General features: G+C 44.6%; 1 protein-coding gene across 2 annotated transcripts; it reads left to right on the top strand.

The window, feature by feature from the left end:
- The first annotated feature begins 25,966 nt into the window (after nt 1-25,966).
- ppp2r5ca (protein phosphatase 2, regulatory subunit B', gamma a) lies at nt 25,967-55,121 on the top strand. 2 transcript variants are annotated; one of them, XM_080480519.1, is made up of 13 exons: nt 25,967-26,171; nt 36,013-36,212; nt 44,666-44,776; nt 46,343-46,435; nt 46,509-46,639; nt 46,711-46,770; nt 46,945-47,053; nt 47,888-47,941; nt 51,712-51,882; nt 51,999-52,126; nt 52,660-52,761; nt 52,926-52,998; nt 54,744-55,121. In XM_080480519.1, exons 1-13 carry the CDS (start codon nt 26,078-26,080, stop codon nt 54,873-54,875), a joined length of 1,458 nt encoding a protein of 485 aa, XP_080336645.1. In that variant the 5' UTR covers nt 25,967-26,077; the 3' UTR covers nt 54,876-55,121. The 2 variants fall into 2 exon arrangements, with proteins under 2 accessions (XP_080336645.1, XP_080336646.1); XM_080480520.1 differs by having other exon boundaries at nt 51,712-51,825; nt 54,744-55,004.
- Nucleotides 55,122-72,089: the final 16,968 nt, after the last annotated feature.

Here is a 72,089-nt window from a genome sequence, read left to right as displayed (position 1 = left end):
TAATGTTATTTTAGCCAACATATTATGTTCCAAATTGTGATGACCCTCAGTTTTTTTCCTGTGTTATTAATCAGCTCCCTTGCTTAAATTCACACTTGCTGATTTAATTTTTGTCTGGACCCTGGGGTGGATAGGCCATCTTTTAGGCCGGGATATGTGACATCTTAATCAGTTTTTTATATACAGTAATTTCTTTCCACTTATGACATTTCAGACATCTGGCGCTTTTTACACCCGAATGACAGGCAATACTTTTTCTTTTCTTGTGCTCAACAAACCTATAGCAAAATTTATTACTTTTTTATTGATGATAAATTAACAGCGGAGGTTCAGCCATGTGAATACCACCCTATAGTAGTGTCAGACCATGCTCCTCTTGTACTTAATCTGAACATCCCTGACGCTATAACGCCCAGACGGATGTGGAGATTTAACCCTCGTTTGCTTTCTGATGAACATTTTCTGAACTTCATGTCCGACCAAATCTCTCTGTCTTTGCTAATATGACACCGGATTTTTCCATGGCGACTGTCTGGGATGCGCTTAAGGCGTAACTAAGAGGCCAGGTAATATCGTATATGGCCAAATAAAAAAAAAGAACTCAAACTCATTGGAGTTGGAAAAACAAATAGCTGATTTAGAAAAGAAAAATGCACAAACTCCCTGTTCAGATCTGTACAAAGAACGTTTAAAGCTAAATACGAAATATGACATACTTACCTCACACACTATTGAAAATTTACTGTTAAAAAGTCGGAGTAATATTCATGAGCACGGAGATAGAGCAGGGGAAGTTCTGGCAAGACAGCTGAAAGGTGTCAGGGCCAAGCAAATAATTAAAGGGGTGAAATCACAGGACGGCGAGATTGTCACTGACCAGTTAGGATTAAATGATGCATTTCAATGCTACTACCACGATCTTTATAGCTCTGATAATTCTTGTGGCCCTTCCTCCTCATTTAACGTCTTTGGAGATTTGCCTATTCCAACTTTGTCTCTAGATCAGGTCACTTGCCTTGGATGCACCAATACAGTTGCAGGAGATTGAGGAGGCAACCAAATCTTTACAACCCCGGAAATCACCTGGTCCTGATGGTTGTCAGAGGGAGTTTTATGCAGCATTTTCTAAACAATTAACACCTGTTTTTGCAGCAGTATGCGTAGACTCTCTAAATAAGGGGACCCTCCCTGACACTTTGAATCAGGCTTGTATAACACTTCTGAAAAGAAATTTTATCAGGTGTGGGGGGCCTTTTCTGACTTTTTTTAACCATCCATCGACAAAAGTACAAGAGTGAATCTTCATTCAGTATTCTGACTGTTTTACTCACTGAAGGGCCATATATATTTGTGTTTTACAGTTTGTTTCTTTTATAAGTGACAGTGGGGGCAAGGAGTTTCTTTTCTTGAAAAATTGTTGTTAATGCTGTTCTTTGCACACTTCTGTTCAAACGTTAATAACCCCTCCCATGATTCAGAGTAGCAAGCTTCGTGCAAGTTGTAAGAACTTGGATCAAGCGACGCATAACATTGACGCTGATTTAGAGTTGGAGATTGTGGCGGTTGAGGTGATGAAGCCCTGATGTGAATCAGGTGTGCTCCCTCACACACAGAGGGACAGGATGAGAGCCTGGAAGAGGCTGTGTGTCTGTGAGGTTGGTTTTTTTTTTATTATATAAAAAGTAATGGTTCTGGGAGTTCTGACTCCATGCCTCTGTGGGGGAACCTGGCGGTGGTCAGCACTACTGCCACAGAGATCAATTCTGCTGTCTACACTTTCCCTGAAAACGCCTCCACCTGCCCAAATGACATTTTAAACTCCATTTACAGTGAGGACCTTGTGGATCTATACAGCAATCGAAGCATTGCATTGCGTCTCCTCATGACTCTTCTGGTCTCTGTTGCCTCTGGTGAGAGGAGCTTTTCTGTTTTGAAGCTCATCAAAATGTATTTGAGATCAACCATGTACCAGGAGAGGCTCACAGGACCAGCACTGATTTCCACAGAGATGTTCGGAGGTCCTCAGATATGGAAGATATTGTGGCTGCATTTGCAGAAGCCAAGGCCCACAAGCAGCACCCATCCATTTTCTCCCACTTATCCGTTTCCGGGTCACGGGGGTGTCAGTCTGAGCACCGTCACCAAGATCACATTGTACCGATTAAGAACCTTTCCTGCAGGTCCACAGGAAGGTGGCGCCCGGCGTGGGACATGAACCCTCTACCTTGAGATTGCGAGTCTCATGCTCTACCTACTGAGCTAGCCAGGGGTGTCCACAAGCAGCAGTTTTAAGAAAAAAAATTGTTCTTGGTTGCATTTCTATCATACTTAAAATGTTGCACGTTTCAGTTGTGTTTGTTTTTCTGGCATTTATATATTGTGTGTAAAGTTTGCATTCAGTTTAGATAGTAATGCTATTTATTATTTATTTTATATGTTAATTATTAAAGTATTTCTTTACTGATCCGTCGTCCTGGACTTCCTTCATCTTAATTCTGGGGCCGGGATGCGCCATAGTTCTTCTTGCCTTGGGCCCCCAGGGGGTCTAGAAACGTCCCTGACACCTACTTGACTTTTATCAGCACATATAAGCATATATCTCATCCAACCTCCACACATGCATCAAATCTGAATCAAATAGATTTAAAACGAAACAAGGTCAGTCAAGTCTGCATCAACATGCTTCAAAATAACCTCTAGAATACTTTAACAGGCATCATCAAACCAATCATCACACACATCCATCAGAATTGGAAGAAAGAAATGGCCCAAGCTGCCTTGAAGAGATCCAGTTCACCATCCAGCACCATGACATACAACACAGAGCTAAACAATCAATTTTAAAAAATGAATACACATTACTCCTGACCTCAACACAGAAGTGACCACACACGCCCGGAATCAGCTTCCTTTGCTGTGGGTCCAGAAGCCCATGATGTGGATGGGCGATGACCTGATTTAATCCAGGATGTCATGAAGGGTGCCGGGTCGAATCTCTCCAAAGGGGGTCCATTAAGATCCACAAGAAGGAGCGATGAGAGGCTGTTCTCACGCAGTCTATTGTGGGTCCTGTTGTTGCTGTTATTGACGGCAGAAAACCCCCGCTCACACTCTGATGAGGTGGGGAGATATGTTCTGCTGGCTGTATAAAGCTTTTCCAATGTTTTATCTGGTGCTTCATCTTGTAATTTCCAGTTGCGGAACTCCTCCACTGCCTCTCCAGCTGACTTGCCGAGTTGCTTAGCGAGTGCCCGTACTTCATTTCCCCCATGCGGGATCAATGCGTTGCCTCTCTCAATGAGAGGCCCTGCAGCTCACGGAGTATGTCCTTCATGCAAGTCCGATCCATGTGGGCCAGGCAATGTGTGGACTGAATGTTTGGGAAGTCACGTTTAAGCTTCACAATCAAGCCACCGGTTCTGCCGGTGAGAACTGCAGCTCCATCTGTGGCAATGCTGATGAGGTCGTTCTTCAGAAACTCATCATCTAATCCCGCTTGGTGCAAACTCTGTCGCAAACCCTTGTAAATGGACTCTCCGTATGTGCCTCGTGTCAATCCTGTAATGTCTAAAAATACATTATTCACGTCTCCTTTCCCACTCACATCGCATCGCACGTATATAATGAGGTATGCACCTCTGTGCACCATCAATGGTTATGCCGATTTTTCAATTGACTTCTTTTATGTTTGAGAACAACGTCATCCGCACATGCTGTGGCCGAGAATTTCCGCACACGACTTGTCTGATTTATGCACAGTGCCTACTTTTGTGCCATTGAGCTCCTGTAGTTTCATTAAAGCAGGGAGCTTTATAAAAGCCAGCCTTTCCTTGGCCACCATGTAGGCTGATCTGAACAAAGATGCTGTTTCTTCCGTTAATTTGGAATTTATCTCAATTATTTTGTTTGGCATCATCTCATTTTCCTTGGTTTCCGTGACCTCAACAGCCCTTCTGCGTACGACGCCATCACGATGTTTATAGATTTTGTTACGCAAGCCTTTTTTATGTCTGGCTGCTGATGTCTCCATTGAGCCACTCTTCTGAAAAGTGCGTGCTCATTATTTTCTCAGAGAGCAGAAGAGTTTTTGTCTCTCTGCAAATTCTGCATCCCAACTTTCCATCTTTAATGATGAGCCAGGTGTTGCGAGACTTCCAGTCTCTCCACTGCTGGCTGGTCCGGGTAGCCCGGCCCTGGATAGAGAGATGGGTGGAGTCGCCGTCATCAGCGACCTCTGAGCTGCCATCAACCGAGTCTGCATTCTTGGTAGGTTCGTCCTGTACGGTCCCCCCTGGCCCGGCTGTTGGCGGCCGTTTACCGGCTGTGTGCAGCAGTGGTCTTCTTTTTTCTTTTCTTTTTTTTTTCTTTAAATTTACATTTTTTTGCCCTTGTCCTGTTCGGCAGCTTATCACTAATATGATGTGATTGAGAGCCGTCGGAGTCAGAACAGTTTTTGCTCTTGCAACAGGGAGAGACCTGGAGTCTCCTCCTATTGCTTCCTTTATTGGCATGGCTGCCGTACACGACCGGGGGGGGGGGAACGCACAAAGAGAGAGAGAAGAGAGGTTGGGGGGTAGGGGGAGGGGGAGGGGGAGGGGGGATAACATACAATACCTTTGTTGTGCTACATATATTATTTGCAGTTATCACACTGATCCAAATACTTTACAACTGTTATTGGATTAAACCAGCCTGAGCACCTCTATCTAGACAGTAAGATGATTTCCCAGATTAAACCAGCCTGAGCAGCTCTGTCTAGACAGTAACGCAGTGGTCTTCAAGCTGGCATCTGCCGAAGAACTGGCTTGTTGTTGCTCCTCAGAGTCACCCGTCTTTTTTTTTCTATGTGAAACCGAAATTTTGAAAGTAGGTTTCCTTGTTGTCTCTTCGACATAATGACTGGCTGCTAAATATTGCAAAAAACACAAATCAAGATTTGAAATTAAGCACGAGTCTGATTCGGGGGACGTTTTTCAGACACCGCCGCCACGCTTCGATGGTGGTGAGGACAGGAATTGCCTTCATGCCGGCTCTTTTTTTATTAAAGTGAAATATAATGAGACATCCTCATGCTAAAATCACACATTAAAAAGAACTTAATATTAAACATGATCATAACAATACAAAAAATTTAAAACAACAGGACAAGCATTGTAAAAAACAGCATTTTGCCAATATTTGAGAGAGCCCCCCCAAATTTTCACAAATCATATCTTCAGGGGGCCTCATGTCTCATGTAGGGGGCCTGAGCCCCCCCTGGCCCCCCCATAGTTCGCACCCTGGTAACGCGCTATATTACTCATTACTGAAAAAAGTATGTCATATGAGTAACAGGTTACTAATTAACGCGCTACTGGCACCACTGTTCATGGCTATGTTTGGTCTTATCTATGCTCTTAATTTGCATTATCCAAAGAAACTCATCAACATGTTCACCCTTATCCAGAAAATGGCGCCGTGCCTGGATGATAGCATGCTGAACATAGTCGCAATTTGTGCACAAGGGCTGCGCACATTTTTGTGCTTCAAACGGCACACGTAACGGAAACCTGATTGGAACCGTTCACAAGTGTTACATGTTTCTATACTATAACAGTTAAGTTTATGCTTTCTTGTTGTTTGGAATGAGAAATGATGTTGTGTGAACAAGGTGTTCTCCCTGATTGCCTTGATTACTAATTCACTGTTAAAAAAAAGTGGAGAATGTTTGACTTATACCTTATAATACTGTACTTGCTTCTTTTTCAAAATGATTGCATTGTTCTGTGTTCCAAATGATTGCACTGTCGATTATTGTTTGCCAGCCAGTATGTAAATCCTCATGTTGGAAAGTGCTTTTAATCTGATGGCAAATTGTGTCATGCTTTGTTGATGTTTTTACTTTAAGTGCCTTTCAAATCGCATTTTCCATTATGTTATGTTTATCGCTTGTGATGAAAGTTCTCGTGAATGTTGATACTTTTGTTGTGCAATCTATAAACAACGTTTATGAATATATTTGAAAATGTTTATTGTGTTATTTTTAATCCATTAATTATATTTATCGAGTGGGTTTCCATGAGTATTTGAGTTATTTTAGTTAAACTTAACTCAAAAAAATTGAAACGGGTACTTCAATTTTCTTAGGTAATCGGTTAAAACAAACGTTTTGAGTTCTTTGAACTTTTTCGGTCTTCCAGTGTAGGATTAAAATTAATCTAGCATGTTGTAATTAAAACTTTTATCAGGTTCAAATATAACATTTAATTTAAGAGAAATCCAAATTTATTTTGAAATAACCTTTATTTTAAAAGAACAATGAGCTTAATAAACATTTAATATTTAAGTTAAGTTTAACACAGATACTTAAATTCTCTTAGGTAATCGGCTACGACAAAGTTTTGAGTTCACTGAACATGTATGATCTGTCTCCTTCTGAAAAAATGGACAGTGCAGGGGTTTGTCTGATGGTGACTCCTTCCATCATTTCAGGGCACCAACTGAAACAGCTCTGTCCCCTCTGAGCTTCTGTTTGGACCAGCTGACCTGAGGCGCCGAGCAGCGATTAGCTGACCTGAGGCACCGAGCAGCGATTAGCTGACCTGAGGAATCGAGCAGTGATCAGCTGACCTGAGGCACCGAGCAGCGATCAGCTGACCTGAGGAATCAAGCAGCGATCAGCTGACCCGAGGCACCGAGCAGCGATCAGCTGACCCGAGGCACCGAGCAGCGATCAGTTGACCTGAGGAATCGAGCAGTGATCAGCTGACCTGAGGAATCGAGCAGCGATCAGCTGACCCGAGGCACCGAGCAGCGATCAGCTGACCCGAGGCACCGAGGAGCGATCAGTTGACCTGAGGAATCGAGCAGTGATCAGCTGACCTGAGGAATCAAGCAGCGATCAGCTGACCCGAGGAATCAAGCAGCGATCAGCTGACCTGAGGAATCAAGCAGCGATCGGCTGACCTGAGGCACCGAGGCACCGAGCAGCGATCAGCTGACCCGAGGCACCGAGCAGTGATCAGCTGACCTGAGGAATCGAGCAGCGATCAGCTGACCCGAGGCACCGAGCAGTGATCAGCTGACCTGAGGAATTGAGCAGCGATCAGCTGACCTGAGGCACCGAGCAGTGATCAGCTGACCTGAGGCAGCGATCAGCTGACCTGAGGAATCAAGCAGCGATCAACTGACCCGAGGCACCGAGCAGGAGTGTTGGGGTGAAGTCGCTCAGAGAGGTCAGGCAGAACAAGACCATCTAAAGATTTTCAAAAATAATAAATGAGATCTGAAATGCACGGGCAGCCAGTGGAGGGACCCGGCACAGGAGTTATGTGTTCCAGTTCGTGGTCATGCTGGAGCGTTCTGAACCGACTGGAGACGTTCGAGGGAAGATTAGCTGACTCCTACATAAGGTGCATTACAGTAATGAAGCCGATATGTAATAAAAGCATGAAATACTGTTTCAACACGCCAACCTGCAAGAATGGGTTTCACCTTCACCAACATTTTGAGATGGAAGAAGCTGAACTTAAGCAGAGACCAGAGAAGAACACGTTTCAGTTCATGGAAACGAGGAGATGGTTCTAGGTCTGTTCACTCACGTGTGAAGGCATTGTTAAACATTGAATATGGTTTGAAAGCTATAGCAGGGTTATTGCATTTCTTTGTGAAGCGAGGACACGTTGTGTTGTCTCACTTTGCATCCATTCGTTTGTTCATCCGACTCCGAGCACACGAGCACACATATCTGTTCCCTCCTCGATCTGGCTGCGTTCGCAGGAAATGAAGAGAGCTGTATCATTCAGTAATAACACACACGCACGCACGCATGCACGCACGCACGCACACGCACGCACACACACACACGCACACACACACAATATTTCAGAGAACACAACCTAATCAATACACCGGAGCTCTGCTTCAGCACAGAATACAAAGCAGTCCTTCTGTTTGCAGCCCACACATGTTTTCATTCTTAGTGTCAATCTGTTTTTGTTTTTCTGATCAGTCCAGATAACACATCTATGCTCAGAGTGAAGGAACCAGTCTGTGTCGGGCTTTGTGACGCGCCGCCATTCTGATTTCAGAGTCTCTCAGTTTGTTCCTTTGCTTTAAGAGAAACAATCTCACTGTGGTTCCTTCAATTTTTATGCCGCCTTCATTTCCAACGTTTCCATCAGACGGACTGATTGAGGATAAGATGCTTCACGGGAGCAAAGAAAAGTGGCAGCATCACCCATTACTTAGTGCAATCCTATATAATATGGTCATCGTGAATGTACAATGTTTAGTGTGAAAGAAACAGGGAGGAATGCAGAAGTCACCAAATATGATGAAACTGTTAAATAGAACTCACTGGGATTACACTACATGTTTCCACCTAGTTTTATGTGGTTTCGTCTAAAAGACGTGAGAGAGAACTCAAAGTTAGACAAAGGAATGCAACACTCCCACCTCATGGACAAAAAGAAATTGCACAGACGCGAGGCCAAAGATCCAGCTGCAGAAAGTCAATTGCTCACTCTAAAGAGATTCACTGAGGTAACATTAAAAAGTGATCATGTAGTTTGTGACATCAGATCACACGTTAGTGCCTCATTGAATTTATCAGTTACATGAAATGAGTGTTCAAATCTCAGCAATTGCACAGAAATCCCCTTTTATTACCTGTATGTATGAGGTGGAAGAGTAAAGTTGCCATTGTGCATTGTGTTGGACGGGGTGGGGGAGTTTGTTTCCACACTGACCTTGGGTCAGCTCATAAAACCACTGCACCCTGCAGCTGTGTAACTCTCCGGCTCGTCTAGTGACTCTCCATCTCATCTAGTGACTCTCCGGCTCGTCTTAAGTCTCTCTTATGCTCGACACGTCCACGAGGTCCGCATGGTTCTCTGCGCCCGAATTACATCATTTCAGCAGCCAGACAGCCCCCCCCCCCCCCCCCCCCCAGACCGTGTGGCCCTTCTGAATTGGAGAATCTCTGCTTTGTGCCTCCAAATTTTCTATCTACACAGAAGGTGATGTGTGGGGGAAAGAAAAAAAAGGTGGAGCTGAAGAGGAGGTGTACTGAAGGCTTGGTTTTAAAGACACTAAGAAAACACAAGCTCGGACTCGAAGGCACCGATTTGCTCCAATGTCAGACTTCCACGGAGGGAAAATTTTATTTGATCCAAAAGTTTCACGGAACACATTAAACCGAGCGATTCGACGTCAGAAACCTCTTACAACTGCTGAAGTCTTAAAAAGAAGTAGGGGAATGTATTTACTTTTAAATTAAAGTTATGCTGTAAACACAGTTAACATTGTATGAGCCTATAAACATCTACATATCAGTTGTTAAAAGTCTTTAATCTGTATGACGAAAACCTTAACATATAACAGCAGATACTTTACAAAAGTTCACAAAAAATAAATAAAATATGAATTGCTTTGTAGTAAGTTCAAGCTTATTGGGCTTTTTTGGAACCTTATCCGACAAGACATTAATATGTGAGCAATTAAAGACACTTTGCCTCTTTGGCTCAGGCCAGTGTTTTTCAACCCGTTGTGTTTCTCAGTTCATGTTTGACATTGAAAAAATCCTCTGACCTGCAGGTTGTTGAAAGCAGCACAAGGTAAGTGAGGCACTAAGCTTGTCTGAGGTATCAATGTAATTTTTTTTTTGACGGCATGACTTTTGCACTGAACTGTATGAGTTGTTGGAAATGAACAAATCTTGTTTATTAGACTTTCTCTGGCCAAATTTGCTGTATTGAGCTTCAAACTGAGTTCGTCTAATATACTAGCTATTTTTTTTCACTTAAGGTTTTAGTAAGAGGCACAACTTTAGGAAGTATAATTATTTAATTTAAAAACATAACAGAAAGCACAAACCCAGAGGGAAAAATAAAAAGCGAAAACAGTACTGCCGGTTCAGCCACGCCAAACAGACCAAACCTCGGCCAGCCAGCCGGCTACCGGGAAGCGAGAGCCCCGGGAAGCGCAAAGCCCAGCCTATTTATAGGCGGAGCAGAAGTCATTAATTACGCAAACACATAGTTCCAAACTATTAATAGATAATTGACTAACATAAATAACGGGGGGAAATAACGGGGCCAAATGCCCGAAAGAGGAGCAGAAAAGAAAGGGGGAGGGACCCCCGTGATGTAACACCAACACATTTTCATTGTGATGCACCTGCGTTTCAAAATGGTGAGCACAGGTGGCAAAAAGGCAAACACAAGTAAAGCACAGGTGTCACTGGCTGAACACAACAACTCAAAATTGATCACACATGTGTCTAATGATGTGAGGGACCATATATAAGGCAGTTTAGAGAGCACTGCTTTGTGAGGCACTACAATGGATAGAAGTCTGGAGAGGAGGAGTTCGTGTAGGAGGAGGAGGAGGAGGAGGAGGAGGAGGAGGAGGAGGAGGAGGAGGAGGAGGAGGAGGAGGTCAGCAAAGACCAAGAACAGTAATATCTGATGAAATCAGAGCTACTGTGATTGAACATGTTCTTGTCCATGGCATGAGTATGAAGGACGAAGCGTACAACCAAACATCGGTAGAGTCACTGTGTCCACCATAATCCGAAGATTTAGAGAAGAGAACATTACACTTTTTACATTATAGTATGTAAATGTTGACATCAATGACTGTATGACTATACTATATACTGCACCACGGTATACTGTGAGAAAATATATGTTTCAGTACATCACGGTGCCAATGTACGGTAGTATTGTAATGGGGGCTGAGGCTAACTGTTTGTAGGCCTAGTATTCCATGTATAGTTTTGTAACTGCACGTTTTCTTTGTAGAATTGGAAGACTGCCACATAGGCGTGGTAGGACAGGTATGTTCTCCCCACACTAAGAGACCCTAATTGTCCATATGGTCCATGCAAACAACAGCATTAAACTGCGTGAAATTCAGCAGATCATCATTGAGGACCATGTAAACTTTGAGGGTCTCAACAGTATACCAGCCACCTAATACTGGGCTGGTGAGCTGTTGCCTCGGTAGGTGGGTCTGACGCGCTAGGCGGCTATTGTTTACTTTTTTGCTTTGTGTCCATCAATTGAGTCCAATGATCCGGTAAGATACAAAAAGTCTCTTTATTTCAGTGGAAGTTATATTACCTCAAAGTTCAATTCACCAGTGCACAAAACACAAGCATATTCCGATAAACTCCGCCAGAGCGGTCAAAAACCTGTGTGCCCTTCCGCGGTCAACACCTGTCTCCTCCTTCATTGCCCCAGTCTATATGCGCATGACGTCAGTGACACACCCACACAGGTCAAACATTTGTACACAATCCAATATATCACATTTGGCTCCTACAAACAGTGTCAGCCTGTCTACTGTTGATTGTGTCCTCAAGCACATCAGACTGCAGATGGAACGACTGTACAGAGTCTCCTTTTGATCGCAACTCAGACAGTCAATGAGCAAAGGTTCCAGTAGGTACAGGTTGGTATATATCCTGACACATCCAATGTTGACTGCTGCAAGTGGTGATTTACTGTAGTGGCTTTTTGCATCACTTATAAAACTATATCTATTTCTACAGAGTTTTTCAGCTGGATGCAATGGAAAGACCCCATGGATACATCTACATGGGTGAAGCTGGGTTTAATCTCACCAAAAAGAGAAGGAGAGGCTGTAGCGTGATTGGGCCAACGGGCCATTGTTGGTGTCCCTGGACAGTGAGGTGGCAATGTCACAATGTGTGCTGTCATCAGCAATCATAGGTTTGTCCACCATCATGACAACCTGGGGCCTTACAACACTCACCAGCTCCATATGTTCCTCAATCACATAAAAGATGCTCTGTCAGGGCAGCAGGATCAGCGTCCCATCTATGTTGTTGTTTGGGACAAAGTGAGTTTTCAGAGAGCCCTCTAGGTGAGGGAGTGGTTCATTGTAAACTAAGGTTTTATCAATCGTTTCCTTCCACCATACTCCCCTTTCCTGAACCCCATGAAGAATTCTTCTCCTCATGGCGGTAGAAGGTATATGAACACCAACCTTACACCAGAGTAAATCTCCTGCAAGCCATGGAACTCGCCTGTGGTGACATACTGTAGGATTGGAGGCATGCCAAGCATGGATACGGCATGCCGGGAGCTTTTTCCACCGTCGCCCGGCAAGACAAAATGTGGCCTGTGATGTGGAAGAAGTTCTGTGGCCTGACCGAGTACGAAGATATGATTCTGTGACTGAGTAATGTACTTGTCATTTGTATATTTTTGTACTTTATTTTTACATAGGCTTACTGTATACAAGTGCTAAATGCACAAGATTTCAGTTTTTTGTACTTTTTGTTTTTACTATGAACAAGTGCTAAATGAACAATAAACATTTATTTCTAAAGCTTCATGTCCTGAGCACTGTGTTTTCTATTTGTCTATGTAGTGTTTAGTGACTGCTCGGTAGTGTTTTTAATCTTGACTGACTCGGGGCACGATTTGACAACATAGTTGAGTTCTGAGCACAGATTGAACTGTTTGGAGGTTTTGAGGTTTGGTTTTGCAAGAGGAGTCTGAGGTTTTCTGAATGAAGCTTGAGAACCTCAGACTCACAGACACACACACACATTCCCACTCCTCATGAGATGTGTTGCTGATGTTTCTTGTTTTCTACCATCATTTGTTCAACTTTCAAAATCATGTTTTTCTTTTGTTGTTGTTTCTTTGTTAATTCATGTTCCTGCTTCATGTTACTGTCTAGATAGAGCTGCTCAGGCTGGTTGATCTAGAAACAGTTGGAAAGTATTTGGATCAGTGTGATAACTGCAAATAATATATATGTAGCACTAACAAGGATATTGTATGTAACCCCCCCCCCCCCCCCCCCCCCCCCCCCCCAATCTCCTCTCTCTCTTTGAGCGTTCCCCCCCGGTCGTGTACAGCAGCCATGCCAACTTCTGATGGAGAAGGCAACAGGAGGAGACTCCAGGTCTCTTCCTGTTGCAAGACCAAAAACTGTTCTGACTCCGAAGGCTCTCAATCACATCATATTGTTGGCCCAAGCTGCCGAACAGGACAAGGGCGAAAAAGAGAAAGAAAAAAAAAAGAGAAAAGGTGAGCAACTTTTGAGAAATGTGCCTTAGCAATCGGGAAAAACTGTAAATACCTGGGTACGTGGCCTCAGAAGCCGCTTCAACTCAGGGACCTGATATACACACACACACACACACACACAATTAAGCTGAAGTACTGATAAAGAGAAGAAATCAAAAACAATGAAAATACAAACGGATGTTAGAGATGAGTGGTTAGGAACTATCTTTATTATTCTTTGGGATCACTCTGCAGGATTATTGAAACCCTCATTTTGTCAAACTCCAGACTTTACAGCAGGGCTGTCAAACACCGTGTGAGGGTCAACAGACCGTACGGCCGTACAGAGTGGTAATGACATACATTTCTTTTCAAATCTCATTCTTCTCATTTCCTCTGAGGTGTGTTTCAGTAGCAAGAGGAACTTTCTGCTTGTTCATACTGAATTACTTTTTTATACTTCTTTAGCTGAAATGAACTTAATAAAAGGAAGCAGCAACAGGGACCTGACAGACAGACACGCACGCACGCACGCACGCACGCACGCACGCACGCACGCACGCACGCACGCACGCACACACACACACACACACACACACACACACACACACACACACACACACACACACACACACACAGCTCTCCGGTGGTGGTGAGGATGTCTTACCGCAGGTTCACGCCTCTCAGGGTTGCAGTGCATGGCAAAGTGCCTGCACAGCAGCAATATGGGGGCGTTTTCAGGGAGCTAACCGGTGGTCACGACCCCCTGTGGACTGAGCTGTGGCTCATCCTGTGGGACAGGAGGACCGCGTGCTGCAGCTCAGACTCGGTCACATGGTGGTGGGAGGTCTGTGACGCGGAGGTGTGTACCTGCTGTCAGTGTGTGACCGCGTGAGCAGCTGACACTGGGGATACCATCCTCAGCATGCCTCACAAGAGCAGAAAAGAAAAGGTAAGCTTGATTGTAACGCCTCTGTCCTTTATAGTTCATGTTGCTTATTCTGATATGGTTGACTACTTTTCAGGAATCATCCAAATCTGGAAGATCTAAAAGATCAGAGAGTAAAGATGGACCCGCAGGTGATTGGGAGGTAGGTGTTTTTGACCGGCAAACTGCTCAGTGTGAGACAAATGCTGACTTTCTAAAGAAAACAAAATGTAGATTATGTATTTGGATCCATATTAAGTGATGAAGGATATTTTTTTTAACTTAAACAAAGCAGTTATTCAGTGGTTATACCCATAACTTTCTGTGAGCATTTCATTTATTGTTAAGTTCATTCTCACTTCTTTCTCCTGACATGTGTGCTGAGCTGCTCACGTGACACGTGGTGTGATCTTCTGACTTCAGTTTCTTTGAAAACACATGCAGTTAGTCCATAGTTTGTCCTCACAATGACTTGTTAAGTTCCACATGTATCGCTCAATTCTATGTGGCTCTATTGTAGTCGTCCTGGTGTTTGACGTACACCAGGGAAGCCGAGTGTGCTGCATGGAGGTTGATTGATTGTTGAACGTGCTGTTTGTTCCCATTGACAGCTCTATCAGCTCCCTGTATTCAATTATTGTGTCCAGTGAGGCTCATCACGCTGTCAGGCCTGTAGGCTACCAGTGTGATCAGGTTCCTCACCCAGAATCATCTGATCTGATTCGGAAAGGAACTTGACCCCTGAACCACCAGCAGCCTCTCTTTCATCCCTTCTCCTCCATTATCCTCTGTTATTACTTCCTCTCGACTCCCCTCCTCCATCTTTTCCTTTCGGACCTCACAACCTTTGGGTATAATGATCCCAGTGTCAATGCCTGTGATGTAGGAGGCCGCAGCCTCAACCGGAGCCACTCTTATTTCCACAGGGCTCCAATGGGAAAGTGCCTCCTGCGACTCAGCTGATGAGAGTGAAGCAGCCGGGGTCGCACTCGGCCGTGAAGAGGGAGAAGAGGTTCAGCACTTCCTCTTTTGCCCTCAGCACCAACAGAGAGCTGCACAAACTACCTGCGCTGACAGGTACGCCTCCTCCAACACTGCCTGGCTACGACGAGCTTTCACTCTCTTTTAGACTCTGTAATAACTTATAGAGGGACACCGTCTTTTCTTCTTTTGGAAAATATCAAGATGACCTTTCTCTTCGGTTGCATGTTTAGCCTGTGTGCACGAAGGAAACCGTATTAACAATTCATAGGCTTGGAGGATTCTCATAACAGCCTTTTTAACCTTGAGGTCTTGGTCACTACATAATTTATAACGACACAGACTGCCTGTCGGCTTTATCTGGAATGCAAATGATGTGCAATCAATTTCATCTTCCATTGTACCTGAAAGAAGGAGATCATTTTCATCAGGAGAAGCAGCCTATTTAACTCAGGTAACGCTGAACAGAAGGCTGTGGTGTTCTGCTGTATCATCGGTCTTTACGCCAACGGTCAGGTTCACCACAGTATTTTTTCAGATAGTACAGAGGTCTGCAGACCCACCTCTGTACTGGCTTCATGCAGATTTCACAATAATTCATGGGAGGAAACTTTTTTATTGGATTATTTATTCTTATGGCTCACCTTAAAATATCCTATTTCAGTATTTAACAAAAGGCTCTCATCCTAACTAAGAGGTCCTAATGGAACAGCTGAACCTATTAAAACAATTCGAATAGCAGAAAAGTCTCAAACTGTTAAATACGATACTAAAATGCTGTGCAGTGCAACATAAACCTCCGGTTTGGTTAATATAGTCAAACTATGTATGAAGAAGTTTAAAGGTTGTGTAATCTTTGTTTTTGAATGTTAAACATGTTTTATGGGCTGCAGTGAATGCATTTGTTGCAAAGTCATTAGAAATGTCTGTTTGGGTCATGAATGCTGCTGGCGACCGGTGAATATGTGCACAGTGACACCGAGATGAGACGGAGCCGCTGTGGTCAGAACATTTGCATCAATCTTTCATGGCTTCTTTGTTTACACACAGTATTACAGGCAGGATCTGGTCTGAGTGGTTTCCTGTAAGCTAAACCACAAGCTTTGCTTTGCTCTGATACCTGAATGAAACAGCAGAGGTGTAAATTACACTGGACCTGCGAGAGGGAGGAAGCTGAGCAAGAGTGGCCATAGTGCGGCCTCCACAAAATAAAATCTGTGTCACTAATTTGCATCGAGGAGTGTGAACAGATTGTTTTTCTGACAAGGAAGGAAATGCATGGCATGGCCAGGGGCTTCATGTATAAAGGTTGCTTACGCACAAGACGGGTCCTTAAAGATGGGTGCGCCACTTCCCACGCAAAGTTTGTGATCTAAAAAAAAAAAAAACAACTTTGCGTTAGAATGAGCATGCCGGTGCGCAAACTTTGAACCTGGCGCACACACATTTTGGAGACAGGGGAACCTGGCGGCGCTGAGAATTGACGCCAGATTCATCTCATACGTTTATTATCTTCACATACCAGACTTATTGATCCACGTAATCATAAACAGCCAAGCTGCAGTGGTAGAGATGTTTCCTTCGTGAGGCCTTACTACTGTATTAGCAGCACTTTGTCCATATGTCGTACTTTCATCTTCAAATGATCCAGAGCGGTGGATAGAACTGATTGATGATCAATTGTGACAAGGTGTGTAACAATCAGTACCATTTCTGAGTAAGCATTGAGAAATAGCGTGGTGACAGCCGTGCGTGATGCTGCACTGTGGAGGTGGTTGCACCGCCGTGTGCTCTGGACGCACTGGGGCTGCAGACAGACGACCTCCTCGTCCCACCACGTCCCACCACGTCCCACTACGTCCCACCACTTCCAACTGAAGTGACTGAGGACACGAGACACAGTCAAATGAGCCTTTTTACAAGTCTTTATTTAAATACTCAATTTATACTTTTTAATAAACAGATAAAGCTGTACTTTATCGTCCCCTTGTGGTCGCCACCAAATATGTCTCCCTCCCTCTCCAACACTGCCACACGGTGGCCGTCACAACCGTGGGCGCTGTTTTGGTGTCCAGCAGTGCGCTCCTGAGTTACCTGCCCCCTATGATGTCACTCTCCTCCGGCCTCCACCTTCAGATCAGATTCTTCTTCTCCACCCCTGCAGTCACAGATCTCTCTCTGGCTCTCACACTATTGACAGTGGTGACGACTCGCTGCCGATCACCTTTTTCTTTTGTTATTGACGCTACGACTGTGAATCTCTTTTCCTCTTCTTTTCTGTCAGGATTTTGCGTAAAATGCCGGCGATCAACAAGCTGATTGAGCTGCAAAAATATTCTCAAGGTACTTTGCATTGACCATTTATGGTAGAAAGTGGGCGTGTTGAGGAGGGATATGAATTGCATAACCTTCTAGGTAGACTTGTGATCTATAAAAGGAAAGTGCATGCAGATGTCGTACGCTCGGTTTTACCGATCCAATTTTTGGGAGGGGCGCATGTCATTTACTGCTTTTGAGCGCACACACATTTTTAGTACGAATCCTACGCAAGGTTTTATAGACGAGGCCTCAGGTCCTTAAATATTTGAGGATCAAATCAAGTGTTGCACCTTTCAACCATCTCCCACTCTTAGTGATGATGGTCTGCCTTCAGACTGCCTAACACTCTCTGAATTTGGACAAAGACATTCAGGTCCCAGGTAAACCCAGCTTTACATTGCAGAATTTCAGATTTTACTCTCATTTCATGAAATGTTGCACATTAAATATGTAATTTTGTGTTTTGGCATCCAAATGTGTTGATACGGTTATGACTGACTGACAGTGTGTGTGTGTGTGTCAGTGTATGCATCCTTGGATCAATTAAATTTGATAAACTTCTCTTGTGAGTTTGCAGTACTAGATTATGCCAACTTGTTTATTTCGAGTTTGCAGTACTCAGATGAACTGAAAGCTTGTTAGCTTTAGTTTTAGTCATTCATTATATTAAAGTCAACTTAACACATGCTGATTCAATTAAAACACATTAAGCACCCGGTGTATCTGCCTTGGGTAAGGCTGGTCTCGGATCCCACCAGGATGTGTTTTAGAGTTCCTGGAGCCAGACACTGGAGACAAGCCGGATCTTCTCCAAACCAGAGATGTAGATTGGCTGGAGAGGGCAGGACATCATATGTGGCTCTGGTGGTAAAGCTCAGCATATCTGCCTCCGTGTTCCACAGCTTGCTCCAAGTGATCTTCCTCCTCTCCACACCCTCCCACCTCATCCAGCGGCCTTGCTTGGCTTGGGACACGGCTCTGGCCCACCGGTTCGCTTCCTCCTGGTGGGGCACCTCCTCAATCACCCTTCGCCTGCGCTCAGCTGGAGTGGCCTTCTGCCATGTGATTGTTGTTACACCCAAGCCTAGGCTCCCTCTGCCATGTTGGACATGACCCATAATGTCCCGATGCCTCAGGTTGGACTTTGCCTCTGCCACTGCTGCACCTGGCCTCCACTTCCTCCCTGTGGCTAAGGCGGGAACTGCATTGCGGACAAGAGGATCTTGGGATTCTGTGAGGGTCATTTCAAGACTTGCTTTAGAGCATTTGTACTCCCCCACCAGGCTCGAAATCGGCAGGGAGAGGGCTCCGTTTCGCAAAGGGCGCAGGTCGCAAACGGGGCTCGCTTTACGGCAGCTGACGGGAAAAAGTTTGGCGGGGTGATCGGCTGGATTTGCCGATTCCCGATCAGTCACAAATCACCAATATCGGCCCCGATCCGATATCTACCGATCGGATCGGACAATGCTTACTATTTTGATTCCAGTAAGAATAAGATAATATAAGATAAGATAAGATAAGATAAGATATTCCTTTATTTATCTCACATGTGGAGAAATTTGCAGTGGTACAACAGGATAGTAAAGAGAAAGAAGCACACATAGCAGAAACTAAAAAAGCAGATAAAAATACAATATAATAAAACATATGCACACAGTGCCTATAAGTGTGGACATGTACAGAATATGGGGGTGGATGTATTGCACATAGTAAATCCGTTTTTATAGTTTATTATTGTTATTGCACCACTTATTGCACAGTTGGAGTGGAGTGATATTGTCCGGTGGTGGTGTGCAGTGGTCTACTGGGAGCAGGCTTGGATGAAGAGTCTGACTGCAGCAGGGAGGAAGGACCGGCGGTATCTCTCCTTCAGACACCGCGGGTGGAGAAGCCTGTCACTGAAGGAGCTGCCCAGTGATGTGACGGTACCATGTAGGGGGTGGGAGACGGTCTCCATCAGGGATGAAAGCTTCTTCAACAATATCTACAGAGCGGAGTACCCTATTCCACACAAAGTATTACCTCATATCCTACCTGTGATTTTCAGGTTTAATTCAGCCCAATTGTTATTTTTCAACTAAAAAGTTAAGATTTTAAAGAATTATTCTACCCAAAAGAAAACTTCCATTTGAACAAATTCACATACTTGTGTTAATACCAGGTAAGGTATTAATGGAATCATATGTTGTAGTCTGTTGATCTCAAAAGATAGTTCAATTCAAGTCCTTTATTTGTCACAGACAAACAATTATACACAGTATAATGTGTCGTGAAATGTTTTTAGTACTTGTTCCTAACCAAAACAATAATGTTTAGAATGATAAAAAATGTAAGCACACAATAATGATAATAAAGCATTCTGAAACACACCGTCATCACCACCCGAGCTGCATTGCGATATATCTCAGTCAGTTGTTGCTAAATCATCCTGGAGGGCGGCCTCTGGTCAATCCAGTACGGTACCTCCTTCACCACCAGAACTGATTGCTTCAGCCCCTGTTTGTACCTGGACTGGAGGAGGGTGGAGGCTGGTCAGACTGTTTGTACCTGGACTGGAGGAGGGTGGAGGCTGGTCAGACTGTTTGTACCTGGACTGGAAGATGGTGGAGGCTGGTCAGACTGTTTGTACCTGGACTGGAGGAGGGTGGAGGCTGGTCAGACTGTTTGTACCTGGACTGGAGGAGGGTGGAGGCTGGTCAGACTGTTTGTACTTGGACTGGAAGATGGTGGAGGCTGGTCAGACTGTTTGTACTTGGACTGGAGGAGGGTGGAGGCTGGTCAGACTGTTTGTACCTGGGCTGGAGGAGGGTGGAGGGTGGAGGCTGGTCAGACTGTTTGTACCTGGACTGGAGGAGGGTGGAGGGTGGAGGCTGGTCAGACTGTTTGTACCTGGACTGGAGGATGGTGGAGGCTGGTCAGACTGTTTGTACCTGGGCTGGAGGAGGGTGGAGGCTGGTCAGACTGTTTGTACCTGGACTGGAAGACGATGGAGGCTGGTCAGACTGTTTGTACCTGGACTGGAGGATGGTGGAGGCTGGTCAGACTGTTTGTACCTGGACTGGAAGACGATGGAGGCTGGTCAGACTGTTTGTACCTGGACTGGAGGATGGTGGAGGCTGGTCAGACTGTTTGTACCTGGACTGGAGGATGGTGGAGGCTGGTCAGACTGTTTGTACCTGGGCTGGAGGAGGGTGGAGGCTGGTCAGACTGTTTGTACCTGGACTGGAGGAGGGTGGAGGCTGGTCAGACTGTTTGTACCTGGACTGGAGGAGGGTGGAGGCTGGTCAGACTGTTTGTACCTGGACTGGAAGACGATGGAGGCTGGTCAGACTGTTTGTACCTGGACTGGAGGAGGGTGGAGGCTGGTCAGACTGTTTGTACCTGGACTGGAGGAGGGTGGAGGCTGGTCAGACTGTTTGTACCTGGACTGGAAGACGATGGAGGCTGGTCAGACTGTTTGTACCTGGACTGGAGGAGGGTGGAGGCTGGTCAGACTGTTTGTACCTGGACTGGAGGAGGGTGGAGGCTGGTCAGACTGTTTGTACCTGGACTGGAGGAGGGTGGAGGCTGGTCAGACTGTTTGTACCTGGACTGGAAGACGATGGAGGCTGGTCAGACTGTTTGTACCTGGACTGGAGGAGGGTGGAGGCTGGTCAGACTGTTTGTACCTGGACTGGAGGAGGGTGGAGGCTGGTCAGACTGTTTGTACCTGGACTGGAGGAGGGTGGAGGCTGGTCAGACTGTTTGTACCTGGGCTGGAGGAGGGTGGAGGCTGGTCAGACTGGCTGGATCCTTGCTGCATAGCCGTCTCTGAAGGGAGAGTAACAGTGATTAAAAGTTAATTCTCCTCTAGTGGAGAAGATGCTGTGCTAGTGAAGTTTGGGCATCACCTTCCTCAGGTTGACACTGTTAAAATCCCCGGCCATGATGAGGGCTGCTTCCCAGGAGTTAGTTTGGTAGTTTGAGCATCGTGCAGCTTGGCTAATGGCAGCACCCGCCTCCGCCCATGGGTGAATATAGAGCGCGCTGAGGATGACAGTTGAATTTTGGGGTGAAATAGAAAGGTTGACATTTAATAGTTAACAGTTCCAGGTTGAGTGAGCAGGACTTAGAGATAAACAAACCTTCAGAAGTTGTTATTGGTCATGACAAGACACCCCGGCCTCTAGACTTTCCAGACTCAGCTGTTCTGTCCATATGATGAACTGTGAAGATCTCCGCTGGTTGAACAGCTTGTTCCGGGATTGTGATGGTCAGCCATGTCTCCATGAGGCATAGATCGTTACTGTCTCTCATGTCCCATCAGTACCCTATCCTGGCTCTGAGCCGGTCCAACTTGTTGCCCTGGGACTGGAGGATAGTGAGCAGGTTGCTGGGCAGTGGTGATTGTTGTGCTCATAGCCTCAAACTGTTCCTGATGCCGGCTCGTCTCTGTCAGGGAATGCAAGCGGTGTGTGGACGGACCCAAGCGCAGACTCCCAGAGTTTATTGAAGACCAGGGAACACGAGGAGACACAAGGGCAACAAGAGGCGCGACATGACGACACGTAGACAAGACTTCTTCTTTTGTTTTATGTCGGTTGGCATACACAGTTGGGTGCATTACCGCCATCTACTGAATGGGATTGTGAACCAGAATGGTTCATCTAAATCCTGTTTTTCCTAACATTTGGAAGATGTCCTTGTATATACTGTCTTCTGAGTTCCTCCTCAGTATTTCCGTTATGTTCAGATTTATTTTCCGTCTGTGGAGTGCTTCTTTGAGTATTTGTCTGTGGTGATGGTACTGTTGGCATTGTGTGAATACGTGTTGAATTGTTTCCTGTGTTCCGCAGTATACGCACTTCCCTGTTGGGTGTTTTTGGATGAGGTGTAGTGAATCATTTAATCTTGTATGTCCAAATCTCAGTCGAGAAATTTTGTCTTCTTCTTTGCTGTTTCTGCTGCATTCTCTCATCTCTCACACTTTATTTTGAATGTTGAAATAGTGTCTGCCTTTATTGTTGTTATTCCAGTTTGCCTGCCACTTCTTTTTCATTTCTAGCTTTACAATGCTCTTTATTTCTGCTTTACTGTAAAATACACTCATTCCTAGATCCTCTTTCCCTGTTGCCCTCTTTGCATACGTGTCTGCTAGTTTGTTTCCTTCTAGTCCAATGCGTGCTGGAACCCAAATAAACTGAACCTGGACTGCTAACCTCCTAACCCTTTGTATTGTGTGTGCTATCTCTAAAACTATATCCTGTCTTGTTTCTGAATTGAATTTCCTGATACTGGTTATTGCACTGCTGGACTCTGACCCTATTAACACCCTGTGTGGTCTGACGTCCTCCACCCAACTCAGTGCCGTTAGAATTGTCAATAACTCCCCTGTGAATACTGCTAAGTTATCATTTGTTCTTTTGTTTGATACAATGCCTAATTCTGGAACTACGAAAGCTATCCCGACCCTGTCATTGACTGTTTTAGATGCGTCTGTGAATATTTTCCCTAATGTATTTGTTTTCTGCACTCTCTTTCCCACATTTCCATTTTTCCTTGTTTAACAGACTGAGGTCTACGCTTGCTTCTTCTAGTGTCCACGGTGGAACAACGGAACATGCTACAGTTTTACTCACACTTTTGTGCTCTAAACTACTCTCCTTGATCCTGTTTTCAATGGTCCATCCAAAACTGTGATTTTTTTCCCCCCTTCTCTTTTTCTTGACATGATTTGAGTATTGGTTGGGTTGGATGATCGTCCCCGTGTCCTTTTGAGTTTGCCCAGTCAGTGCTATTTGCTCCCTTCTTAACTCCAGAGGCATCTCACCCATCTCTACTTGTATGGCTGCAATTGGGGTAGTTTTTGTTGCTCCACAGCACCGTCAGTCTTAAAGCCTGGCTTTGGATGATGTCTAGTTTTTTTAACAGTGTTTTTGAAGCTGATTGGTAAATCAGACATCCATAGTCTAGAACAGACCTGATCAAACCAATATAGATTATTTTCAATGATTTTCTAAGTGCTCACCATTCTCTTGCTTTTAGACATCTAATAATATATTTTTTTTAAATTACACTTTCCAATAATTTTGTCTATATGTGTTTTCCATAGGGATGTCCCGATCACACTTTTTTGCCCCCAATACTGATCCGATTTTTCAGAATTGAGTATCGGCTGATACCGATACCTTCCCGATCCGATACTCACATTGCTATTGCAAATATACTCAATAGTCTATTTTTGGAGCAACTAAGATGTCTGATGCTAAAAGCACTATTGGCAGAAGCATTGTTTAGGTAGAGATTATTGTAAAACTCACTTATTGAATCAAAATTCTTCTCTTTCTCTTTAGTTGTTGTTGTAAACTGAGGGTACATCCACACCACGAAAAAACTATCTTTTTCCTCCCTGGCCTTCTTCCAAAAAACCGTCCACACCTCACTATGAACACGGCTCAACACAAGGCTTCAGGACATGTAGTACACATGCCAGGCCTTTAGGGGCGCTGTGACTCACTAAACAATAAAAAAGCAGAAGAAAACAGACCATATAGAAATTTAGAAGTAGACTTCTGCACGTAAACAGATAAACACATAACCCACTATATATCACTCTAGTTTAATAGGTCTATGGCCCCGCTCCGCCTGCTTCTAGCTTCTGCAGCTCGACCGGAGCTTCTAGTCCCTGATTGTTGTGGTTATTAGGTGACGTTGCGGACCACGTTTTTTTTTTTGTTTGTTTGTTTTTTTTAGATCGGCGGGGTGATCGGCTGGATTTGCCGATCCCCGATCACTCACAAATCACTAATATCGGCCGCGATCCGATATCTACCGATCGGATCGGGACACCCCTTTGTTTTCCAAGTGATTTTTTTTTATCAAACCAAATCCCTAAATATTTAAAACAGTTTACTATTTCTAAATCTTGCTCATATAATTTAGGACTGGTTTGATTTTGTAATTTCCTATTTGTGAATATCATGACTTTTGTTTTTGTAACTGCAAACCTGAAACACCCATTTCAGTGCCCACGATTCTATTTCTTTAATTTCTTTCTGTATTTCTTTTATCACAAATTTAATGTTTCATCCCCTTTTCCATATGGCTCCATCATCTGCAAATAATGAAACCCAAGTAGATCTGCTTGTTTTACAGAATATTTCATCAATCATGACTATAAATAAAATTGGGCTGATAATACTGTCTTGAGGAGTTCCATTTTCTACTTTATAGCTTTTGCTGTAATTTTTTCCAACTCTCACTGTGATCCTCCTGTCTGTGAGGAAATTCTTTATCCATTGCAACATTATTTCTCTTATTCCCTTGTGATAGAATTTAATTAACACTCCCTTTTCCCAAATCATATCATACGCTTTTCCAATATCAAAAAATACAACGACAAGGTTTTCTTTGTTAACCTGGGCCTTTCTTATTTCATGCTTTAGTATTAGGGGAGGATCTACAGTGTCTTCTTCCTTTCCTGAATCCACTCTGGTAGTTGATCGGTCGTATTTTTCCCCCCGATTTTTGTTTAAGAAACGCATATCGGGAAACTGGAAACCATCCGATTTTCGTTTTATCGATTTTCAATTTTAAAACGAAAAATGAAAATCGGATGGTTTCCGGTTTTTCGTTCTCCGACATCAAAATGAAAATCGAATGGCCGGAAGGTACACGGACCCGTGACTCCCACTGCAAAATCTGTGATCTCATCTGAGGGTCACACCAACATTAATAAGTACTCATAGCTTTGATTGTCAGATTATTTTAACTTGAATTCTTCCATGGACTCTGCCATTTTAGCTTCACTGTTACAGAGACAAAAGCTTTGCATTCGACCGTGTAATGTTCCCTTAATTTCCCTCCATTTCCTACAATGTTAGTTTCATTGATACTCAGACATTGGCCCGTTGATGCGTAAACAAGGAAGTGCCCTGCATGTCTTTCAGTTTGAAGGAGAACAGAGGAAAGGCCAGGTTCTGCTTAATAATAAAGCGGCTGTGCAGACAGGAAACTCTTCCTGTTGGACGTTACAGTTGTAACGCACAGTGACTTGGAGAAGTAACTTTAATCTGATTACTGGTTTGGAAGTAGTAACGCGTTAGATTACTCGTTACTGAAATAAAGTGGTCATATGAGAGGAACACATTATTAATTAACGTGTTTCCGGCATCACTGGTCACCGAAAGTTACCACAGTCCTTACATATGTTGTCCTTTCAGGTCAAAATTAAAGAAGGATAAGGCAACATGATGCCTTGTCTAATCATCCCAGCTCAGTTATCATGTGTTCCCACTTTAATATCCTGGTAGCAGCGTTGCTTGTTATGTTTTATGGTAGTTTTATAGATGAGATAAAAACACTGCACTGCTGTACACCGTGATGTAATTTTCCGTAACCACAAATGCTTAAGAGAAAATGCAGAATAACTGAGAATTGAAAGTGGGCGGGACTGAACTAGGCCAATATTATATCTTCTTTTCTTTTTCTTTTTTTTTTAAATTGAACAAGAACATGTACAAAGTCTAGTGGTGGCTAAGCATGCAGTCGTCCATTGTCAATAATATGTCTATGGTCAGGGCCACTACGTGATTTCAGCCCAGGTCCCGCCCCCTGTTCTCTGATTCGTCCAATCACTGTCCCTCTCTGCCCGATGCTCTCTGCCAGCGACGCGAACCCCTGTTTGTCCAGGGATGATGAGCCCAGCCAATCAGCGGTGAGCTGGTCTGGTGACATCACGAGTAGCCGTTCCCTCTAGCAGGAGCTTCATTTTCTCTCCGCTTTGTGCTAAAATGGAGGCTGGCCCGTCGCCCTGAGTGGAGCCTTCCTGGTTGAGATTTAGATGTTGACATGCAATAACGCCGGAGAAAAGATGGTTGTGGATGCTCCCAATTCCAATGGGCCATTTCAGCCGGTGGCTCTCATGCACTTCAGAGGTACGTTAGGACCGATTGTTCCCCGGTATTGTCCCAGAGAGCGAGCGAGCGAGCGGAGCGGCTGTGCGGAGCTCCGGCTGCTCCACTCTGGAGGAGCTGTTAGTCCGAGTTCAGACTGAGCTGAATGTGGGAAGGAGGGTCTTTAATGTGTGGACTGTGTTGATCTGTGGAGGGGATGTGAGTACTGACTGCTAAACATGAAGCTAAAATCAGGGCTTGCTAGCTAGCCGCTCCCCCCCCCCCCCCTCTCTTCCCCTCCTCCTCTCCCCGCGCGCTGATGTCAAAGGAAGTGAGGTCACTGCACGGGGAAGAAGGCTCTTCTCTCTCATCTCTGCTCCTCCTGCTCTCCTCCTGCTCTTCTCCTCTCTCCTGCTCCTCTCCTCGCTACTCCTCCTGCTCTCTCCTCCCCTCCTGCTCCCCTTTCCTCCTGCTCCTCTCCTCGCTACTCCTCCTGCTCTCTCCTCGCTACTCGTCCTGCTCCTCTCCTCGCTACTCGTCCTGCTCCTCTCCTCGCTACTCCTCCTGCTCTCTCCTCGCTACTCCTCCTGCTCTCTCCTCGCTACTCGTCCTGCTCCTCTCCTCGCTACTCGTCCTGCTCCTCTCCTCGCTACTCCTCCTGCTCTCTCCTCGCTACTCCTCCTGCTCTCTCCTCGCTACTCCTCCTGCTCCTCTCCTCGCTACTCGTCCTGCTCTCTCCTTGCTACTCCTCCTGCTCCTCTCATCCTGCTCCCCTTTCCTCCTGCTCCTTTCCTCTCTCCTGCTCCTGCTCTCTCCTCCCCTCCTGTTCTCCTCTCATCCTGCTCTCCTGTCCTCCTGCTCTCTCCTCGCTACTCCCCTGTCCTCCTGCTCCTCTCCTCCTCCTGTTTTGAGTTGTTTTGTATAGTGACGGTATGGACGGAATGGTTTTTTAAGAGCGACGGGGAGTAAAAAGATTTTGGCCGGTGTGGACAGGCCTCAATATGCACACACTGACATCCAGTCTCAGGCTGCAGAGGAGGAAGACTCAACAAGCTCTACAGGCTTGGACAATGATCCTTCCAGTGAAGAGCTAAATAACCAGGTGTCATATGAGGGTGAAATGGACGAAGACTCATGGTCAGACACGGTATCTGTGAGAGGAATGCAGACGATCTCTAATATATGGAAAACATTAACTTCCTTGATTTGACTTGAGTCTGTCAATGTAGCGATTCCTTCAGTGGCACAGAAAAGTTCATCATGTCTGTCGACATTCTGAAGAGACTTGTTGGATTTGTCCTATGGGATGAAAAAAGTGATTTTGCCTTTAAAAAAAAAAAAAAAAAAAGCACGTCACCACAGAAAAATGTGACAGACCTGTTAGAAAAACAAAGACAGCAACATGATCGTGTTTCACTCGGTGTCTTCCCCTCTCTACTGTTCTTTGCTCACTTCCTGTTTCTTCTTTTTCATCTCCATGCAGAAACTAAAAATAGGATCTCTGAACATCAATGGTGGGAAGGGACCGACAGAAAAGGAATTTAATTTCTGAGGTTGCTACCCAGAAAAGGGTAGATGTACCTTTTTATTATTATAGGAGACGCTTACTATTCCAGCAGACCAGGGAGATTGGGGTCTATGGTGGGGGGCTCATAGTCCCTCGTCCATGGGACCAATTTCAGTAAAGGGATAGCTCTTCTGTTTAAACCAGCGACAACTGCAACACTTTCATCTTCCACCCTTCCACCAAGGGTCACCTACTAATCGTTAGGGTTGAAATGGAGAGCTCTGTGATTTACTTTATTAATATGTCTCCAAACCGCAGACATCGCTCATGCGCTCTTGTGTACCTGCGATAGACCTGTGATGATAACAAAATTTTGGACGATATATTGCTCCAGAAATGATTTTTTGGGAGGCCAAATCAACCACAAATTAAAGGAGATGTCATAATAATGTAGGAATACCGTTTCAAATGCAATAAACTTTTGTTTCTCATTTTTTTTTTCCATTGGAATGTGCAGATAAATGGGGGAAGAAAAACACAGACACACATGAAAAATAAGTACATCAATAAATGAACTAAAATTAATAATAAAAAGCAGTCCCACCAACAGTCAAATCAACGCCTCGTCAGGTTGTTCTTATCAAGTGACCTTAGGGTGAATCCTTGTTCCATACATCAAGCAACCAGCTGTCCGATGCTGGTCAAATGTATAAAATGTAAATTTATGTACTATACAATCATAATATCAAGTAAATACAAATAAATAAATGGAGCCCCCCCCCCCCCCCCCCAAAAAAAAAACAAAGGTTTAGTCCCCCCCCACAAACACCCGGGGAAAGAGAAATAGACCTTAAATTGTGCATAATGCATTGTGGACTACAAAATACTACATTGTGATGATATTGAATGAACCTAACACCAAATAATATATTATGGAAGAAACATACTTATATAAAAGCACATAACTGAGCCAATATCAAGATTTATACAATACATATACATGTATATAATAGATACAAAGAGGTATACAAAATAAATACTAAATTAAATTTGACTTCAGAAGCAACATAGAAGTCCAGTTTCATCTTGAGCGGGCTGGACTGGTAAAATATTGCTATAGTAACCTTTAAATTTATACTTAGAAAGTTTTGCTTGGTTGTGGTCACAGTGTACATGATAAAACTGCCTATAATTTTGCAAGATCACACAATTGGTGCTGGAAATGACTATAATCTCAATATAAAGTCAATTTTAATCAATCATTCTGCTGCAAAATACAGTGAAATGAAAAAAAAAAAAACAAACTCTGCTATAAATCCTGTATAACCTCCTTGCTTGGTGTTTGTGGTGCCAGATTGTAGCCTTTTGCGGCCGGTTTTGGCCCACAGGCCTTATGTTTGACTCCCAGTGTAAAGTGAAAATGACATTATGGTTAAAATGTAGGTGGGGCTGTGAACGACGCTGGTATGTGTCGGGGAAAGAATGCGGAAGCGGCAGCCAGCTGCAGCTCAGACGGTCGTCCAACTAAAGCCTTCAGCCTCCGTTCTCTGTGACACAGCTTAAAGTTTCTCATTGTGAACAGCAGCAGCCGGCTCCTGGTGAATCTCCTCGTGCTACTAAGAGGAGCGTCTGCACCTCGTTGGAGGACCGATGTTTCCATAAACCCAGTTAACAAAACAACCAGTGAGCTCAAAGCGGTGGATGTAAACAATAACGGAAGGTTTATGGCCGATGAAATATTTAAATATTGCGGGCAAGTCGAGAGTGACTACCAATCGGCAGACGGCTGCGTTGTCGCTCCTTATGAGACCCGTTCCGTGGTGTTAGGTACCTCAATGGAGGGGTAGCGGAAAACCGTAACCGGTCCACAACTTCTGTCAGTGTAGCCGCACGAAAACCCGTCTATCAGACGGTGCTTGTTCATTGGGTTCATTATCTAAAGGGATAAACTCTTGATTCCAAGAATTCTTTTTGTGCCTGGGGAGCTAAATCTGAATAGTCGGAGCTGTACAAATGGTCCTAGAAACTTAAAAATGTGTTGTTGATTTCTTTTGGGTCAGTTGTTATCACCCCTTCAGCTGTTTGAATTGAGTTTATTGCTTTCTCTGCTTGCAACAGTTTTATACGCCAGGCTAGTAGTTTACCAGCCTTCTCACCTTGGTCAGAATGGGACTGTTGGTCTCATTAAACTTTTAATTGCTATATTTGTAGAGAATATGTTGTGCTTCGCTCTTAACCTATGAAGTTCTGTGTTTAGTTGAGTCGTAGCCTTATGAAACGGTTGCTTTTCTATGTTTATGATAGGTTTTCCAAGTTGTTCCATTTCCTGTTTATGAAGTTTGTGTTTGAAGCTGGTAAAACGGATCATTTGGCCTCTTAAAGGCCTCCCGTCTCACAGACGCAGATGTTTGGTGAATCATTTTTTCAAAATACATGTCTATTTGTGTTACAATATACTGCATAAACTCTGGGTCCCTGGGTCACCCCGACTGTAAACGCCACTGTGATGAAAAGGAAAGTAGGGTGGCACAGTGGTTAGCGCTCACGCCTCACAGCAAGAAGGTTGTGGGTTCATGTACTGGGAGTTTGCATGCTATTCTAATATTTGTGGGTTTCCTCCGGATACTCCGGTTACCCCCACAGTCCAAAAAAAACATGCACTGGGGTCCCTGAGCAAGACCCTCAGCCCCCCCCCCCCCCCCCCAGCTCTCCAGAACACACTACTAAAAAGAGATTATTAATCTCAACGTGGTTCTCCCGGCGAAATGAAGGAAATTTAAGGTGAAATGATTCTGAGATCAGAGATTACGATATGATCATACAAACTGCTTGTTATGTTAGACTACAGCTGAGACTAAATAGTAATCAAATCTTGAAAAAGTCTGGTTTAAATAGCATGACAAAGTGGATTGATTTAGGATGCACGCTCCTCCATACATCAACCAAATTAGGTCTTTCATATAATGAAGTCGTGCTTTCCTTGTGCAAGAGGCATCTTTGCTTGTAGATCTATCTAAAATTGGAGTAAGCGTGCAGTTAAAATCGCCTCCAATGATATACCCACCAGGGTGCGGTGCTATAGAGAAGAATAGATGTCTGAAGAAAGCTCACATTGTGTGATAAGATATCTGCCATACTGAGCCTCAGTTACACTGATGAGCTGGAATGGTACAGAACTATGAATTTAATGTAATTAGGCTCCTCGAATGTGAACTAAAAGTCCATTCATGCCATCTTCTCCTCACTCTACTTGCATCATCAGGTGTTAAATTGGTCTCCTGGAGGAAAACTATTTTAGCTTTTAGTTGTTGAATCCTTTTCATTGCCTGCCTCAGTTTGATGAGTTTATTTAGTCCCCTTATGTTCCAGGAGGTGGACTGAAGATCAGAGGCCACCAATAAAAGAAAAAGGGTTTTCAGTCATGTCGATATGCGTGTATAGGCAGGTTGCTTAAGGCAAACTTAACTAAACAAATGGTACAAAAAATAAAATAAATGAACACATATAGAATAGCAGAGCATACTTCCCCACAAAAAACACTCCTCAGGGAGCCTTTCATTGGGCGCAGCCATGAAGCCTCAGTGGTCCACCCAGGCACTTGTGATGGAGAGGAACAGCACACAATAACCACCATACAGAGGCCCCCCCATTACTCAACTGTGTAAATAACAACAATACCATCATAACCCTTATTAACCTTAGTTACCCAAACCTTATTGTGCTTTAACAAAGTGCATTAGTCACACAACAGTAATAGCATGGTATAAACACACACACACACACACACACACACACACACACACACACACACACACACACACACACACACACACACACACACACACACACACACACACACACACACACACACACACACACACACACACACACACACACACACACACACACACACACAGAGGTAGCTTGTTATTTTTAAAGTTTCAATTACAATTTATGATTCTAAACATTTCATGACATTTTCAGCTTATTATTATCGATCCTTTCTTAACAACAAGTTGAAGCAGGAATGTTTTACCTTGCTGACATGCCCCTCAGAGCGTCATCATGACATGTCCGTCTTTATCAGGTGAAAAAAAGTATCTATAACATTAGGGATGTGTCCGATCCAGGATCTGTATCGGGATCCGATACCAACATAATTCACGGATCGGAAATTTCGGAGCTTTGCTTCGTTGTGACGCACAGTGTACATGATGAAATTGTCTAGAATTTTGCAAGATCACACAATTCGTACTGAAAATGACTACAATCTCAAATTTAATGAAACGTTATGTTGAAAAATACTGGGAAATATATATATATAAAAAAAAAGTTCTATATCTTATATATCCTGTCCTAATCCTATATAACTACTTTACTTGGTGGTTTGTGGGACCGGATTGGAGCCTTTTGCAGGTTGATTTTGGCCCACGGGCCTTATGTTTGACTTCCGTGGTGTAAAGTCACAGTGCAGCACTGCCTGTCAGGTGTGTCAACAGTTATAACCTCTCTGTGACCAATGATTTCACTCGGCTGAGCTTCTCCTGCACACACATTTTAGACGGCTTTGACCAAACCATCATTTTGTTGGCCGTCTTTTTCGGAAATTGACCGACCAAATGACGGCTTGACGGCTCGCTACCTAAAATGGTGCACTGAAATGGACCTGCCGCGATTTAAACTGTCTTCAGCAGACAAACTACTGCCTGTGTTCTGTCTGTTCCACTGAACCCCCCCCCCCCCCCCCCCCGCCCTCCAATCAGAGAACGTGACTGAGTACCTAACCCAGTGCAGGACTCTGCTGTGAAGGTGGAGGCTTGCAGTGATGTATATGCCTCAATAAAAGAAAATTTTAAAAAAAGGCATTTGAAGGAATTAGGGATACAAACATAATTCACGGATTGGAAATTTCTGATCCAACCTGCTGAGATTTCTGATCCATGAGCCTCGTCTGCTTCACTGTTGCTAAAATGACTCCACAAGTATTTCCCTGCTGCTGCTCTGCTCGCTGGCTGCAAACTGTGGAATGAATTTCCTGAACGGAGGCTGGTCTCAATGAGTCAGGAAATCCATTCCACAGTTTGCAGCCAGCCAGCAATCTAGCGTAGTAGCACTGTGGCTATCCAACTTTTCATGACGACATGCTGCTGTTTGGATGGATTTTACGCTCAGAACACCGCAAAGCAACAGCAACGTGCAATGTCTGCAAAGTAGTTGTACAGCGAAGCGGCTTCTCTGCAGCCAGACGTCACCATTTTAAAACACCAGCTCGCCGAGGTGAACAGCGCTGACAGCGGCTTCAAAACAATGAAAAGCAGCTTCTCCGTGCTGTCAGGAGGTGATTCAGACCCCCGCGATGCTGCGTCCTACTCCACGCAAAACTCAGTGAAAATAGTGCCAATCGTTTGTGCTGCGTTAGAGCTGGAAAAATTGCTGTTGGTGCTGCCTTGCTAAATGATTTCCCCAGGGATTAATAAGGTGATTCTGGTGTTTTAAACATAGAACTAGTTTATTATGAGACGATGACGTCACGCAGACCCCCACATTGTCCACATCGAACAAGAATAGTTTGTACTGCTTCATTTCTGACCTGATACTAACCTCAAGTTGTCTTTTGATTCTTTTGTTTTTTTATTTCTATTTTGGGAGAATACATGCATTCATTTTTACATTCCATACTTATACTGTATAGAGAGGAGTTTATTACAGCCTCAAATAAAATCAACAATATTGATAATAACAATATTAATATTAAAGCAAACTGATCTTTGGTATCGGAGTAATATTGGTATGGGCAGATATCCAAATTCAGGTATCAGGATCGGATCGGAAGTGAAAAAGCTTGGATTGGTGCATCCCTATATAATATACGTTTAAGAATGACGAAATGAACGTAATTCAGCTATTTTCAGCTGTTTTTGTTCGTGATTTTAGTGGTTTCATCCTTCTTTTCTTAAAATTTTCTGACAAATTTGACAGAATAGATTAGAATTGTGTAAATTTAAGCACTCTTGAATGCACATGAGCTGCTGTTGTGAAACTTTGTGTTCTTCCATAGACGTCCTGGTAAGCAAGAAAAACTTTCATATTTGTTTTTGGAAAGAAGTCACATTTGATAGGATATCGTCAGGATATTGTTGTTGGGATGGTAATTGGCCTGTTTACATTAATGACTCGTTACTGTCCATGAAGCAGATTTCCAAAGCAGGTCGTTTCACCTATTTACAGAGACAGTAGAGACAGTTTCCGCTGGCGTCTTTTCAAAATGTGCGTCTGTTCTCACCCGTGCAGGGTTCGCACCAGGACTTTCTGGCAGCTTTCAGGGTGGGACCACTGTAAGTTAGGTCGAGGGTTTGGGACCGCCCAGGCACCCGGACTTGGCGCAGGGGCAGCACCCTGGCGGGAGGCCGGGGGGGGGGACGAAGTCCCGAGGTTTTAGGCTAATAAGAAGCAACCTGGAGGACCGTTATCAGTGGCAGACATTTAATCTTCCAGAAACTTTCTGAAGCCTTTCAAGTGTCAATAAGTCAAGTGACGCGAACGTGGAGGCCATCGTGGTGAGAGGCTGTGCTACCAAACGCTTGAGCGTGACTAGCCAGCAGCGGCGTGGTTGGTGCGGGCTAATATCCAAAGTGTCGGCTTCATGTGGACGGTGCACTGTTTCCGTTAGGGGTGGGCAATATGGCAAAAATATATCACCATTTGTTTTGTAATAAAATCACAATCATGATTTTATCACATTTTTTTTACATTGACTTTTGAGATTAATTTGCAAGTTTCTGAACGGTGCAACCAAATAATTTGCCGATGTAAAACAGCCCCAACAGAAAAAATAAAAGACAATTTAGGCCAAAGAACCTTTCTGAACATACATAACTTAAACATACTAAAAGGTAAACGACGACACTAAAGTGCACTCATGGATCAAAAAAGAAAAACTAAACTGTGCCTGGCTTTTCAGGGAGCTTTCACATGAACAGTGAAACATGAAAAGTAGAATAGAAATTACATAACAAAATATCAAATAATTCAAATAAAACTAGACTTATTTCAAATGGGAAAAATAAAAACACCAGCTGATATAAACTGAGGCAAGTCTGCAAAATATTATTTAACAATCATTTTAACTGGATTTAAGTACAAAAATACTAAAAAGCTTATACAAAATAAAAATGCAATTTTAGTAACTGACATTCTTTCATTTGATAACATTTTTTATTTTGAACATGTGCAAATATTCAAAAAGGATTTGAAACCAAAGATATTCAACCAATCAAACGGTATACTTTTGACTTGGCATATCCAAAAAGAAGTGGGAAGAAATATCACTTATTAAATCCCACCCCATCTCCATAAGTAAATATGTTAGCACTATTACATTAATATAAATTACTTATTGAAAAGTTAAGACTATATTACATATTTTTAAGTTATGTATTATATATCATATATTACAATGTATCATCTTTATGGAATTGCGCTATTCAAAATATATCAAATAAATACAGATACACATATCTAAATATTTTCTAGACATGTATATACACATACAATACCGACATGTAGAAACAGTCACATCTGCTCACAGAACTTGACTGCAAATAATCTCTTCATTTTAGGTTATCTCTTAAAGTGCAGCGATTTAAACAATGGAACTCCAAAGTCTATAACCTGATTGTTAATACTTCAGCAGCTTCAGAGCGTATTACTGCTCAGACATCTGACAGAGTTTTTCTCTCCTTCTGAAAAGGAGGCGTGTTATGACAGATTATGTATGAAATGTGTCAGTGCATGGCAGCCACTGGCAAATCACGGTTGTTTGCACTTTGCCAAACCATTTCCCCACGATGGTTGTGGAGGTTTTTTTTTTTCAGGACCAACTCCCACACCTCCTCGCTACACAACCAAAACATACACGCTCGTCATTCGCTATGATTGGTTGGTCGGGTGCACGCGGAACTTCTGATGTGTCAGCATAGAACTGCAACATATAGAATGTGTTCTACAGACATTTCTACCATCTCTGCTTTGCCTGATTGTCAGCATGTTCTAATCCTCCACGATCTGATGTGGCCGTATGGCGCACCCCTTGTTTCAGTGGAGTGATTATGTGTCAGTTTTTTCTGTCACAGCCTAAATTCTGCCAGCTTTTCATACATAAATGAAAGACGGATCTAATCTATGCGACGCTGGTCAGTGAAGTGCCAGACACGATTCCCTGAGCCAATTGGTCACATGCATTCTTTCTTTGAGCCCTTCTGTTAAAGTTTCCTCCATGTGCAGCCCTGTGAAGTTTCCAACTCTTGCTTCAGTTGTCTCTTCCCTCTGGTTTGGTTTCTTGTCCTTCACTCCTCTTTCCTCTGGTTTTGTCTTCAGATGTGGCCCCTGCTGAGCAGGAGAAGCTCTTCATCCAGAAGCTCCGTCAGTGCTGTGTCCTGTTCGACTTCCTGTCCGACCCGCTGAGCGACCTGAAATGGAAGGAAGTGAAGCGGGCGGCTCTCAGCGAGATGGTGGAGTACATCACCCACAACAGGAACGTCATCACAGAGCCCATCTACCCAGAGGTGGTGCACATGGTCAGTGCATCTTCTGTCTGAGGGTCAAAGGTATGGCGTCATTGTAGTGCCAAAAACCCACGCGCATAAAAACTGTAATCGCACACAGTTAGACCACTTTCTGTGTGCGCGTTGTCTCGGACTGTGCTCTCGCTGTGAATTCTGTGATCTCTCTGCACGCGGTGATGTTGAGTTTTGGCACTTTGGGGGCGGGCGTTGCATAGACGGCCTCGTGATCCTCCTCCTTTCTGATTGGTCACTTTAAACGTCACTTGTTCTTGCCCAGTCAGAGGTGCAGAACGGGTCATCACAGGGCAAAGTAAGTGGCTGTTTCCTGGGAGAAAAAAGAAAAGAAAAAACGTTTCTCTGGGGCCATCATGGCTGAGCAAGTAAGTCTTACACAGTTATCCCTCAGATTTCTTTTGGTTTTATGCTGTGAGACCAAGGTATGGAGCTCGTTTTTTTTTTTTTACTGTGCCAGCTAAACTGACGTCTGGTCAACGCCTAATTTTTCTTAATCTGAGTTGATTGTAGAAAAATAAATCTTTTTTTAAAGTAATATTAAAACCCTATTCATTAATTCTTTTGGTAGTCTGTCATTAATTATTTCTACTGAACTTTCTTCTGACTATACTTGCAATTATAACATCAATACGAATATTTTTATTTATTTATTTAACATTTGCATATGTAAATGTTGAATATATGCAGCAATGTGCAACTATTCATTATCTTTCCTCCATCTGCTGTTGGGCTCTTTTACACAAGAGTAAGTCCACCTGAACCCACTTCTCTGCGTACTTCATATCAGGACCGGAGGATTATCATATGGGCCTAATTATTGATTTTATAATTGCAGGTATAGTCAGTTTAGTAGAAATAGAATTAATGAATAGGGTTTTAATATTACTTTAAAAAAAAAAGAAAAAGATGTCCGCTTCTGCAAATCAACTCAGATTAAGAAAAATTAGGCGTTGACCAGACGTCAGTTTAGCTGGCACAGTAAAAAAAAAACGAGCTCCATACCTTGGTCTCAGCATAAAACCAAAAGAAATCTGAGGGATAACCGTGTAAGACTTACTTGCTCAGCCATGATAGCCCCAGAGAAATGTTTTTAACTTTCTTTTTTCTCCCAGGAAACAGCCACTTACTTTTCACTGTGATGACCCGCCCTGCTGCACCTCTGATTGGCTCTGAGCCGTAACAAGTGACGTTTAAAGTGACCGATCAGAAAGGAGGAGGATTACGAGGCCGTCTATGCAACGCCCGCCCCCAAGGTGCCAAAACTCAGCATCACCGCGTGCGGAGAGATCACAGAATTCACAGCGAGAGCACAGTCCGAGACAACGCGCACACAGAAAGTGGTCTAACTGTGTGCGATTACAGTTTTTTATGCTCTTGGGTTTTTGGCACTACAATGACGTCATACAAAGGTCATGAGTGTGGTTTTCTTCAGTGTCCAGCTCATCTGTGCAGCAAGGCTATGTTCACACAGCAGTTTATTTTATGCTGTTGTTCTGATGTATATTTTTTGTTGCTTGTGGGGTTATTCTCGTTATAATTGAAAAGTTTTCTCCCCCTCGGCCCTGAGCTGAGAAATCGGATTGTAGCTTCATTCATGCATACAGTCAGTCAGAAACACAATTAAATGAACAATCTGTCCTGGGAATATATTTAAGCATGGGAGGGAGAGAGATTTTCAGAGCATTGTAAGGAGCCTATGTATACCTGTCATCGAGCAAGATAATAATGGATAAGCTCAAAGATAAATCAGGTGAGGTTAAAAACAAGACGATATACAAATAGTAATAAAAAAAAATTATAGACATTTCCTCCCCTGGGAAAGGTTTGAAAAAATAGACCTTAATTGGTGCTTTCTAATGCGTTCTGGACTATTAAATGCTACATTGTGACTTGATAAATTGTAGGACCAGTTGATATTGAATGAATCAAACACTAAATATGTTATGGAAGAAACATGCTTATTTAAAAAGACATAACTGAACCAAAATAAAGATGTATACAATATATATATATATATATATATATATATACATACACAAAGAGGTATACATAATAGATATTAAATATAATCTTCAGGGGCTACAAAAGGTTCAGTTTCATCTTGAATGGACTGGACTGGTAAAATATTGCTATAATAACCTTTGAATTTACACTTGAACGTTTTGTATAGCGTCAATTTAGTGCCAAAATCACAAGCGCATAAAAACTGTAATCGCGTACAGTTAGACCACTTTCTGCACGCTTGCAGTCTCTGTCTGTGCGCTCGCTGTGTCTTCTGTGATCTCTCTGCGCGCGGTGATGTTGAGTTTTGGCACTTTGGCGCTCATAAAAACAAGAAGAAAAGTCGGGCTGTGACGTCAGCCAGCTGCCGAACTAAAAAAAATTTCCGGCGGGACAATTCATGCTCTGTGAAGAAGCTGTCGAACCCGTAGGCCACGCCCCCTCACGGCAGGCACACATCTGTGAAGCAGCGTTTTAACTTTTCAACAGCACAGCAGAAAGTTTGTGTCCGAGCGCGATGTTGGTCTGGTTTTAACTGCAGGAGCTGAGTGATGCTTTCAGGTGCATCACGTAAACCCGCCCTTCGACATTTTAACGAGCTGCGGGACTCGCACAGTAGCGATGTTACAAGCTAAACATCATTAAAATATGACTAAGTCATTAGCGAGCTGGAACAAACATGCGCAGCACACAGCAGTGCAGAAGTTTTGGCAGTGTGGCATGTAGATAGTTCGGCCAGGACGGTTGGCACAGCCAAAACAAAGTTTTTGGAAATTACATCATTTTGTTCGGCAGGACCTCGCAGTGCCGAACTTTGTTCTTGTTCTTATGGAGTATGAATCGGATTGTAGTCTTCCATAGTTATCTCTCAGATTTCGTTTGATTTTATACTGGGACCAATTTATGGAGCTAGGTTTTTTTTGTTTTTTTTTTACTGTGCCAGCTAAAGTGACGTCTGGTCAACACCTAATTTTCCTTAATCTGGGCTGTTCACAAAACGTAAATCAGTTTTTTTCTAAGTAATATTAAAACCCTATTCATTAATTGTATTGATAGTCTGTCATTAATTTTATGACCAGGAAACAGTGACGTTTAAAGTGACCAATCAGAAAGGAGGGGGATTACGAGGCCGTCTATGCAATGCCCGCCCCCAAAGTGCCAAAACTCAACATCACAGCGCGCAGAGAGATCACAGGTGTCACAGCGAGCGCACTGACAGAGACAGCGAGCACGCAGAAAGGCACCACTCACGCAGAGAGTGGTCTCACCGTGTGCGATTACAGTTTTTATGCGCTTGTGATTTTGGCACTAAATTGACGGCATAGGTTTGCTTCGTTGTGACGCACAGTGTACATGATGAAATTGTCTAGAATTTTGCAAGATCACACAATTCGTACTGAAAATGACTACAATCTCAAATTTAATGAAACGTTATGTTGAAAAATACTGGGAAATATATATATTAAAAAAAAAGTTCTATATCTTATATATCCTGTCCTAATCCTATATAACTACTTTACTTGGTGGTTTGTGGGACCGGATTGGAGCCTTTTGCAGGTTGATTTTGGCCCACGGGCCTTATGTTTGACTTCCGTGGTGTAAAGTCACAGTGCAGCACTGCCTGTCAGGTGTGTCAACAGTTATAACCTCTCTGTGACCAATGATTTCACTCGGCTGAGCTTCTCCTGCACACACATTTTAGACGGCTTTGACCAAACCATCATTTTGTTGGCCGTCTTTTTCGGAAATTGACCGACCAAATGACGGCTTGACGGCTTGACGGCTCGCTACCTAAAATGGTGCACTGAAATGGACCTGCCGCGATTTAAACTGTCTTCAGCAGACAAACTACTGCCTGTGTTCTGTCTGTTCCACTGAACCCCCCCCCCCCCCCCCCCCCCCGCCCTCCAATCAGAGAACGTGACTGAGTACCTAACCCAGTGCAGGACTCTGCTGTGAAGGTGGAGGCTTGCAGTGATGTATATGCCTCAATAAAAGAAAATTTTAAAAAAAGGCATTTGAAGGAATTAGGGATACAAACATAATTCACGGATTGGAAATTTCTGATCCAACCTGCTGAGATTTCTGATCCATGAGCCTCGTCTGCTTCACTGTTGCTAAAATGACTCCACAAGTATTTCCCTGCTGCTGCTCTGCTCGCTGGCTGCAAACTGTGGAATGAATTTCCTGAACGGAGGCTGGTCTCAATGAGTCAGGAAATCCATTCCACAGTTTGCAGCCAGCCAGCAGGCTAGCGTAGTAGCACTGTGGCTATCCAACTTTTCATGACAACATGCTGCTGTTTGGATGGATTTTACGCTGAAAACACCGCAAAGCAACAGCAACGTGCAATGTCTGCAAAGTAGTTGTACAGCGAAGCGGCTTCTCTGCAGCCAGACGTCACCATTTTAAAACACCAGCTCGCCGAGGTGAACAGCGCTGACAGCGGCTTCAAAACAATGAAAAGCAGCTTCTCCGTGCTGTCAGGAGGTGATTCAGACCCCCGCGATGCTGCGTCCTACTCCACGCAAAACTCAGTGAAAATAGTGCCAATCGTTTGTGCTGCGTTAGAGCTGGAAAAATTGCTGTTGGTGCTGCCTTGCTAAAGGATTTCCCCAGGGATTAATAAAGTGATTCTGAGGTTTTAAACATAGAACTAGTTTATTATGAAATGATGACGTCATGCAGACCCCCACATTGTCCAATTTTGAACAAAAATTATTTGTACTGCTTCATTTCTGACCTTATACTAACCTTATCAAGTTGCCTTTTGAGAGAATACATGCATACATTCGTATAAGGATGCACCAATCCAGGTTTTTTCACTTCCTATCCGAGTCTGATACCTGAATTTGGATATCTAACAATACTATTCCGATACCAGAGCTCTGTTTATTTTAATATTATAATATCATTATTGCTGAATTATTTTATATGAGGCTGTAATAAACTGCTCTCTACAGGCAAGTATGAAATGTACGCATGTATTCTCTCAAAAGACAACTTGAGGTTAGTATGAGGTCAGAAAAGGAAGCAGTACAAACAATTTTTGTTCAATTTGGACATTGTGGGGGTCTGCGTGACGTCATCATCTCATAATAAACTTGTTATATCTTTAACACCTCGGAGTCACTTTGTTAATCCCTGGGGAAATTCTTTAGCAACGCAGCACAAATGATTGGGACTATTTTCAGGGAGTTTAGCGCGGAGTAGGACGCAGCTTCACGGAGATGTGAATCGCCCGCTACAGCGGAGGAGCTGCTGTTCATTGTTTTGATGTCAGTGCCGCTATCCTCGGCGAGCTGGCGTTTTAAAATGGTGATGTCTGGCAGCAGAGTGACCGCCTGGCTGTACTACTGCTTTGCACACATCCACGTTGCTGTGTTGCTTTGTGGTGTGGCAACATAATGTCATGAAAAGTTGGATAGCACAGTACTACTACGCTAGCCTGCTCGCTGGCTGCATACTGTGGAATGGATTTCCTGACTCATTCCTCCGCGTCTCATTGAGACCAGCCTCCCTTCAGGAAATTCATTCCACAGTTTGCAGCCAGCGAGCAGAGCAGCAGCAGGGAAACACTGTGGAGTCGTTTCAGCAACAGTAAAGCACAGGCGAGGCTCATGGATCGGAAATCTCCGCAGGTTGAATCGGAAATTTCCGATCCGTGAATTTACGTTTGTATCGAATCGCGATACCGATACTGGATCTGATCGGCCTCATCCCTACATTCGTACATTTTAAATACTTGCCTGTAGAGAGGAGTTTATTACAACCTCATCTAAAATCAGAAATAATGAAAATAACAAAAATAAAGCAAACAGAGCTCTGGTATCGCAATAGTATCGGTATCAGCAGATATCCAAATTCAGGTATCAGGATTGGATCGGAAGTGAAAAAATGTGGATAGGTGCATCCCTCGAAGAAATGGGGCCCGCCACTCCTAAATGAATGAGGAAACACTGAGATGTGTCCTTTGAATGTGGTGTGAGCTTCACCCAGGCCTCCACCTCATCCAGCTTGTTTCAGACAGACTGCAGGTTATAGAGAAGGACTGCTGACAGCGGAGGAAATTTGCGGCAGTCGTCAAGGCTCATTTTCCAGAGCTTTTATAGCACACTCCACTCCTTTATCCTCTTTTCCAAAAGTTCTTTTCTTTTTTCCTCTTCTCCAAAGTGTACCAATGAAGTTGTAAATTTCATGTGGTAAACTCCCAATAAAAACCCCAAGACCAGTACATCTTCGGAAGGTTCTACGTAGAGCTTCATTATGCAAAAAGAAGAATGAAATTGAATTTATTGGGGCGATGCTGGCTCAGCGGTAGAGTCGGTCGTCCAATAACCGGAGGGTTGGCGGTTCGAATCCCACGCTATCAAACAGTCATTGTCGTTGTGTCCTTGGGCAAGGCACTTTACCCACATTGCCTCGTATGAATGGTGCATGAATGTTGGTGGTGGTCGGAGGTGCACAATGGCAGCCACGCCTCTGTCAGCATGCTACAACATAGCTTACCATCACTGGTGGGACTGGTATGAATGAATAGTGGTCTCTGTACGCGCTTTGACTCAGCTCTATATAAAAAGCGCTATATAAATCTAAGCCATTATTATTATTGAAAAAATGTTTTCAAACGTTTTAAGACCACAGTGTTTAAAAGCCAAAATCTGCACAGAAATATTGACTCCATTTCATTTTCTGTGAAGTGATCACACGGTCAAGACCGCCTGATGGCAAAAGCAGAAAAGCTCCAGGGTTTTTGACCATGGCAGAATTGTTGAGCAAGGCCTCTTGCAACGTGCCTTGGCAGCTGACGTTGGACTCAGTAAGACAGTCATTTTGATTTTCTTAAGAGATTATGAAGGTTATGGAACAAAAAAGTCTCACTGATGCTGAGCCGGGGGATCCGATTGGTGCATTGTTCATGCACGGTACACAACAATGAGCAGGAAGCGCCATCATTGACTCAATATACACAGTAAACAAACTTAGTTTCACGCTAACTACAGTATGTCTGCACAGACAAAATTTCTCTTGCTGGTATGGAGCGGAGTAGTGTGTATCTGTTGCCGTGGAAACGATTCGATTCCTGGTCTTTGAGCGGCGTCGGGTTTACCGTTCCCGGCGGCACAGCAGGAGGAACGGTGTTTAACGGGTGAAGAAGCAGGACCTTTAGCCCGATTCATACTCCATAAGAACAAGAATAAAGTTCGGGATGTGCCATTTCTGATTTAACGTCCCGTGTTCTCAGAGGTACATGTGCTTAGGTCGCAACATGTATATATGAAAAAGCAGTCCCAACTATCAAAATTGAAATCCTCTTGAATCTATTTCCTGAGCACCGTTCCTGGTCTGTCTGCACGTTGTGGTGATAAACTGGAACGCTCCAACCTGGAAGTGACATCACATTGTGCGGCCATATTGAATCCCGAAAGTACTTTAAGATTTTGACTATTACAACTGAAACTTGTCTCATAAATCCCAGTCGTGAGAACAACTTGAACACAGCATTAAAAAAGGCGGCGACCCTCCAGGGCGTAAAGTCCCTCCAGGACGTAGACCTCCAGGATGGGAGTTTGACACCTCTGTTCTAAAACACAGACAGCGAGGGGAGGAAAACAAGCTGCAACAGTATTCTTCTTAAATGTAGCAATCACAAATTGATGAAATTACAAATCGCATATATGCACATACGTGTAATATGTGTTTACATTACATTAATAACCTGCGTACAAGACATTCAGACTGTAAGATTTAAAAAAGAGATTTGAAATAACTGACCTGGTAACTAAACCTCTTTATACATTTCCTCCAATAATGACAGTTAATGCAAAAACAATTCCCTGCAGAACTTCACTCACTGCTTCACTTGCTTTTATTGAAATAATGGTTTTACATTTAATGGGTTAAAGGATATTTCTCAATATAAATCCAACAGAGTACATTTTGAACTCTTCCACATCAGCAGGCTCTGTCACACTTTTAGTCCAGAAATGAGTAACAGTGGAATCTTCTCAGAAAGAGAAGCAGAGTCTATTTCCATCTGCATTGTATTCCACACGTCATGCTGAGATCTGAACTTCAGCACCTTGTGGCTGGAACAAGGACGCGAGTGTTTGTGAGCCTACCAGGCCATCTCATGATGAGCAGAGTCACTCTGACACAAACACAAGACCCCCACTCACCGAAGCCCCGAGCCAGGCGGCAGGACAGTTTGTGGATGGGTTGGGTTGGGAGTTTAACGCAAGTTCATTTTCCTCATTCGTTGTTGGTGTGGATGGAAATCGTGAAACTTCCCCCTGAGTGAAGGTCTCCTTCTCTCCTGTCGGTCTGTAAATCTCCAGCTGGATAAATGGGGTTAGAGGTTTATTTCAGGTTTATATTCCGGAGGTTTTTGGATGTGTTTGGATGTGTGTGGCACTTCCCCCTGAATGAAGGTCTGCTTCTCTCCTCAGTTTGCTGTGAACATGTTCAGAACGTTGCCTCCTTCGTCCAACCCCACCGGAGCAGAGTTCGATCCCGAGGAGGACGAGCCAACGCTGGAGGCTGCGTGGCCACACTTGCAGGTTCTCCTTCACTCCCTGCTTCACTCATTCACTCACTCTCTGCTTCACTCATTCACTCGCTCCCTGCTTCACTCATTCACTCACTCTCTGCTTCACTCATTCACTCACTCTCTGCTTCACTCATTCACTCGCTGCCTGCTTCACTCATTCATTCACTCGCTCTCTGCTTCACTCATTCATTCACTCGCTCTCTGCTTCACTCATTCACTCGCTCTCTGCTTCACTCATTCACTCACTCACCCTCTGCTTCACTCATTCACTCACTCTCTGCTTCACTCATTCACTCGCTCTCTGCTTCACTCATTCATTCACTCACTCACTCTGCTTCACTCATTCATTCACTCACTCTGCTTCACTCATTCACTCACTCTCTGCTTCACTCATTCATTCACTCGCTCTCTGCTTCACTCATTCACTCGCTCTCTGCTTCACTCATTCACTCGCTCTCTGCTTCACTCATTCATTCACTCACTCACTCTGCTTCACTCATTCATTCACTCACTCTGCTTCACTCATTCACTCACTCTCTGCTTCACTCATTCATTCACTCGCTCTCTGCTTCACTCATTCACTCGCTCTCTGCTTCACTCATTCATTCACTCGCTCTCTGCTTCACTCATTCACTCGCTCTCTGCTTCACTCACTCATTCACTCTCTCTGCTTCACTCATTCACTCTCTCTGCTTCACTCATTCACTCACTCTCTGCTTCACTCACTCATTCACTCACTCTCTGCTTCACTCATTCATTCACTCACTTCCTGCTTCACTCATTCACTCACTCTCTGCTTCACTCATATGGAATTTTATTTGGGCCACTCCTGAATGCAGTGTGTAATTTTGAGCACAGAAAAAAACACTTTTCACGTACAAACTTTCAGTGACTCTTTTAAAATATACTCACCAAAAATGTGTTGTAATCTAATATGAATCGATATATACGCATACATACATATAATGGCCAATCGGAACACGCCTTTTCTGTCCTCCTACTCAGCTGCTTCCTTTTATTAAGTTCATTCCAGCTAAAGAAGTATAAAAAAGTAATTCAGTATGAACAAGCAGAAAGTTCCTCTTGCTACTGAAACACACCTCAGAGGAAATGAGAAGAATGAGATTTGAAAAGAAATGTATGTCATTACCACTCTGTACGGTCTGTTGACCCTCACACGGTGTTTGACAGCCCTGCTGTAAAGTCTGGAGTTTGACAAAATGAGGGTTTCAATAATCCTGCAGAGTGATCCCAAAGAATAATAAAGATAGTTCCTAACCACTCATCTCTAACATCCGTTTGTATTTTCATTGTTTTTGATTTCTTCTCTTTGTCAGTACTTCAGCTTAATTGTGTGTGTGTGTGTGTGTGTGTGTGTGTGTGTGTGTGTGTGTGTGTGTGTGTGTGTGTGTGTGTGTGTGTGTGTGTGTGTGTGTGTGTGTGTGTGTGTGTGTGTGTGTGTGTGTGTGTGTGTGTGTGTGTGTGTGTGTGTGTGTGTGTGTGTGTGTGTGTGTGTGTGTGTGTGTGTGTGTGTGTGTGTGTGTGTGTGTGTGTGTGTGTGTGTGTGTGTACACAGCTGGTGTATGAATTTTTTCTTAGGTTTTTAGAATCTCCTGACTTTCAGCCCAACATAGCGAAGAAATACATCGATCAGAAGTTTGTTATGCAGGTAAGACTATTTCTGCCGTGAGCGAAACGACACACTCACAGCTCAAACTGATCACTTCTGTGTTCCTCTGCAGCTCTTAGAATTATTCGACAGTGAAGATCCAAGAGAGAGAGACTTCCTGAAAACCACACTCCACAGGATCTACGGGAAGTTTCTGGGTCTTCGAGCGTACATCAGGAAACAGATTAACAACATTTTCTATAGGTTGGTGCTCGGCGCTGGTTACACACCCGTCTTTGTTTTCTACTTCTGACTCTGTGTTCTCTCCTCACCAGGTTTATCTACGAGACAGAACATCACAATGGTATAGCTGAACTACTGGAAATACTTGGAAGGTACGGCTCTCAGATAGATGTACATGCTCTGTACATCACTTAGTCTGCTCCACTGACTCTCCACATTCTAGATTTAGTCAGAGGAAGCCACCATTGTGATTTGATTTACTCTCCAACTCTCCCAACAATGTGTTTTTCCACCTTTTGTTTGAAAATGTTTTGTCTTTCTTCCAGCATAATCAATGGATTTGCCTTACCGCTGAAAGAAGAGCACAAGATTTTCCTGTTGAAGGTTTTATTGCCTCTGCACAAAGTTAAATCACTCAGTGTCTACCATCCACAGGTACTTGTCTCAACAGAACAAAGCCTCGCTCACCTTCCCTTTTCTTTTACGCGTCAGTTAAGGCCACATCCACACCAGCCAAAATGATCTTTTTCCTCCCCGGGGTTCTCAAAACAATTCCGTCCACACATCATTATGAACGCGGCTCAACGCGAGACTTCGGGGCATGTAGTACATATGCCAGGTCTTTAGGGGCGGTGCGACTCAGCAAAAGCGCAGAAGAAGACGGAGCACATAGAAATGTAGATGTAGACTCCTGTTCAGAGAGTTCCTTACAACTCTGAGATGCTGTTCTATAGGTCTATGGTCCTTCGCCTCCTCCTGCTGTTGCTAATGTCAGTAGCTTCTGCGGCTCCACCAGAGCTTGTAGTCCGTGATTGTTGTGGTTATTTGATGATATGGCGGACTGCTGTGATGACATCATCTTTTTCCACAGATGATAGTCTTTGCCGTCCACACCTCACAGCAGAGCCGGGGTTTTAGAATTTCCCCCACCCATGTTAAAAAAAAAAAAAAAAAAAAAAAAAAGTTTTTGGGGCTTCTAAAACGCCGCCTCGTGTGGATGATCGGCAAAAAACGGCTCGTTTACGTGAACCGGCATTTTCGTGGGGACGGCCCCTAAATCAACCGCTCATCACACTTTATGAAGCTACATTTAAACAGTTGTGTCTAAATCGAGTTAGAGCCCCCCGCCTTTTGTCATGAGGGCTATGGGATGGCTCTCTGGTGGTCCTCAGGCCTTTAGGTTGGCCCACTGTCACTCGGCCACGTTACTCAGCTTAGAACTCATTTTAAAGACAGTTTGAGTTTGACGGTATATTGTTTTTCTTTCAGCTGGCCTACTGCGTGGTGCAGTTTTTAGAAAAGGACAGCACTCTCACAGAGCCGGTAAACACTCTTCCTTGTATTCATGTGTTTCAATACTGCTGGGACTCAATTACAGAAAACAAAATGTCACTAAGTGGAGCGCGAGCACAGCTATTGCAGGAGTATTCTACTAAAATGTGTGGAGGTCCAGTTTGACAAAAGGAAGTAAAGGTCCATAAGATCAGAATGTCAGAATGATGAATATTTGAGTTTACTCCGGTTTGCTCCCACAGTCCAAAAACGTGTGTGAAGTTAATTATTAATCTGTGTGTTCGACCTGTGATAGACTGGAGACCTGTTCAGGTGTGTCTTGCCCTCGCCCATAGTTAGGCCTGTCACGGTAACAAATTTTGCTGGACGATAAGTTGTCCCAGAAATTATTGCGATAATTTTGCCGTTTTGATACCATTTTTCTACTAATATATTAATAATGGTATAATAATGCCAGTATATCCTTTAAAAGATAAATAAACTTTTATTTTAAAAATATTTTAAATTGGAATTGTATTATAAAAAAAGACATTGTAAATATCCAAAATGAATAATCAAACAACCTCATCTCTCCTCCTCACGGGGTCTCATGCTGCTCTCAGGTGTGCCAGGTGCCCCCCCCCACACACACACACACAGAGTGATTGACAGGCAGTGTTGGGAAAGTCCAGTTTCTACAAATTTTAATATGAACTTGTTCAGTTCATAGTTCTAAATTCATAATTCCAAAAATTAACTAGTTCATAATTCTTTTTTTTTTTTTCAATATGTTGTGGCGAGCTTTGGAGTTACGTGATGCACCTGAACGCATCGCCAGTATCAGCAGCATGAAGCTCGTTAACCCTTAAAAAGTCGAGTCGTCCGCCGCAGGGTTCAAAGCATGTAAAAAAAAAAAAAAAAAGAAGTTGCGGCATGCCGTCCGGAAAGTACAGTAACCATACGAAGATGAAGTATTAATGGTGGAGACAGAGTCTGAGGTCGTGCTGCTGTCTTATATTTATTTTTGTCGTGATGCTTCACATTTTGATGACGTATGCGGCGGTGCGACTCTGGGGGCTGCTGTTGCCAGATTGGCTGTTTCCCCCCCGACATGTTAAGGCCCGTTTACAGTGAGCCTTACCCGGGTTTTCCACTGGAAGGCTCAGAAATCTGGCGACTCTCTAACACAACATGAAACTGTGAGAACGCCGTTCACTAACACCAGGATGAGCGCCGCTCGCAGTGACGTCTTTGGTAAATGAAAAATTATCGAGCCTGGCAAACTTATCCAGCTCATTTTTAATTATCGTGCAATTAATTGATTATCGCGACAGGCCTACCCATAGTTGGCTAGACGACCCTTTACAGGATAAGAGGTATAGAATATGGAGCGAGGGATGTATTAGCCCTGTAATTCTATAAACATCTACACGTAAACAACAGCTGATGGTCAAATGAAATGAATTCAGTGATACTGAAAAATCTTGGACAACATGGAACTGAAAATACATGTATGACTGCCGATATAATGTTCATTCATTTACTAAATAAAAGTCAGGCTCATTTTCTAAATGAGAGAAAATAACTGAAATGTTGGAATACCGTGATTCACTTCAGAATTATAAAATACATTTTTCGTTAACTTCTGGATGAAGACTCACGTTCTTCCTCAGTGAGGGAAGTGAGCTCTCGCTTGTCCTGACAAGTTATTCAACCTGGATTTAAAAGAACAGGACCCGTTCCCAGACACAGGTGGAGGAGCTCATTGGTGAGCCTGGAACTGCCTGACAGTTGTGTGTTATTGTACAGAGCTACTTTCCTCTGACCTGGGACAGGGTCTCAGGGACATGTGGAGCCAGAAAGTTGAAGCGTCAGTTCTTACAAACTGCTTTTGCAGGATACATCTCGTCATGTTCGTTCAGGTTCATTTCTCATCCCAGATGTCAGGGGCTTCTCAAAAGAAGTCACATTGTATTGCATGTATTTAGATTAATTACTTTTAAAACTTATTTTATTGTTTTGAAGTCGAGCACTGTATTTCAACATGCACAATTCTCACATTTTACTCCCATTTTAAAATGAGCCCGATGTTTATTTAGTAGATGAGAGAATAATGATCCCCTTTATATTTTGGGAGGCATGAGTGCTGCTGGTGTTGGTCCTCTCACTGTTAATGAGGTCACATCGAACTCTGCCAAGGATTTTTCTGTTCTCTAAACCCACATGGTCCGTTTCTTCAAGGGCACTGTTCCGTTGAGATTAAAACTGGATGTTTCAACAAGCTAAGGGCCAGTAGAACGTGGCTGCTTGAGCACAGTATCCAAAAACTTTTTCCACCACTTTAATTATTTTCTTAGCTCGTGGCTACATGTTGAGCATTAGCTGGTGGCTACAGGTTTAGCATTAGATGGTGGCTACAGGTTTAGCATTTTCTGTTGGCTACATGTTGAGCATTAGCTGGTGGCTACAGGTTTAGCATTAGATGGTGGCTACAGGTTTAGCATTAGATGGTGGCTACAGGTTTAGCATTAGATGGTGGCTACAGGTTGAGCATTAGATGGTGGCTACAGGTTGAGCATTAGCTGTTGCCTACATGTTGAGCAGTAGTTGGTGGCTACATGTTTAGCATTTTCTGTTGGCTACATGTTTAGCATTTTCTGTTGGCTACATGTTGAGCATTAGCTGTTGGCTACATGTTGAGCATTAGCTGTTGGCTACATGTTGAGCAGTAGTTGGTGGCTACAGGTTTAGCATTAGCTGGTGGCTACAGGTTTAGCATTAGCTGGTGGCTACATGTTTAGCGTTAGGTGGTGGGTTGGACTGAGGATCAACCAGGGTGAAGACCAAACACATTAAGATTAACACACAGAGCACGAAACCAGTGGAGCTGGAGGCTGGCGCTATAGGGGAAGTCAACTCATTTACTTACCTTGGAAGTGTAGTGGACCAAGATGTAGGATCAGGAGAAGACAGAGTAAGAATTAGAAAAGCATGAGCCATATTGAAGATGCTGCACTGAGTGTGGAAGTCTCTGGAGATAAGGCTTAAGACCAAAGTGCGCATCTTCAACTCCAATGTGAAGTTCTTGTGTGGTGCTGAAACTTGAAAGATTACAGTACTCCTTAACTGAAAATGAACATTTGTCAACGTCTGTGTCCACAAAAACCTTGATGGCCCGAAAAAAAAAAAAATGAAGAGCTCTGGCAGCGCACAAGCCAACTCCCTCCAGCCATGGAAGTCAGAAGGAGAAAGTGGGGTTGGATTGGCCATACCCTGAGGAAGGAGGAGTTAAATATCACCTGGCATGCCCTGCGTCGGAACCCGCCTGGCAAGAGAAGGCGTGAACGACCTGGTGGACCCTCTCACATGAGTCGTCCTCCAGGACCGCCGTCCTGCATGTTTTCGGTCTCTCCCAGCTCCGGCACACCTGATTGCAATAGGAGGCTCATTATTGGGCTTTTCTATGAGCCTGATGAAAACGTCAACATTAGATTAAAGTATGTTGAAGCAGGGAGACATCAGAACTTGCAGGATGTCGGCCCTGAAGGACTGGATTTTGACCCCCCTGCTCTAGACCCTATAGACTCTGCACACTTTCTACCAAATCAATGGAAACTACATCTAAAATTTCACTTAATTCCTGGGTTTAACTGAACACACTGAAAAGCTCACTTCAGGAGGGTTTTAAGAACCGATAGGAACTTTCTTAGGTCCAGTGAGGAACCGTCTGTGATGGAGGGTAGAATAATGTCCCAGCTGTAGTTTTTATCCTTTATTTTGTCTGATTAATTTTTATCTTTTTACCTTGGTCTTCCAACCAGGTGGTGATGGCTCTGCTAAAGTACTGGCCGAAGACCCACAGTCCCAAGGAGGTGATGTTCCTGAATGAGCTGGAGGAGATCCTGGATGTAATCGAGCCATCCGAGTTTGTGAAGGTGCAGGAACCTCTCTTTAGACAGCTGGCCAAGTGTGTGTCCAGCCCACACTTCCAGGTACGAGCGCTGGTCCCAGTGTGAGCCTGAGGATCAGGTGTGTCTCCGTGCTGACTGGAGTGTGTGTGTGCGTGTGCGTGTGCGTGTGCGTGTGTGTGTGTGTGTGTGAACCTCAGGTGGCAGAACGAGCTCTGTACTACTGGAACAACGAATACATCATGAGTCTGATCAGTGACAATGCCGCGAAGATTCTGCCCATCATGTTTCCGGCTCTGTACCGCAACTCCAAGACTCACTGGAACAAGTAAGCAGCTGGGCGTCTCCGTCTGTCCTTACAGCCGCCGACACGACGCCTAACAGCTCCCATCATGACCCGAAGCGTGTCCTCGTATACCTGTGGAGGGTTATAGAGTGTACCGTGCACAGCGGGGAGAGTGGTCAGCATTTGGTTATTTAAAGGAACCACACACACACACACACACACACACACACACACACACACACACACACACACACACACACACACACACACACTGGGCTAAAATACATTTAACTCCTGTTGATGATTTTTAAACTAAATGATGTGAACTCCAGCCGAACATCTCATTCTGACATGTCATGCAGCTTGAGGTTCTCCCCGGAGGTCTTTTTTATTCACGTTCTACCAAACGGGTCAAAACATTCTGACCCTTCAAATGAAGTCGAGGTGGAAAATGTAGATGTTTGTTTTTAATTTGGTAAGGCTCCCCCGGAGGCCGGCTAAAGAGGCGGCAGACCCGCTGCCGGACGTGTTTGGACTCCGCCGTGATGTTTCATGCGTGTTGCTGTCGTTCACAGGACCATCCACGGCCTCATATACAACGCTCTCAAGCTCTTCATGGAGATGAATCAGAAGCTGTTCGACGACTGCACACAGCAGTTCAGAGCGGAGAAAAACAAGTAGGCATCAGAGACTCTCTCCTCCCACTTCCAGACGGTTGTGTTTCTCCCAGGGGTTACTGCCTCATGTACAACCGCTGTTTCCCCTCATGCTGCACCTCATGACCGAGGAGAAAGAATCCTGGTGCTTCAGTAACGGGAGGAAAACTCTGCTTCTTCCACAGAGAGAAAGCAAAGTCAAAAGAACGTGAAGAGGCCTGGATCAAGATCGAGAACTTGGCCAAGTCCAATCCACAGGTCTGTCTGTCTGTCTGTCTGTCTGTCTGTCTGTCTGTCTGTCTGTCTGTCTGTCTGTCTGTCTGTCTGTCTGTCTGTCTGTCTGTCTGTCTGTCTGTCTGTCTGTCTGTCTGTGTTGAGCTGGATTAACTCAGTTTGATCTGACGGGACACAGATTAATGACATATTTAAATATTGAAGTCGACATTAAGGAAATGGACCCGTGACAGGAAATGATGTGAAGGTGAAGCTGCTCCTGAGATTATTTGAATTGGGATTAACAGCAAAAGGAATATCTGAATGTGTGTGGAGATCTGAATGGATTTTACCGTCTGTATTCAGATTACAGTCGGTCACCAGGCAGGAAGCTCGATGCCGAATGAAGCTGAACACCCCCTCCTCCCCAAAATGTCTCATCTCCTCGTTTGAGACCCAAATTAAAATCATCTTTAGTTCCAGAAGATCGAATCTTGTTTTGTTGGTTTGAAAATAGTTTTTACGTCATCGACGTCTCGTTTTTGTAACAAACGCTGCAAAGTAATGAAGCGTTCCATTATTTTCATTCCCACATCGAATCTCACCCTGAGGCTGATGTTTCTGTCAGATTTCTTCTTTTTGTGTTTTTCTCATGTCGCCTCGTTAGAAAGCAGCTTCAGCGTTGGTCTCCGTGTTTAGACGTCCTGGTTGGAGATAAAGACGTTGTTCTGAAGCTGTAGGAGCTGGAGATCCTAATGCAGCTCACCACAGGGCTGGTTCTCATGTCAAGTGTTTCTCCTGGAGACGGTCCGAGTGTGTCCTCTGAGTGTCTCCTGGAGACGGTCCGAGTGTGTCCTCTGAGCGTCTCCTGCAGATGGTCCGAGTGTGTCCTCTGAGCGTCTCCTGGAGACGGTCCGAGTGTGTCCTCTGAGTGTCTCCTGGAGACGGTCCGAGTGTGTCCTCTGAGCGTCTCCTGCAGATGGTCCGAGTGTCTCCAGGAGATGGTCCTAGTGTGTCCTCAGAGCGTCTCCTGGAGATGGTCCGAGCGTCTCCTGGAGATGGTCCGAGCGTCTCCAGAAGATGGTCCGAGTGTGTCCTCAGGGCATCTCCTGGAGACGGTCCGAGTGTGTCCTCAGAGTGTCTCCTGGAAACGGTCCGAGTGTGTCCTCTGAGCGTCTCCTGGAGATGGTCCGAGTGTGTCCTCAGAGCGTCTCCAGGAGGTGGTCCGAGTGTGTCCTCAGAGCGTCTCCAGGAGATGGTCCGAGTGTGTCCCCTGAGCGTCTCCTGGATATGGTCCGAGTGTGTCCTCTGAGCGTCTCCTGGAGATGGTCCGAGTGTGTCCTCAGAGCGTCTCCAGGAGATGGTCCGAGTGTGTCCTCAGAGCGTCTCCAGGAGATGGTCCGAGTGTGTCCTCAGAGCGTCTCCAGGAGATGGTCCGAGTGTGTCCTCAGAGCGTCTCCAGGAGGTGGTCCGAGTGTGTCCTCTGAGCGTCTCCTGGAGATGGTCCGAGTGTGTCCTCAGAGCGTCTCCAGGAGATGGTCCGAGTGTGTCCTCAGAGCGTCTCCAGGAGGTGGTCCGAGTGTGTCCTCTGAGCGTCTCCTGGAGATGGTCCGAGTGTGTCCTCAGAGCGTCTCCAGGAGATGGTCCGAGTGTGTCCTCAGAGCGTCTCCAGGAGGTGGTCCGAGTGTGTCCTCTGAGCGTCTCCTGGAGATGGTCCGAGGGTGTCCCCTGAGCGTCAGGGTTCCTCCTGAAGCTGTCTGCTGATGACTGAACGTTCGTCTCCTCCACAGTTGCAGCGAGAGTGGAAAGAGCGGCCGATGGTGCGACACAAGTCTGAGCTGCCTCAGGATATCTACACCACAAAAGCCTTGGTGTCCCACCGCAGAGCTGAAGACATGTTGACCGCCCACGATGGACTCTAGGCCCCGCCCCCCCTCCCGCCCACAGCCATGGGCATCCTCCCTGATTCTCCTCGGTTCTCCACCCTCACATTTCTGCTTTCTCAGGTTTTTTTTCTTGTTTTGAAGACGAGTGCGGTTGTGTCTTTCATCCTCCTCATCTTCATGTTTCTCCTCTGTCCCACACACACACACACACACACACACACACACACACACACACACACACACACACACACACACACACACACACACACACACACACACACACACACACACACACACACACACACACACACACACACACACACAAGCTGTAAATGTGGGCCCTTGGAGTTCAGACAGTACAGAAGCGTCTTCATGTTGGAATGGACATGGAAACTCCAGGCTCCAGACTCAGTCTGAGGACCGTCTCCTGGTCTCTTCTGGTTCTGGACTCAGTCTGAGGACCGTCTCCTGGTCTCTTCTGGTTCTGGACTCAGTCTGAGGACCGTCTCCTGGTCTCTTCTGGTTCTGGACTCAGTCTGAGGACCGTCTCTTGGTCTCTCCTGGTTCTTCCTTTGCTTGAGAGGAAGAATGTCGGCTTTTTGTTCAGACCAAGACTTTCTGTCATTCATTTGTCGTCTTCTTGTTTTTGCTGAATCAATCATTTCTTTGGTGCCATGACTCTTTTCTGTCTCCTCTCTTAACAGACTCCCGTTCAAAGTTGTTTTCTTTCACACACTTTTCGACCAAACTGAGGCTCGTCCTCAGCCTTGCAGTGTCTGAGAAAGATGACAAGGAAAGTAGAATTTGTCCTGTGGACATATTGGCTTTCCATTTTATTGTTTTCGTGCCATAAGTTGCTCTTTTCTATGCTTGCATCCTTTACGTTCCTTGGCAATATTTCGAGGCGGACCGAACAATGGTGCTCACTGGATCAGAGTTGAGAATGAAGAATGAAGCGGTGTGTTTGCTGCCGGTGTGGCGATGGGCTGCATGTTCGTGGTAACTGCTAGTGTGAGAGGGTATTTATACTGAGATTATTAAATGAACATGGATTATTACCTTTTTTTTTATATATATATATAAAAAAAAAAAGCATTAAGTTATTTCTTTGTGGTGGGAGTGAGGAGACGTCACTCGACAGTCGGGTTGGATGGAGGGAACAGGAAGCGACTCTTCTGATTGTTGGAGGATTTTCAGTTTCACCAGTCTCTCGCTTTTAATCCAATCGCGGGGGGGGGGGGGGGGGGGGGGGAGCATCGCCCTGACACCCACCACACGTTGACAAGCACCGTTTTACATAGTTTGGTACGTTAAAGGTTAAACAGATCTATTATTAAAAATTTCAGCAGAAACCAGATTATTAGACCAGATAATTAATAAAAAAAATGACCTTTGTAGCATGTTTGTGTTGCTACTGCTCCTTTCTCTGTCCTGTGAGTTCATGTGTGCCGTCATTTTATCGTTAGACATTTGTTTTCGGTCTTGATCAGTAGAGCATGCGGACATGTCGTGGTTTATGTGTTTGAGGCATTCGGATGACTTCATACTGAGGGAAGAGGTGGGAAGGTGCGCTCCAGTCAGCACCATTGTTTGAACTGAAGAGGTCCGCTCGCCATGTCGCTTTCCTTCGTCTCGTCTCCGGAGGTTCAGCGTGGACTCTCCCGTCTTTCCGTCTTTGGCCGTCCCATCATCCCCCTGCTCACACCGGCAGGGCTTACATGGCCAACAAAATGCCAGATGCTAAAAAAAAAAAAAAAAAGAATAAATAAACTGACATTGTGACTTGGCTTGTTAATTGTATTAATACTGTATTTGCTTGAATGCAAAAAGATGTAAATTAGAAGTACCATGTTAAACATGTACCTTTTACCCCGGAGGAATGCCATTGGCCAGAGCTCGCTCAGAGGACGTCCCACTTTCAAACAGGACAAAACTCTCTTTTTATTTTAACATTTTATTTTCAAAACATAACTTAAAGTGTCCTTTTGTATGTGATCTGTACTATATGATTCATTTAATATTGTATATATGATTTACCTTGTTTCATGTAGTGTTATATATCTAGATTAATTTTGTACAAATTGTGCGTCTGTACAGAATAAAACATCAATAGCGAGTCGAAGCGGTGCATCTGGAACATCCCATTTTATTTCTCCCCTTTTAGGAAATGACTTCATTTGATTGCCTTCCTTCCAAGTAACTGACAAATGTTATGTGCTCAAATCACTGTCTTTAGTGGTGTAAAACTATATAGAATGAATAAAGAGTTTATTTGAATATATATTTTCAACCATGCATCCATTTTGGCTTTACTGAACTGAGAGGACACGAGGGGCTCATGAGGCCCCCCACTCCGCTCCGGACTGTGGACGGCAGTGTGCGCTGTGGACGGCGGTTGGTCTGAGATGTGGACGGTGGTTGGCGGGTCTGCACTGTGGGCAGCACTGTGAATGGCGGGTCCACACTGGGGATGAAACAACTAATTGATTAATCCGTTTTTAGAATAGTGAATTAATTTCGTCTTTGATTTGTTGGTTAAAATTTAGCAAAGAATTTTTTTGTTTTTGTTTTTGTTTGGTTGAAAATCTGAAAAGAACAATCTGTTCCAGCAGCTACCACAGAGTGGCAGTAATGAGCCACCTATGACTAAAAGATAAATACAGCAGCCGGTTGTTGGCCTGGTTTTGCGTCACGGGCAGTCGACACGTTCAGCAAGATGCGGCTGGCGAAAGATCCAAGAAACGGGAGAAAAGATAAATCGGTAGAGAAAACTTATAGGAGCATTTCACACTAAATCTACAGCAAACTGCAGTCCAACATCTTTCATAAATGTAGATTACAAGATAAACACCCCAATTATCTCAAATAGATGACAGACAATAACCTGACGGCTGATGGATGAGGACCAAACAAGGTTTGTTAGTCGCAGATGAGCACAAGACGACCTTAAACCAACATTACCGTACATATCGTACACCAGATGCATTAAACTAATGGTGCGTTTCCACCAGGACCGACTGGGCCTGACTCGACTCGGTGTCGCTCGTTTTCCCACTCCAGAATGAAATTCACCCGTTTCGTCACATTGCAGGTTCATTGGTGGACGTCCGAGCAGAGCATGACACGAGGTAATTACTGTACGTCAGGTTCATGACTGCGGTGTGAGATGAGGTCCCAACAAAGTAGAGCAGCGCTTTTTTTCTTTGGTTACTTTTCCACAAATTGCACTTAGTTTTACACTGAGGTGCAGCCAACCCACAGGACCCAGATGTCTGGCCCCGTGGGACACTTACTGGGGACCACTGAGCTAAAGGAAACTAATTCTGAACTGTATTGATGAGAAGATTGACCCTCTGAACTAATATGAGTATAGCTATTCAATGAGCTCAAACTGAAATGGGTTTAATTAGAATGGATTTTGTTGTGTGTGTGTGTGTGTGTGTGTGTGTGTGTGTGTGTGTGTGTGTGTGTGTGTGTTGTGAGTGAATTCAAGATTCATTGGCTTCCGGGGGCCTTGAGCAGCCCCCACACCCCCGGTCACAATGGCTTCAGGCCTCAGGACTGATGACCCATATGTCTTCGCCATGCGTGAGCTCAGTTGGCGACGCTGAATTGCCCCTTGGTGTGACTGTGAGTGTTTGTGGTTGTTTGTCCTGCGACAGACTGGCGACCCGTCCAGGAGTGTCCTGCCCCCGGCTACAGGCTGGGATCAGCTCCAAGAAGAGAAGAAGATGGAAGTGTATTGTTTATGTTTTCACACTAGAGGGAGCCAGACGAGCACAAATATCAGCAGCTGCCCCTCATCTTTCGTCTTCAACATTTAAATGGAGGAAAATCAGGAGGGTGGTCTTTTTCTTTATTTTTCTTCTTTGAAGCTGGAAGAAATACTGAAGCGCTGTGACCCTGGAACAACCCAAAGAACTCTCAAACACCCTGAGACACCCTGAAACACCCTGAGACAACCTGAGATACCCTGAGACACCCTGAAACACCCTGAGACACCCTGAGACACCCTGAAACAACCTGAGAAACCCTGAGACACCCTGAAACACCCTGAGACACCCTGAAACACCCTGAGACAACCTGAGACATCCTGAGAAACCCCAAGACACCCTGAGACACCCTGAAACACCCTGAGACATCCTGAGACACCCTGAGAAACCCTGAGACACCCTGAAACATCCCGAGACACCCTGAGACAACCTGAAACACCCTGAGACAACCTGAGACACCCTGAAACATCCTGAGACACCCTGAGACAACCTGAGACACAGTGGCCCTACGGTGGCATGCGTGAGGATTTCTGTTTTAATGTGCATTCTTATTTTAAATGAGAGTGAATGAGTGTGTGAAAGTAGATGCATGTTTAACCGAAATAACTGATTGTAAGACGCAGTGTAAAATAAAGTGAAACGTCTATTCTTACAACACCGTCTCCCGTCCCTCAGTCCATCTAACGAACCTTTGCGGCCTTTAAAGGTGGGATCATTTTGGGGGATGCTGGATTTCCAGCTGGCGTAAAAAATAAATAAGTCTCCGAATTATAAGGCTATATTGTTAGTACCTCTACCCTACGGCCACACACAGTGAGCTCTCTCGCCTCATAGCGAGGAGGTCTTGGTTTCAACCACCACCCAGGGCTTTTCTGTGTTGAGTTTTCATGTTCGTGTCTCGTGTGGGTTTCCGCCAGTCAGACACGGCACCAAGTCACACGTCTGAAAGATGGTGGTGACCCACTAGGCAGGCTACAACCAGTAATTTCAGGTGGGCCACCATCAATAGCAACCTCTGGTGGGTTCACTCCGACAAATGCCTTTATCAGGGGGCGATGAACCTGTTTGGCCCTTGTCTGATCCTGAACCGGAGCCACCGTGTAGACTGACCCTCCCTCTGGTGGAGCTCTTAAGACAATGTGTGGCACGGAGGATCACAAGTCCTGGATTTTGCAACGACCCCTCACACTAGTATTACGCACCAGGATCCATTGTCCTTGGCCCAAAGGATCACCGCGCACATGCCGATCATGTTGGACTTTTCGGCCTTGTGCCACTCTTCTAAAACGTTCTTCCGCACCTTCAAAAGCCAACTGAAGACGAGTTGGATGTTCCCGGATCCAGTCATGGGGATAACCAGCAACCGGTTCCTCCACCTGACCCAACAAAAAGTCGACAGGTAATCTCGGTTCCTGACCAAACATGAGGTAGAATGGAGACTCACCGGTTGATTGGTGAGGTGTTGTGTTATAAGACTTGAGGAAGGCATACGCACCAATCGCGTTTCCGAGAAGCGGGTAATGTGCGGAGTAAGTCGTGCAGCGAGCGGTTAAACCGTTTGCACTGGCTGGGTGGTAAGGTGTTGTCCACGATTTCTTAATGCCATAAAGTTCACATAGCTGTCTCATCAACAAACCCTCGAAACTTCGGCCCTGATCTGAATGAATTCTAGCTGGAACACCGAACTTTGAAAACCACTCAGACACCAACACTCTACCGTCACTGCCCGTTGATCTCTCGATGGGATAGCCAGGGTATATTTACTGAAAACATCAGTGATGACAAGTACGTTTTCTATTCCATTCGAGGATGGCTCTAATAAGGTGAAGTCTATTGCAATGATTTCATTCGGGCGTGAAGCCAGGAGGTGACCCATAGGCGCTCGTGCTGGCGGACGAGAGTCCTTGGCAACGCTTACACTGGCGACACCATTCACTTACTGCCCTGGACATCCCAGGCCAGTAGCAACGGGCTCGAAGCAATGCCAGTGTCCTGTCTATGCCTTGATGGCCATGTTTTTGATGTACCTGGGTTAACACCTCCTCAGTCAATGCCGATGGCAGCACAACTTGAAACACAGCTTCCTGGCCGTCCGGACAGAATATTTTCCGGTACAAAAATCCATTACGCTCGACTAACCGATTCCACTGCCGGAGCAAGACCAAAGCAGAGTGAGGGAGTTTGTTTCGCTCCTCACTGGTGGGTCGAACCTTCCGTCTCCAAAAGGTCACCACTTCCTGGATCACGTCATCACTCGCCTGAAGGGCACGAATGTCGCAAGATGAATAACCAGCCAAGGCAGACACAGCAGATTGAGATGCCTCTACCTGGGATGGACCATTCAAACCATGCAAGGTAGCAGGTATAAATGGGCCTGGGAGCATTCCCGCCAGTTCCTGGGAGGTGAGACCTGGTTGGCGGGACAGTGCATCTGCGTTCTGTGTTTTTCCGAAATTTGATAAATGAGATAGAAAACTCAACCCAAAATCTGGCTTACACAACTACAGTTTTCTCTTAAGCTCAGTTGAACTAAAAACAGTAGTATTTGTCCCTGACTAGTCTCTTTTTTTTCTAGGATGATTTAATAGGAAATAACTCCACTGCCTGGCGATGGGGAGTCATGTTGCTGTGCGGATAACGACTGAAAACAAAGGAGAAACATGGAGGGTTGCTAATGTGCTTTCAGTCTGAGCGTTGCACTTCACATTAGAAATACATTAAATCATATTTGCAGCTTTTAAATGTTTATGTAGTTACTTGGGTGTGAAATCCACAAAGGCGCCTCCGTGGCTCTCCCAATAAGGTCCTCTGTCCCCTCTGTGGCAGAGGACACTTGTCTATCTGCAACCATAGAAAACCTTTCTACTATCTTACAGAATCCATCTTCATTTAATAATGTTGTGTCTTCATCTGCTCTCTGTCCAAACAAAACTAAACAAATTGCAAAAGTGCTCAACTTCAAGCAATCCCAAGTGTGTAATGAAGCAATGGAACATAAGCTCATGTATTTTCAATAAAATAAAAAAATAAAAATAGTTTAACGCTAGAGCAACAAACAAACATACTTTATATACAATATACCACCGTTTTCACTTAAATATAATACAATACATTATATGTGGACCTCTGGTGATGCAAATAGAAGTCAGGTCCTTAATTAGAAGTACGAAAATGAGAAACATGTACTGAGAGCATCAAAAGTGCACAGTATATCATTCTTAAATGTAAATAACTGCTGTTTTGATAAGTCTGTTGCATTGCAGTTACTTTATGGACAGGAGGGCTTCAAGTAAAGTAACTAGTAACTAAAACATTTGTAACTAAAGTTTGGTGACACGGAGTAGACGACAGTATTTCCCTCATAAATGTGATGTAGTATTTCTAAAAGAAAAAAACCTAAAAAACCCCCAAAAGGAATCACCCAAGGTAGAAGTACCACAAACGTGTAAATGTATTTCAGTAAAACTTGGTCACGTCCCTACACAGTCCTATGCATGATCTACATATTTGGGACATAATCCTAGAAGTTTCAGGGTTCTTCAGACACCGGGACAAACGATCTGGGTTCTGACGAGCTGCACCGCCCAGCAGTGGTTAACTAGTTAACAACAAGTTGCTGGAGCCATTTCATTTGATTTACAGTAAGAACTTAGAAGTCTCACCTTCTCTGTTGATATCCACGGAAGTATAGCGGCAGGTGGGAGGGAGCGGCAAAAGACGCTCCGCGCCATAATTGGTTGCTCGTTGACAGCTCGTCCCTTGATTGGTTGAAGGCAATGATGATCCGAGACCTGTGATTCGCTGGAAGAGACAATCTTTGACGCGGCGGCGTGATTGGCTGGTGAAACATGATCCAGGACATTTGATCGGAAGTTGAAAGATGAGCAGGTGTCATGACTGGTTTTGATTAGATGATTCTGCCAACAGAATTGGCCTTGGCACTACGGACCGACGGTCCTTGGGTACCGCCAGCCCGGGGACACAAAATATTATATATATAATATTATTATTATTCCCCTAAATATTATTTTACGCAAAATATTATGTCACACAAAATCATCAGTTTGCTGCTTCATCAACACAATCGTGTGCACACCTGTGTACCTGTGGTGTGTACTCTGTTGTGTACCTGTGGTGTGTAGCTGTGGTGTGTACTCTGTTGTGTAGCTGTGATGTGTAGCTGTGATGTGTACCTGTGGTGTGTACTCTGTTGTGCACCTGTGGTGTGTAGCTGTGATGTGTACCTGTGGTGTGTACTCTTTTGTGTACCTGTGGTGTGTAGCTGTGATGTGTAGCTGTTATGCGTACCTGTGGTGTGTACTCTGTTGTGTACCTGTGGTGTGTAGCTGTTATGTGTACCTGTGGTGTGTACTCTTTTGTGTACCTGTGGTGTGTAGCTGTGATGTGTACCTGTGGTGTGTACCTGTGGTGTGTACTCTGTTGTGTACCTGTTATGTGTACCTGTGGTGTGTACTCTGTTGTGTACCTGTGGTGTGTAGCTGTGATGTGTAGCTGTTATGCGTACCTGTGGTGTGTACTCTGTTGTGTACCTGTGGTGTGTAGCTGTTATGTGTACCTGTGGTGTGTACTCTTTTGTGTACCTGTGATGTGTACCTGTTATGTGTACCTGTGGTGTGTACTCTGTTGTGTACCTGTGGTGTGTAGCTGTGATGTGTAGCTGTGGTGTGTACTCTGTTGTGTACCTGTGGTGTGTACCTGTGATGTGTAGCTGTGGTGTGTACCTGTGGTGTGTAGCTGTTATGTGTACCTGTGGTGTGTACTCTGTTGTGTAGCTGTTATGTGTACCTGTGGTGTGTAGCTGTGATGTGTAGCTGTGGTGTGTACCTGTGGTGTGTAGCTGTGGTGTGTAGCTGTTATGTGTACCTGTGGTGTGTACTATGCTGTGTACCTGTGGTGTGTAGCTGTGGTGTGTAGCTGTGACGTGTAGCTGTGGTGTGTACTCTGTTGTGTACCTGTGGTGTGTAGCTGTTATGTGTACCTGTGGTGTGTACCTGTGGTGTGTGCTCTGTTGTGTACCTGTGGTGTGTACCTGTGGTGTGTACCTGTGGTGTGTAGCTGTGATGTGTACTTGTGGTGTGTAGCTGTGATGTGTACCTGTGGTGTGTAGCTGTGGTGTGTAGCTGTGATGTGTACTTGTGGTGTGTAGCTGTGGTGTGTAGCTGTGATGTGTAACTGTGGTGTGTACCTGTGGTGTGTAACTGTGGTGTGTAGCTGTGATGTGTACTCTGTTGTGTACCTGTGGTGTGTACCTGTGGTGTGTACCTGTGGTGTGTAGCTGTGATGTGTACTTGTGGTGTGTAGCTGTGATGTGTACCTGTGGTGTGTAGCTGTGGTGTGTAGCTGTGATGTGTACCTGTGGTGTGTACCTGTGGTGTGTAGCTGTATCAGAGTGTGTGAGTTGTATTGGACAGAGACTTCATCACTCCACCATCAACAAACCTTGCAGGATAACCGACAGTTGAACTTTGTCGCTCTGCTCCACCTCTGGCCGCTCTTCCTCTGGTCAGTCTGCTCTGTCTCTGGCCACTCTTCCTCCTGTCAGTCTGCTCTGTCTCTGGCCACTCTTCCTCCTGTCAGTCTGCTCTGTCTCTGGCCACTCTTCCTCTGGTCAGTTCAGTCTGCCTCCGACCGCTTTGCCTCTGGCACCATCAGGTGCTTCAGGTCATGGAGGCGGGACACATTTGGTTTGTGTCTGGTTGTTTTGGCGAATTGGGCCAATGAGAACATTTCACGCGTTTCTTCTCGACGGCTCTGTGCCACTTCCTGTTCCCTCTGGTCCCTCCATGCTGCTGTCAGCTGATGTCCTCTGCAGGGGAAATCACACCAAGAACTTTACTTTGTGCTCAGCTCATAAATGCCCCCCACCCTACCCTACCCCACCCCGCCCCTCCATGATGCAGGCAGGTAATGACGACTTACATGAAGCTCTCCTATGAGAAAGCTCCGGAATAAAACCCGCTGACACGGTGAAAGTTGGGAGCCTCTGCGGAGACTTGTGATTTCCACCAGGAGAGATTTATCTGGATCCTTTATTACACGTGCTGTCCCACAGTCTCTGCTCTGTGGAGTATGAAACAAATATGAAGTACACTGAGAAGTGTTGACACTTATGAGCATAAAAGCATGTTCTCTTGTTAAGTGATAAATATAGGAAGCATCACATCGGTGGGGTGAATCACTGCTGCAGTCCAGAGATTAAACAGCTTCCTCTGTGTCGTGCGGGTTCATTCAGACAGAATTATACTGATAATTTAATGCTGAAATGAAACAAACAATGAAATTAAACCATGTGCAAATCAAAGCTAATGGAAAGTGACCATATAAAACTTAACTACTTGATTCCATCTGGTTTTTGTGTGATCTAATGTTTGTTCCACAAGTACCAACAGGGTTCAGACGTACAGCGGATCAGGGCGCGGGGACTTGAGCTTAAGTTGTTAAGTCTTTTCCCAAAAGCTCTGGATCAGATAAGCACGCATCTGAAATGCACTTTTGAAGAAGAATTCGCCACAACGAAAAATCACCACATCCAAAACTTATACAAACCCATCAAAAGAAAAAACAACAACAAAGAAATAAACACGAAAACCAAGGAGACATTGGGTCACGGAACCTCTCGAACCGCACCCTCACGGAAACAGAGGAAAGAGTTTTAAACCAGCGGCGTAAAGGTGACCGCGGAGGCGTTGACAGGTGAGTTAGCGGATCTTGGAATGATGTGGTCGTGTTCCTTGTTGTTTGGCGAGCGGTCTCGGCAGCTGGAGGGAAGCGGAGTATGTAGAAGGAACCGGCTGGGCGGGGGCCGCCGCCCTCATCGGGATGGTAATTCACCAATCAGTGAGGTGACAGGAGGAGGGAGAGCCGTACTCCGCTGACAGGAACATCACTTCCACGAAACATTTCCTCCCCTGCACCTGAAAGCGCAGCGGAATGGCGTGCAGGGGGCGATGCAGCATGAAATGGAAATAGCGCCGGGGATCCGGGGGGGAGCGACCCGCGGTGCCGTGTCCACAGAATGAGACTCATTCTTCACCCGGAGACGCTGGTGTCAGTGAGGAGGCCCCTGCAGGTCCGGCTCACTCCACGTCACTCCGCCTCACAACGCCACTCCGTGTCAAGTCTTTGCTTCGGATTTGGATGACACACAAATAAATACAAACAACATTTGATCAGAGTTCTCAAAATGAAATACAATTAAATCAGAGGCCTGGGAACTGAAACTTGGTCTGTTTAAAATGGTTCCGACATTTCCTGTTTGAACTCTTCCTTTTGGGAAAAGTCTCGTCTGAGCTGGGGTTATACAACCCCCCCCACCCCCCCACCCCCCCCCCCCCCCCCCCCCCCCCCCCCCCCCCCCCAGGTTGTGACTATTCTAACATGTTTCAGTTTGCAGAGGAACCGAGGTGTGCAGTGATATGAGAGACGACTGCTTCTAACTGACTTTGGTTCCTGGAGAGAGTTCAGCCGAACCAGAAAACCTGATATGAATTGTCAGAGTAGAAGCGCCGTCAAGCTGCCAGACGTGTCCGTATTCGTACAAGCAACCGAGAAGCTGTTTGCTTCATTGGCCAACATGAATATTAAAGTCTCGTGCCAGACGGTCCTGGAAAGTAAACGCCGGCGCCACGGCCATGGTGGTAGTGCTGTAAACGGCCTGATGGTGGCGTCAGCCAGGTTGACACTGGAGCCGACGTGGGTGACGTCTGATGGAGGCATCGGCCGGGTCCATACTGCGGGAACATGGCGGCGATAAACGTCCTGAAGGTGGCGTGTGTGTGTGTGTGTGTAGATAGATAGATAGATATATAGATAGATAGATAGAGAGAGAGATAGATAATATAAATGTATATATATAGAGAGAGAGAGAGAGAGAGAGAGAGAGAGAGAGAGAGAGAGAGAGAGAGAGAGAGAGAGAGAGAGAGAGAGAGAGAGAGAGAGAGAGAGAGAGAGAGAGAGAGTAGTATTACTTACCCCCCACCTCCACAGGCTCACTCTCCATCAACTGTTGTGTCTGTTGTGCCTCCTGCTGCTGCTGCTGATGAAGTAGTAGTAAGGTGCCTGAAGCCGGGGGGCTGGGGGGCTGGGGGGGGGGGGGGGCGCCAGAATCAAGCTTGTTCTGCGGGTCGGTCCTTCATGAGGTGATGCTGCTGCTGCAGCTGCTGGTGCTGCAGCAACCTGCTACTGCCGGCCCAAATAATGTAGTTATTTTGATGCGCTTGGACGCCTCCAGTGCTTTCATTTTTTTCAGTCGCTGCTTTTCAGCACCACCAGGGCGATTTTCTCGCCGGTTGTTTATCCACGATGTTGTTGTCTTTACCTGACCTCGGCCTGCGTGCGGTGTGATGTGAACGTGACTCTGTTAGTCCTGCTCAACCAGCAACTGCGTGATTGACAAGCCCCTGACTGAGTTGACCAATGGGCTGTGCTGAATGGCCCGTCAGCCCTCAGTAGTGTGGGCGGACTGGTGGGTGTGGTGGGGTCTCTGTAAACGACCTGGTAGTCAGTGATGCTGGTAACGCGGTAATTAGCAGCTGTTATGAACACTTTTGTCCAGTAACTAGCAATCTAACACTTTACTATTTCCAAACCAGTAATCAGATTAAAGTTACTTGTCCAAGTTACTATTGTAGCGTCCAGCAGGACGAGTTTCTTGTCTGCAAAGCCGCTTTATTATTGAACAGAACCGGCTGCTCCTCCGTTCTCCTTCAAACTGACTCAGACACAAGCAGCGCATGCAGACGCCGCACGCTCACATGACCCGCCCATTTCGCCTCTCTCGGCCAATCACAGGCCAACTTGCTCTAACAAGTTCAGGTGACACAAAAGAATGGGAACAAACTAGCGTCATCAATAAACCTTAACATTGCAATTATCCACCCTTTTTTCAATCAATCAATCAATCAATCAATCAATCAATCAATCAATCAATCAATCAATCAATCAATCAATCAATCAATCAATCAATCAATCAATCAATCAATCAATCAAAGCCTATTTGTCCCCAGGGGGCAATTAAAAGGTTGCATAGAGCAGGTAGTGCAAATGAATAAATAGATAGTGTGCAACAGCAGACTACAACTACATCTCTGGATAAATAACTACCGGTAATAGTAACAATCTGATGATAAAAGCCTGAGTCAGACATAAATACAACAAAGAATGAAGGTCAAAGGTTAAATCTGTATCAGCAGGGGGTCAGGCGGGGATCAGAGTTTTTGGTAAAACCGGTTGTCATTTCCATGATGAGATTGTGGGGGATGTTGTCGGCAGCTGCTGCAAGTAACTAAAACTGTCATGCCCTCCACTTCTCAACCCTAATTTGGTCCGTTGGCACCATCTGGTGGCCTCCCTGCCTCATGGGCATGACCTCTCACCTCCAATCAACTCAACTGCTTCCAGCTGCGGCGGGGAGTGGCCCCCCCACCTGCACCTCCTACATAAACACCGGCTGACCACGAACCGACGCCAAACCGTAAACTACTTCACTCTGGCCCTCCTCGTCGATTCCTGCCTGCCTGCCTGAAACAACGATCCCCTCTACTCTTTCCACTCTTCAGCCGATTCTCCCCACTCCTGTGCCAGACTCCTCCGCCCGTCCTCTTTTGCTGCGACCGTTGGTACCTTATGTTTTACGCAGTTAGTTTAGCCCCCCCCCCCGAGTCTGCTTCGTTGTATTTACCTTTTCTAGTCGCTTTTCCGTCAGGAGTTTCCTGATCGTTTTCTGTTTAATTCTTAGTGTTAGTTTATGCCTTAGTGGCTTATTCTCCTTTAGCTGGCCCACCATCCCGTTAGGGGCTCTGGTAGTTTTTGTTGACTCCGCTCCTTGTTCAAATAAATCAGTGAACGGAATTTTGTGTCTCCTGTTTTGCTGTCTGCGCTTGAGCCTCAGTTCCGTTGCATGACAAAAACGTTACGTGTAATCTAACTTAGTTGCTTTACTGATTACTTGTTTTTTTTTTTAAAAGTAACTAAGTTAACACCTGTTAGTGCTGCTCTAGACCCGGCCTGCTCCTCCGGCACACGCTGGCCCTGTCATTAATGAGTGTTGCAGCTACTGAACCAAAAGCGATGAGGTCATGAAGGAGGACTCGTTCAGGAACGTGAAGACTTTACATTATTAGTTTCATCCTCGACGAGCAGACGAGAACAAACGTGACGGGCTGGAATTAACAAGATAATGTTTCCACCCACTGCACCCTGTCAATCAAGCTTTTGCCACTGTTGTTGGAGTACACACACACAAAGATGTTCACTGTGCCATGACACTAGACACTTGACACGGCAATACAGGCTGGTCATGAACAATGAAGATCAGACTCAATTCAACAACATCTGGAAGCCCTCCAGTGGATCCATAGGGTAAAATCATTCCCACTGAGTAACTGGTGCCATAGCAGGTCACTGTATTGGCCACCTGAATACACGGTCCGTGTACCTTCCGGCCATTCGATTTTTGTTTTGATGTCGGAGAACGAAAAACCGGAAACAATCCCGAAAAACGAAAATCGGATGGTTTCCTGTTTCCCAATATGCGTTTCTTAAACAAAAATCGGTATATAAAATATGACAGTAATTCTTCATTTCAAGTTTGATTTGCCGGAAAACCCGGAAGTCGAGTCTCTTCTTCTCTGGATGGTAGAGTAAACAACGGTGCATCGCGTTGCTGCCCCCTTCAGGCTGCCTGTGAGCAGACACTCCCACCCCTACCCATCGACAGCCTCCCCCCCGCGCAGTCCGCCACCCCGGGAGTTTTGAACGTGGTCTGAGCGCTTTAAAATCTGGTGATGGAGTCATACGTTTTGTTTCGTGGTGGGAAAAGAGTGAGCCTGTGGGAGGAAGACATGTCGGTGGAGAAAGTCTGCCGAATGTTTCAGGTGTGTAAACATCATGTAATGTCATAGCAAAAGTTGGGATTCTGATGTTTGTTGGGGGGGGGGGGCATTACTGAATGAACCTTCGCTGGCGTTTATAGGTAGCTCACTTAAAATGGGCGCGCTCTCCGTGGGGCTCATACTGTTTATTACACACTGCCTAAAACTTTCTTTTTACCATCAGTACTGGGAAAAAAACCACTATAAAATCCGTAATTGTCATTTTTAAGATTTGAAACGTCTCAAGGTTATCTACAGTTTGATTAAAAAAAAATTACATAATTACTAAGTAATTTCTTCCTAAAATGGTAGCCTATATGTTTTTCATGACGACCTTGGTGCTGTGTTGTTTTGATGACTGTGAATCAATAAGAGTTTGTACAGTTCATTTTAAATGTGATTTATTTTCCATTCTATCCAATTTTACAGGTGAGTGTTGCGACTGTGTATATCACAGACGATGGCAACCAGCAGCCATTTTCCCTGAGGCCTCAGGGAATTTTCCCACCATGAACCTCACCAACCGAGGGCATTATGAGGTGCACGGTGATCATAGGCCAAGCATGACCCCTGTGAGTAGGGCACCGGTCCCCTTCTCTTTCCCCTCGCCCTCTGTGTCCTCAGCGGGTTCTGGAAGACCCCCTCCATTTGGTGCTCCCAGACCATTTGGTTCTTCAAGACCTCTGCAAAGGTAAAGGTCGCTATTTGATCATGCATTTGCCATTTCCAGCTGAAATGTCATTCAAAAATATATCAATGTAAATCCACCACCTCCCTCCAATCTGAACAGAGCTGATTATTACTTTTTATTTATTATCTGGAATGGATGAATTATGGATTGTGAACTCCTGGATGATTTCCTCTTCCCTCAAGAATAAATAAAGTGTCCATCTGTCTTTCATTCCCCAGGTCAATCCATATTGCTGACGTTGTCAGTGGCAAGCTGACAACCTCAAGAATGGTGGTGGTGCGCTTCTCAGAAGCCGAGGCGACTGTGGAGGGCATCGCCCCCAAAGTGAGGGAGGCTTTGGGGGATGAGGATCTCATTACCCTGACTGACCGGCAGGGTGATGAGATCCTGGACTCGGACGGCACAAGAAGTAAGTTGCTAATTCTGAGCAGGTTATCTCAATCACTTTGGTACATTTCTCACATCAGAACTGATAATCTCAACAGCGTTTATTCAATCCCTCACTTGTTTATTTACATGATAACAGAAAGTTCTTACTCTTTTGAGCTTTTAAATACAAATGTGAAGTACATTCTCTCTGACGTTTAGGCGCGCATTACTGGAAGCAGAACTCCAGAAAGATTTTGGCTTTGCCCGAAAGCGAATATCTGGAGTTCCAGAGTCGGCGGCGGACCAAAACCAGGTAATGCAACATTTCATATGAAGCAAAATCTGATTTAGTTTATGAATTATGTTGTGTGCTTTTATATGCACTAACGGAGAAATTCTGATTAATTTCTTGTATGATCTTTCTTTTTGTTCTCACCTGTCAGTCGTAGGGCCGAAGAGGTCCAGGCCATCTGCTGGACGTCGTCCAGAAAATGGACCACTTGAAGCAGGCTGCTGAGCCTCCAAGGCATCTCAGACAGCATTAATCAGCTGTCTGAGATGGCCAGGCAGAAGGTGACAGAGGCAGATGTACAGCCAACCAAAGAGGCTTTCACCTGCCTGGTGTGTAAAGGTATGTAGAAGATATGTAGCGTAAGTATCCTTCAGTAAACTTGGTTTGCAGTGCCTCTAATGAACTGTTTAAATGTGATTTTTCTGATTGAGGATTTATTATTTTTTTATCTCAAACCTTGCAGCTATCATGGTGGAGCCCACGTTCGCCAAGTGCTGCAGCTCACTGCTGGGGGCGTGGAGCCTGTGCGAGGCAGTGGCTCCTCACCGCAGACCACTGCGTAAAGTGCAGAAGCCCCGACTTCAACAGCAGCATCCATGCTGTGAAGGGTCTGGATGCTGCTATGGAGTTCATGAAATTAATTTGATTATGTATTTTGGAATGTTAAATATTTATTGTATAGTTTTTGTTTCCTGCTGTTGCAGTCGATTTTGATGTTCTTAATGTATATTTTCCTGCTGTTGCAGTCGATTTTGATGTTTATTATGTAGTTTTTCCTGCTGTTGCACATTGTTCAATCTTGACTTACCTTTACATGCACTTTGATCCTGCTGTTGCACTTTACCGTTGAACCAATCAACAATAAATGAATGTTTTTTGAAATAGTGTGGAATAAATTCATATATATTTCATATCCCAGGCATTGGTTAAATATGTTGATTTTAATTCCTTGCTAAATTCATGAACAAAGTTTGTGCTGTAAAAAAGAAACAAGATTTAAAGATGAAATAGAAATCCAACCTTTTTTTAAACTACCTTTATTGGTGGAACAAATTCTCTCGTTGAGAATGGATATTTAGTTAAAATCGGATGTTGCCCTTTTTACTTTGCTTTTTTATTCACTGCTGACACTAATAAGGTGTTGCTGAGCCTCCAGAAAGGGTGTAGGGTTGTCATTGGCGATGCCATCAAACAGAGGATTGATGTCCCCAAAAGCCTCTGAAAATCGTCTGT

The sequence above is a fragment of the Lipophrys pholis genome (assembly GCF_963383615.2).
Source record: "Lipophrys pholis genome assembly, chromosome: 14".
Lineage (NCBI taxonomy): Eukaryota > Metazoa > Chordata > Actinopteri > Blenniiformes > Blenniidae > Lipophrys > Lipophrys pholis.
Note: the sequence above shows the minus strand (reverse complement) of the source record. Positions and strands in the feature narration are given on the sequence as shown.

Coding starts and splice junctions, on each gene's coding strand:
- ppp2r5ca (XM_080480519.1), top strand. CDS start 26,078: ATGTTGACATGCAATAACGCCGGAGAAAAGATGGTTGTGGATGCTCCC. Junction 46,771..46,944: donor CTACTGGAAATACTTGGAAG/GTACGGCTCTCA, acceptor TCTTTCTTCCAG/CATAATCAATGGATTTGCCT. Junction 52,762..52,925: donor TTCAGAGCGGAGAAAAACAA/GTAGGCATCAGA, acceptor CTTCTTCCACAG/AGAGAAAGCAAAGTCAAAAG.